This window comes from Bufo gargarizans, chromosome 3 (genome assembly GCF_014858855.1).
Source record: "Bufo gargarizans isolate SCDJY-AF-19 chromosome 3, ASM1485885v1, whole genome shotgun sequence".
NCBI classification, from domain to species: domain Eukaryota; kingdom Metazoa; phylum Chordata; class Amphibia; order Anura; family Bufonidae; genus Bufo; species Bufo gargarizans.
Window position 1 is genome coordinate 518,170,412 of NC_058082.1, and position 72,089 is coordinate 518,242,500.

A 72,089-nucleotide genomic window follows, 5' to 3' on the forward strand; every position below is an offset into this window, starting at 1 on the left:
GCAACAGGACAATGACCCAAAACACACCGCTAAAAACACCCAAGAATGGCTAAGAGGAAAAAATTGGACTATTCTAAAGTGGCCTTCTATGAGCCCTGACCTCAATCCTATTGAGCATCTTTGGAAGGAGCTGAAACATGCAGTCTGGAAAAGGCACCCTTCAAACCGGACACAACTGGAGCAGTTTGCTCATGAGGAGTGGGCCAAAATACCTGCTGAGAGGTGCAGATGTCTCATTGACAGTTACAGGAAGCGTTTGATTGCAGTGATTGCCTCAAAAGGTTGCGCAACAAAATATTAAGTTAGGGGTACCATCATTTTTGTCCATGCCTGTTTCATGAGTTTATTTTTTTACATAATTCTGTTGAAGCATGGTTGAAAAACAATGTCTGACTTTCATTGGTTAACATTTATAGAATTTTAATTTATTATTACTTTTGTCAGATTAAAGTTATTTCTGTGACCATTGTGACTTTTTCTTTCATTGACCAAAGGGTACCAACAATTTTGTCCACGTCTGTATATGTGGGAGGTATTATCTCCCCCTAGTGGTAAGCTAAGTGTAAATGCATTCTAATACACCTGTTAGCAGGGATGATGCATAAGGACATATTGCAGCTTAACATCAGGCTATATAACGGCATAAAAAGTATAATATAACAACTTTGCAGTGCCAATACAGCCAATGTCATTCATATTTACATTCACACGGGCTATAACGTAGCGGATCAGAGCGAGGAACAATTATTCACCGTAAAATGGACATTGTCGTCACAGAACACAGGGAAAGTCGAATGGACACCTGCATATGCCTGCCGTCTCCATTACTGTTATCCCTGTGGATCCTTAAAAACCCCAAGAGGGATCTCCTCTAAATCCATGCACCATTCCATATGGAGACATACCAGGGAGACACATCCATATTATCTTTACGCAATCCGGGGACATACGATATGTAGCAACATATATCAATCATGTATATTCAAAAGGCCTCAAGGACATCGGGCCAGTGTATCACCCAGACGTCTTCATGCCAATCACCCATCAGCACACCTAAACAAAGAGAAAAGGAAAAAAATCTCTTAATATTCAAGTTATAATAAACTCATATTAGTCCAAATAATAACAACCCAACACAAAAATGCAGACATAATCAGACAGGAGCAGAGGGGACCAGAGGGTCTCACGATCCTACATAATCATCCCAACATTATATTCTACATTAAGACCCAAATGTTTAAGGGAATTGAGTAAATAGATCCACTCCAATTCTTTCTTCTTCAATAGAGTGGATCTGTTACCTCCTCTTCTTGGCATAGGTAAATGCAGTGGCGTCGCCAAGGGGGGGCCAGAGGGGGCCACGGCCCCCCCTACATCACGCTATGCCCCACTATGTGCCCCCCAAATGAGCAGCTCGGGGGGGGGGGGGGGGGGGCGGCGGCCGCAGGGCACAGGGAGATGAGTGCTTCCATTGCACTCATCTCCATAGTCATCTGTATCACCGTCCTCAGGACAGCGATACAGATGGATGCGCTGTGGCCGGGAGGGAGAAGGCGTGTCCCTTCCCCTTCCTCTGATAGGCTGCAGACATCGCGCCGCTTGAGCCGTACAACGTGGGACACAGGCTGGAAGAGGCCTGCATCACATCACTGACATGGAGGCAAGTATAAGTGGTTTTTTTTTTGTACAATAGTACTGGCACATTAGGGAGGCTCTTGTTACTGGCACGTTGGTGGGGGGCTCTTGTCACAGGCACATTAGGGGGGCTCTTGTTACTGGCACATTAGGGGGGCTCTTATTACTGGCACATGATGGGTGGGCTCTTATTACTGGCACGTGATGGGGGCTGGGCTCTTATTACTGGCACATTGGGGGCTTTTATTACTGGCACGTGATGGGGGCTCTTGTTACTGGCACATTGGGGGGGTTCCTGGTACTGGAACATTGGGAGGGGTTCTTGGTACTGGAACATTGGGAGGGCTCTTGTTACTGGCACATGGGAGGGGCTCTTGTTAATGGCACATTGTTCGGGCTCTTGTTACTGGCACATGATGGGGGGGCTCTTGTTACTGGCACATGATGGGGGGCTCTTATTACTGGCACATTGGGGGGGCTCTAAGCTCTTGTTACTGGGCTGGCACATGATGGGTGGCCTCTTACTGGCACATGGGGGGCTCTTGTTACTGACACATTGGGGGGGCTCTTGTTACTGGCACATGATGGGGGGGCGCTTGTTATTGGCACATGATGGGGGGCTCTTGTTACTGGCACATGATGGGGGGCTCTTGTTACTGGCGCATGATGGGGGGGCTCTTATTACTGGCACATGATGGGGGAGCTTATTACTGGCACATGAAGGGGGGGCCTCTTGTTACTGGCACATTGGGGGGGCTCTTATTACTGGCACACAATGGGTGGGCTCTTATTACTGGCATGTGATGGGGGGCTGGGCTTGTATTACTGGCACATTGGGGGGCTTGTATTACTGGCACGTGATGGGGGCTCTTATTACTTACACTTGATGGGGGCTCTTATTACTGGCACATTGGGGGGGCTCTTATTACTGGCACATGGTGGGGGGCTCTTGTTACTGGCACATGATTGGGGGCACTTATTACTGGCACATTTTTGGGGGCACTTATTACTGGCACATTATTGGTGGGCACTATAGGGGCATCTACTGAGGCCACAAAGAAGGGGTATTTTATATGGGGGGGCTCTGTACAGTAGCATTTTATACTGGGACACATTATGGTGGGTACTATGGGGTAGGGGGGAGAGGAGTACTATGGGGTCATCTACGGGGGCACTAAGAAGGGGTATTTTATACTTGCAAATTATGGGGGACACTGAGAACATCTACTGGGGCACTATATATGGGGCATTTTATACTGGTACATTATGGGGGGCACTATGGGGACATTAGCTCAACTGGGGGCATTACAAGGGGGTATTTTTTGCACTGTCATATTATAAGAAGAATTATTTCTACTAAGAGGGGCATATTGGTGGGCTTTATTACTTCCCCATGGTATGAGCCCCCTAGTAGCAGCACCAGCCTCTCCCTGCTCTGTTATCCCTATCTTTCTCATTAGGATAAAACACAACATCAGCTCCACCGAGCCCCCCAGCCAAAGTGTTGAAGTGGTGTCCAAGATCCCCAAGGGTCAAGCCAAGTAATTGTAAGTTTTCATGTGAAATATGTTTATGTTATACACATAGCATACACTGTGTCACACAATATACAGTATACCTCTACACTGTGTAGTTCTATAAGCACCATTGTTTTGTGGCGGCAGACAGAAAATGGAAGTACCCCTACCGAGACCAGGCTCTGGATCCGCATTGGACCGCTCACAGGAGTGTACATTTCTTCTAAACTGTAATCCGTATCCTCTGACCTGCAGAAATCAGCACTCGCTTTGTAACAACTAAGGCTACTTTCACACTAGCGTTCGTCGGTCCGCTCGTGAGCTCCGTTTGAAGGAGCTCACGAGCGGACCCGAACGCAGCCGTCCAGCCCTGATGCAGTCTGAATGGGGCGGATCCGCTCAGACTGCATCAGTCTGGCGGCGTTCAGCCTCCGCTCCGCTCGCCTCCGCACGGACAGGCGGACAGCTGAACGCTGCTTGCAGCGTTCGGGTGTCCGCCTGGCCGTGCGGAGGCGTGCGGATCCGTGCGGATCCGTCCAGACTTACAATGTAAGTCAATGGGGACGGATCCGTTTGAAGATGCCACAATATGGCTCAATATTCAGGCGGATCCGTCCCCCATTGACTTTACATTGAAAGTCTGGACGGATCCGTACGAGGCTATTTTCACACTTAGCTGTTATATGCTAAAAATAATGCAGACGGATCCGTTCTGAACGGAGCCTCCATCTGCATTATTATGATCGGATCCGTTCAGAACGGATCCGATCGAACGCTAGTGTGAAAGTAGCCTAACAGGCAGTGCCTGGCCCTGTTACCGAAGCTAGCTGAGTGGTTTAAGGTTAAGGTACTAGTAGAGATGAGCGGCCGCTGAATCCTGATTTAAAGTTAAAGCTACTGCAGGATATGGATTACAGTTTAGAAATGTGAAATGTACACTCCTGTGAGCGGCGGGGAGGGATATCTGTGGATGACACTGTTATAGGGAGGGGGATCTGTGGATAACACTATTATAGGGAGGGGGATTTGTGGATGACACTGTTATAGGGAGGGGGATCTGTGGATGACACTGTTATAGGGAGGGGGGTCTGTGGATGACACTGTTATGGAGGGGGATCTGTGGATGACACTGTCATGGGGTGGATCTGTGGATGACACTGTCGTGGGGTGGATCTGTGGATGACACATATAGCATAAGATGCTATATACGGTATGTGTCATCCACAGATCCCCCTCCATAACAGTGTCATTCACAGATTCCCCTCCATACCAGTGTCATCCACAGATCCCCCCCCCCATAGCAGTGTCATCCATAGACCCCCTCCCTATAACAGTGTCATCCATAGGCAACTAGGACATGTTGAAATCTGAGTGATTGTTTTTTTTTGTTTTTTTAAACCACAGACTGCAGGACTTTTCTTCCCTGTTGTGGTTTTAGGTATTGGGTAAAGTATTGCCGCATTTCTAAGCATACTTGTGTAAATGTATCGTTGTTATAGCTACCCCCCATACTTTTGTCCTGGCCCCCAGTGTGCCCCCCCAAAATCTGAAAGCTAGAGACGCCACTAGGTACATGATCAATTACACATCTAAGGTCCATTTCAACATGCTTTAATTCAGAAAAATGTTTTGAGACCGGCAAGTCCGAGCATTTTTTCCTGATCGATAATTACATGATTTTCCTAGTTTATGACGTAAAGTCATGATTTTATGAACGACACGGAGGCGAGTATTGCATTCTCAATCTTTACTGAAAACCATAGCAGCAAAGAGAAAAAATACATCAAATCCAGCAAACCATCCCACAAGGATAACCCCTCCCATAGTCCAGTCCATAAATAGAACCTCCCACCGGAAATCTTCCTCTTTCTTTGTCATGAAGAACTCCCAAACAGAAAAACCGGACCGGAACCACCTTCAACTCTGGTCCAACAGGAAAACTCAACCAAGCCGGGCAAGAACGAAACAGGATCCATCCGGAACAACGCCGTAAACGACAACCCTTGGAGGCTGTAGAAAAAACTGCCACAGGAAAAACACTAGGTAACCGCAAGGCAGGACCTCAACCTAAGAGGGAGAAATCAAAAGGCACATGGTAATCAGGCAGAAATCAAAAGGATATCGGTAACATAGAATGACCGTAAGTACCAGACAACCGATAAATAACAATAATACTAATACTAATCATAATAATAACAATAATAATAACAATAATAACAATAAAAATAACCACTGTACACCAGCAGGGAGGGAACAAAACTTTATTAATGTACATAGCAATAAAGATAAGCCAAGTAGGGAGGGGCAATACTCGCCTCCGTGTCGTTCATAAAATCATGACTTTACGTCATAAACGAGGAAAATCATGTAATTTTATGTCACGACCCGGAGGCTCCTATTGCAAGTTCAAAGTGCAGAGATAACAGACTCAAAAGCGTGAGGAGTTGGCCGAAAATAAAACTCCCGGAATGTGGACGATCTAGACTAGTCCGCCAATCTCATGATATCCTCCAAGCGAGCCCCCGCTATCGCCATAGAAGTAGCAGAGGCACCTTGAACCGAATGGGCCGAAAACACAGCAGTGTCCACCCCGGATAAGGTAAGGATCCATTTCACCCAACGGGACAGGGTGACACTAGTGACCGGGCGGAACGGCTTACGAAAAGAAATGAACAATTGTGGAAAAGAAGACGAACGGAGGACCGAAGTGCGAGATAAGTATTCCTTCAGGCAACCCACCGGGCAAAGGGCCGGAGAATTGGGGAACTCCGGATAAGAGACCGACTTTATGTTAGTTTTAGTACGGCGGGAAATGTTGAAGGACACTCCATGCGGGGTAAAAGAGAGAGCATTAAAGTCTAGCGCCCTGACGTCCGAAACTCTCTTGCAAGAGACGAGACAGAACAACGACACCAGTTTGGCAGACAGCTGTCTGAGAGAAAGATCCGAATTGGTAGGCCACTGTGCAAAGAAATCCAGAACCAAACGGACATCCCAAGAAGAGGAGAAACGGGGTTGAGGGGGCCGAGAAAGGCGAGAGCCTTTGAGGAGCCGACAAACTAGGGGATGCTGGCCAATCGGACAACCAGCAACACCCTGGTGACGAGAAGAGATAGCCGACCGGAAGACATTCATAGTCCTGTAAGCCTTGCCCTCGTCAAAGAGAGAGGATAAGAACAGAAGAACGTCGGTCACAGGGGTCGAAACGGGATCCAAACTCCGTCCAGCGCACCAACGAGACCAGATGCCCCAGGCTGATCGATATGCTCTCCTGGTACCGGGCGCCCAAGCACTCTCCAAGAGGAACTTAGCCGTTCCCGATATTCCAGCGACCTCCCAATGCGGCCCGATATCCTGCAACCCAGGAGACGGAGGGAGCCGTCCAATACGAGAGGATGAAGCTGGCCCGTCGGGCCGAGGAGAAGACTCTGAGAAAACGGGAGGAGGCGAGGATCCTCCGTCAGGAGTTCCAGGAGTTGAGGAAACCATACCTGAGCCCGCCAGAAGGGAACTACCAGGACCACCTCTGCCAATTGGCGACGAATTTGAGACAGAACCCGAGGGATCAGCATGAAAGGAGGAAAGGCGTACGAAAGGCTCCCTGACCAGTCCTGCAGTAGGGCGTCCACGGCCTCCGACAGTGGGTCCGGTCTCCAGCTGTAGAACCTGGGGAGGTGGGAATTCCAACGAGACGCGAAGAGGTCTAGGGCAAATGGGCCCCAAAGAGAAGCGATAGAGGCAAACACCGCCGGATCCAACCTCCAATCGCTGAAATCCGAGGTGTACCGCGAACTCCAATCCGCGAAGGTATTGTGAAGACCCGGGATATATTCCGCGACCACCTTGAATCCCTTGTCCAGGCAATACGTCCAGAATTCTTTTGCCAAATGAGTTAAAACCGCCGAGTGAGTACCTCCCATGGCGTTGACGTAACGGACCGCCGACACGTTGTCCATCCGGAGCTTGATGCAAGCCGTGATCTTGTTGCTGGCAAAGCTGCGAATGGCAAACGATCCTGCCAAGAGTTCCAGAGCATTTATGTGCAGTAATGACTCGTCCGCCGCCCACGGACCCCCCGTGGAGACTCCCTCGCAATGGGCGCCCCAGCCGAAAAGGCTGGCATCCGCCTCTATGATGAGGTCCGGCTGAGGACCCACGATGGCTCTGCCGTTCCAGGCATCGAGGTTGGAGATCCACCACACCAGCTCGTCTCTCGTCTCCTGATCCAGGGTCACCAAGTCTGCATACGCTGCTCCCGACTGAAGGTGAGCGATCTTCAGCCGTTGAAGGGCTCGATAGTGCAACGGAGCCGGGAAAATCGCCTGGATGGAGGAAGACAAAAGGCCTATAACCCGGGCTAAATGACGGAGTGAGACCTGGGGAAGACGTAGAGTATGACGTAATTCCTTGCGGATAGACCTGACCTTGGAACCCGGAAGACAGAGACTCTGAGTGGACGAATCCACCACAAACCCCAAATATTCCAAGGACTTGGCAGGCTGAAGGGATGACTTCTCGGTGTTGATGATAAACCCCAGGTCCGTGAGTAAGGAAATTGACATCCGTAAGTGAGACCGGAGGGTGTCGGGGGATTGGGCCAGAATCAGGATGTCGTCCAAATAAATTATCAGACGCACCCCCTGGAGGCGGAGCCAAGCTACCACCGGTTTCATCAGCTTGGTGAAGCACCAAGGGGCCGATGACAGACCAAAGGGAAGGCAGGTGAAACGCCAAACCTGACCGTCCCACAGGAATCGAAGGAGGTCCCTGGAGTCCGGAGCAATGGGAACCGTCGGGTACGCGTCCTTCAAGTCCAGCTTCACCATCCAATCGTCCGGAACCAGAAGGTCCCTGAGTAGATGGATACCCTCCATTTTGAAATGGCGGTATCGCACGAAGTGGTTGAGACGACTCAGGTTTATGACTGGCCGAAACAGTCCTCCTTTTTTCTCCACCAAGAAAACGTCGCTGACGATTCCTCCATCTGGGTGAGGAGCACGCTCTATCGCCCCCTTCATATGGAGAGAGAACAACTCTGCGTTCAGATACCTTAGGGATTGACTTGAAAGTACCCTCGGCCGCGGGTAGGGGAGGAACAGAGGAGACACGGTCAGCTCTATGTGAAACCCCCGGACCGTGGACAGGATCCAGGGGTCGGACGTGATGCGCGACCAAGCATCCAAAAAATGCTGGAGTCTGCCCCCTATGCAATGGTTGGAAAAACCCGTTAGGTTCTGGTAACTTACCGAGGGGACGTCTAGCTCCTGAGAATCCTCTGAAGGACCGGGATCTAGCGGATGAACCTCTGGAAGGGAAAAAGGAGGAATGCGGCCTCTGGTCCTGGAACGACTGCCGCTGGTTGAAGGAGCCTCGACCGCCACCACGGGTCTGGAAATGGGCACGGCCGGACAGACGGCCCCTGAAGCTGCCGGCCCTGGAAGAGACTCGCCCATGAAAAACCTTCCGCATGGAGCTTTGGGCCTTATCCAATGCGGTGAAGGCCCCGACAAACTTGCCCAGATCTTTGATGAAAGTATCACCAAATAAGAGGCCCTGCGCCTCCTTGCCCGATTCCGTAAGAGCCATGTTGGACAACTTCGGCTCAATTTTTATGAGGATAGCTTTCCTCCGTTCCATGGAAAGTGAAGCATTCACATTTCCTACCATGCAGATGGCGCGCTGAGCCCAGCCGCGCAGTTCATCTGGGTCAATGGGGGTGCCGTCGGACCTGGCAGACTCCGCCAGTTCGAAAATTTTCGTTAATGGGCCTAAGCTATCCAGCAATTTATCTTGGCAGGCACGCAGTGCCGAGTCAAGTCCCCTGCGAGGATTAAAGCCTGTCTTGGATAAGAATTGGATCATTTTCGGATCCACATTGGGGGTTTCGCAAACTTTGTTAGGGACTAAGGGGCGCGGGCACTCGGCTTTAAGTTTACTGCGCGTCTCCTTAGAGAGGGGTTTTCTAACCCTGTCCTCCAAATACTGGGCCACATGTGGTGAGGGTAACCACTCAGCTGACCGCGGATGGTGTAGAGAATCCGGGTCGAACAAAGGTTCGCCCAGAGGGTCCGTAAGGACTGCAGCTGACCCTTGGGCCTCTGGGGCCGAACTAGTAGATGGGCGTGACAAAGGAATTTCCGGATCAAAATCCTCATCCTCTACCAGTACCTCTTGTAGGTCTGGATCAGAAGCACAATGGCTATCACTATAAGCCTCCTTCTCGGACTCCAACTCTGAGTCTGAACTAGGGACGGGCTGAGCCCGTGCTGACTTCCAAGGGCGCGCTTTTTCTGCCTGGCGCATGCAGGCTCGTTTGCGTGAACTAGGCACGCGTTCTTGTGATAGAACTATGCTATCTGAATCAATAATTCTGGAGGCAGTAGCAGCAGAGGGATTAGGGCCAGGGTTCTGAGCCCTTAGCGCCTGAGCAATGGACTGCGAGATAACTGAGGACATGGAGCCCATGGCGTTATTAATGGCCTCTGCAATGGATTGTTGTAAACTGGCCTGAGGTAAGGCCGGTGAAGGGCATGGTGGTGTAGCAGTAGGGGCAGGAGTAGGCAATATAGATGGGCTGGGGGCATCAGAAGCTAGCTGAATAGGGGCATGGTTCTGTTGAGGCAGGGACATGGTGGGAGTTAGTCACTCCGGTAGACACAGACCTGTGGAGCAGAAAGAACGCTGGCTGATGGCGGCGAACGGCCGAAGAAACTCCGCCCCCGAATCGCGCGTGACAGAAGTGACACACCTCCGATCCGGCCAATGAAGCCATCCGGAGGGAGGCGCAAGATGGCGGCCGAGAATCTCGGGGATGCCGGGATAAGCCACAGACGCCGAGATCTCGTATCGCGAGATCTCGGGAGAAGAAGAGAAGAAGCGCACAGGAAAATGGTGCTGGCGCGAACGAGGTACAGGAGAACAAGGGGGGGGGGGGAATGTACAGGGAAAGAGAGCGGCGCAAGCCCAGGCAACACCAGAGCTACCCCTCAAAAAACGATATACCTAGGGAAAAAACGAGCAGGATGATAAACAACTACCCCAACGGCAGTAGGCGAATATATCTATAAATACACATATAAATACAAATATAAATCACCCAACAAGACATATGAAAACTAGGTACTAAAATATAAGGGGAAAAAACCCAAAAATCTAAGAAATTAAAACTAATATTATCAGTCACAAAACACCACACTTATCTTGCTATGGAAGCAGCAAAGAAAGAGGAAGATTTCCGGTGGGAGGTTCTATTTATGGACTGGACTATGGGAGGGGTTATCCTTGTGGGATGGTTTGCTGGATTTGATGTATTTTTTCTCTTTGCTGCTATGGTTTTCAGTAAAGATTGAGAATGCAATAGGAGCCTCCGGGTCGTGACATAAAATCTATGATTATTAAGGCGCGTTTTTAAATCTGTGGCGGTTTCCCCCACGTATAGTAGTTTACATGGGCAAGTGAGAACATAAATAACATAACTTGAATTACAGGTTAGATGGAAACGTATTGAATATTGTTTCCCCGTTTGGGGATGTAGGAAAACGTGTAGCAACAGTCCCTTTCAACATGTAGCAACAGTTTACGCAGCTAAGACATGGAAAACATCCAAGTCCAGCTGGAGCTAATGTGGTTTGTTTGCAAGTTTTACTTGGTCCAACATCGGCTCTTCCGAGCTGATCCTGCAAACTTTTAGATCTACGGTATGACATAATAGGTGGAGACTGAAATTCGGTAACTGATTTATGACAACCCTTTAATATGTTCCAATGTCTTTTAATGATCTTCGAGATGCCTGTGCTGTGTTCCGTATATGTAGAGATAAATGGAATTCTTTTCATATTAATACGGGTCTGCTTTTTAGAGGTTAATGCATGATCCCCATCTTGGATCCTATCCCTTTGTTGCTTCAGGAGTCTATACGGATAACCCTGATCCAGAAAAGTGTCTATAATCAGATTTAAAGTAATATCAAGCGTACCTGGATCTGAAGTAATACGCTGTGCCCTAATTAATTGTGAATAGGGTAAAGATTTAATCATAGACCTTGGGTGGTTGCTATTGTAATCAAGAAGAGAATTTATATCAGTCGGTTTCGTAAATACTTTCGTGCATAGTTTACCATCAGAGAGGATAACCTTAGTATCCAAAAATGGTATCTCATTGTGAAAGTGCACTAATGTAAATTGTAAAGTCAAAAAACAAAATGGCTGCACACCGTTATATATACAAACAATAGAGCTAAGAAATGGCGTCATTCTAGATAAAAGTGGTACAATACCGGTATTGTACCACTTTTATCTAGAATGACCCCCATTTCTTAGCTCTATTGTTTGTATATATAGCGGTGTGCAGCCATTTTGTTTTTTGTAATTATGTTTGCTTCATAGATATGCACCTGTGATTCTGAAGGTTCTAGTCTAAATTTTCTTGCAATATATTGAGGGTAGCGCCTCTTTTAGACTGGACACGCCCATCTACCTGGGACTTCTGAGCAGAGTACTTTTGTAGCTGGTTCCTACACTGCCCTGAATATTGAGGCTTAATTAAGTCCAAAGTGAGGCAGTATATTTAGTGATAGGGACCCATCTGAAGAAGCCACCTTGACGCCTGGTAGATGGGCCCGACACGTATGTGCGCTAAGAGCTTGCATTATTCATTTATAGTCTGTATTGTACCACTTTTATCTAGAATGACCCCCATTTCTTAGCTCTATTGTTTGTATATATAACTGTGTGCAGCCATTTTGTTTTTTGTAATTATGTTTGCTTCATGGATATGCACCTGTGATTCTGAAGGTTCTAGTCAAAAAAAATTTGCAGTAAATTGTAGTGTCATCAATACTATTCAAAGAGTCATGAAACTCTAAGGCCCCTTTCACACGGGCGAGTTTTCCGTGCGGGTGCGATGCGTGCGGTGAACGCACTGCACCCGCACTGAATCCTGACCCATTCATTTCTATGGGGCTGTGCACATGAGCGGTGATTTTCACGCATCACTTGTGCGTTGCGTGAAAATCGCAGCATGCTCCTCTTTGTGCGTTTTTCACGTAACGCAGGCCCTATAGAAATGAATGGGGTTGCGTGAAAATCGCATGCATCCGCAAGCAAGTGCGGATGCGGTGCGATTTTCACGCATGGTTGCTAGGTGACAGTCTATTCACTGTATTATTTTCCCTTATAACATGGTTATAAGGGAAAATAATAGCATTCTGACTACAGAATGCTTAGTATAATAGTGCTGGAAGGGTTAAAAATAATAAAAAAAGTTAACTCACCTTCTCCTCTTGTTAGCGTAGATGCCGGTCTGTTCTTTATCTGTGGGCTAAAGGACCTTTGATGACGTCAGATCACATGCTCCATCACCACGGTGATGGACCATGTGATTGGAGCATGTGATCTGACGTCACCACAGGTCATTCAGTCCACAGCTAAAGAACAGACCGGGATCTACGCTAACAAGAGGAGAAGGTGAGTTAACTTTTTTATTATTTTTAACCCTTCCAGCACTATTATACTATGCATTCTGTATTCAGAATGCTATTATTTTCCCTTATAACCATGTTATAAGGGAAAATAATACAATCTTCAGAACATCAATCCCAAGCCCGAACTTCTGTGAAGAAGTTCGGGTCTGGGTACCAAACATGCGCGATTTTTCTCAAGCGAGTGCAAAACGCATGACAATGTTTTGCACTCGCGCGGAAAAATCGTGCATTTTCCCGCAACGCACCCGCCTCTTATCCGGGCAAAAAACATGACGCCCGTGTGAAAGAGGCCTAATAATTGCGGCAGAGAACCGGCGCATATGAGGAAGATGTCGTCCACATAACACCACCACGTCAGAACATGTCTGTATTGGTGGGAAACATAGACAACATCCTCCTCATAGGTCCGCATATAAATATTAGCGTAAGTTGGGTCCACATTGAACCCCATAGCCACGCCTTGTTGCTGTATATAATATTGATCTTGAAACAAAAAATAATTATGCCGCAACATTATCTCCAACAATGTTAGAATAAACTGACATGCCTGTTCCAGGAAAGAGGAATGTTGAAGCATATGTGACACAGCTTTAAGTCCCTTACAGTGATCTATGGAGGTGCAAAGCGAGACCACATCAAATGATGCCAAAATGACCTCATCCGCATGTGATAAATCAATATCATGTAATAAATAAAAAAATCTGATGTATCCAAATTATATGAGTCAGCTCCAATGGCAAAACTCTGCAGTATCTTGTCAAGAAAAACAGCAATATGGCTAAAGATTGAGTCAGAGCCAGACACTATGGGATGGCCAGGTGGATAAATCTGGGATTTATGGACCTTTGATAATATATATATATAACCGGAGTAACTGGATGTGTTACTGTAAGATAGTCCTTGAGCTCTGAATCAATAATCCCAGCCACAACTGCTTCCGTTAATACATTTCTAATCTTGTCTGCTATCTGAAACTTAGGATCAGCATCAATCAGTGTATAGATACTGGTGTCACTTAATTGTCTCAAGATTTCAGCAATGCACTTGTTCGTATCAAGCACAACAACAGCCCCACCCTTATCCGTGTCACCATGAGGCTGCTGTCACCCTTCAACTCCTTTTCTTAACACATATATATATATATATAGCCTTTATGCCATTAGCCCCCATTATCAGCCCTTATGTCTCATTAGTCCCCATTATGCCTTATTAGCCCCATTATGCCTCATTAGCCCCCATCATCAGCCCTTATGCATCTCATTAGCCCCCATTATGCCTCTTATTAGCCCCCCCAGTATGCCTCCCATTAGCCCCCCAGTATGCCTCCCATTAGCCCCCATTATGCCTCATTAGCCCCCATTATGCCTCATTAGCCCACATTATGCCTCATTAGCACCCATATGCCTAATTAGCCTCCATTATACCCCCAGCAGCCTAATTTTTTATAAAATAAAAACCACTTACCTCTCTGCTCCTGGACGCCGCCGCTCCTCACCGCCCGCGATACTCATCCCCCTGCTTTCGGCTGTACTCTAAACTGGCGCGCACAGCGTGGCATCACAAAGCGTCTCACACTGTGCGCAGCCCTGCCAGCCGACAGCCGAGGACCAGGAAGCGGTAAGTACATAGCGTTCACCGTTTCCTGGTCCTCCGGTACTAATGAGCGCTTCCAAAATGGAAGCGCTCATTAGTATTCGCCGGCCAGCAGGCTTGATTAGGGTGTGCCCAGACACACCCGGCACTCCCCGTGCGCACGCCTATGATAGAGATCCAATTTATTGAATAACTCGGTGACTATACTGAATATTTAATTACATGCAATTACAAAAGTATTCAGATCCAGATGCTGGTTTGAAAATTGTAGAATATTTTTGTGGGACAACCCTCTTAATGCTTATGAAAATGGGTAGAATTAGGGTTTCACACCTACCTTCCCATAATTCACCTTCCCTCTCAACCTCTGGATGAACTTGATGGACTTAATTTTTTTTCAACAGTATTAACTATGTAACATGGCAATTGGACCTGCTTATGCATAAAAGTGTAGGGTTATAAGGATCTAAAATACCCCCTGGTACTAAAGTATTAATGTGTGTCTTTTTTTGCTGCACAGTGAGACTTGATTCATTGCATTAAAGGCATACAGGTACTCCAGTATTGACCTATTTGTTAATTCTTGCTTTCCTCCACCCCCAAACCTGTGAAAGGAAGCATACTTACCTGTTCCTAGCTGCTCAGTTCCTGCTCTGTGGGTCTCTGGCTGTCTTCACTGCGCTTTGGTCCCTGCATGTATGCTTTCCTTCATAGGCACGGGGGAGTGGGGGTGGAATTTAAACAAGTAAATCCTTGGCATCCCCTTTACGTTACCACTTGTTCAGTGTATTGGATGAATAGAAGAAACATGGCATTCCCCCTTTAAATTTGTCTCAAGTCTGAAAATTGAAATCAACTTAGAGGAAAAAGTAAAAGTGAAGTAGTGATCACAGTCCCCCTGGTGACTGTACCGGTTATATCTTCTATCAGTACCATTCAGATGAGTCAGGTACAACCCAAGTTTGTCTATTGCGCTTGGACAAGTGATTTACGACCTGCTTTTATATCCTTTGGTTGATGTTTAGCTGAACTTGCCTTGTCTTTAAGATATGTACAGCCAAGTATAAGAAGCTCAGAGCAGCAGAGTCCACCTCCACTTTGTAAAACATTTTTGAACTGCTTTTCAGCATTACTATAGATCTGCCTATTGAACGACACTGACTTCCTCTGGAGACAAAAAGAAATCAGAGTGGCATTGTCTTATAATCTGACGTCTCACAGAAGAGAGCTCTGGACTGTCAGATATAGCACGAGAAAGGCAAGGAGCAACAGGGAGTAGAAGAGAACACTGTCTCCAGAAAGTTGGGGACAAAATGGATACAACACATCAGACGTCGGTGACTCCAAATGTAACTAAGCCTCCTTTCAACCCAATCTGCAGAACCAGACAAGCACCATATACATATGAAATTCTTCAACGTAAGTACAAATAACTCTACTTTGGTGATTTAAACATAATACAGCCATAATAATTGTATTTTTGAATATATTGTAGGATTTGTAAGTCATGCACTAGTATTACCACCCGGTGACCTGAACACTTTAGGAATATTCTGTTCTCATAAGGAAACAAATGATGTTATCAGTAGACGAGTCATTAAGACAGGTAGAATAGCTTATCTCAGCTACAGAGAGTTCAAATGTACACACGTGAATGCAGAATAAATGTATGTCGGAAAGAAAACTGTACAAAATTGTAATGTTTCTGGGATTATTGGAATAAGGAGGACTAATAAGGAGAAGGACTGTTCAGAAATAGTGCCTTTGTCAGACTATGTTTACGTGGCAAAATCAACAGCAGAAAAATCAGTGCAAATAAATCCCAGAATCGGCAGCTGAAAACAAGTTGTTTATTGTGGTGGTTTTGTCATTTGACATCTGTGTAATTGACTCCGTTAACATATGCAAAAAAGCTTCTGCTCATAACAGACACCAAAATGATGTCCCATATTTGTCATTTGACAGCTTCCAAAGCCACCCTACAGACCCCATTGATGTATAATGGGTTCCCTTGAGGTTGTGTCCTAGTTTACATCATGGTTTTTGTTGTGTTGACACCAGTATTAGTGTATATAGAGCATTATTATTGTCCTCAAATTTCATGAAATTGACAGAGCCTCCAAGACAAATGGAAATATAGCCTGGAACTAATTCTTGATCATTTTCACAATGGATAATATCTGGGTGACAATGTGAGAGCAGGATGCACAAATGACATTTACTACTATACCATATAATAGGTTTTTCTTGAGGTGATTATTAGGATTATTGAATACCCTGAGGGCCAAAAGAAGGGTGGGAAGTTGTGCCACGGTATATTCATGTGAGTAATGCTTACTGACTGCACATTAGATTAATTACAGGACATCCAACTAAGGCCTCATACACACGGCCGTGTTCCGCGGCCGAGAGCGGACAGTGGAAACACCGGCCGGGATTCCTGCTGACAGCATGAGCGCACGGCATCATTGGTTGCTATGACGCCATGCGCTTCATGCAGCCGCTGCTGTACAGTAATACACTACACTTGTGTATTACTGTACAGCAGCGACTGCATGAAGCGCACGGCGTCATAGCAACCCATGACACCGTGCGCTCATGCTGTCAGCAGAAATCCCGGCCGGGTTTCCACGGTCCGCTCTCGGCCGCGGAACACGGCCGTGTGCATGAGGCCTAACTCTAATGTTTGTGAGTGCAGCATGGTTTTCCAATTACATCTGCAATCAGGTCAAACAAAATATGAAATCTTAGAACTTGACATGGGAAACTTGTCAGGTTAAACATTGTTTTAGATCTGTATACAACTCAGCTTCAGCAACTACCATCATTTTATAATCATCTTGACTTCCAACAATTTAGCATATGATTAGTTATCCAGATTCTTGTCATGTAACTACATTGTTACTGTTTTGCTCCTAAAATGAAAACTTAAAATTTTTATTATTTTGTAAATTTACCTTTGGCTTTCAAAACTGCCTGAATGCTCTCAATCAGATTCAAGCATCGAAATCTGTTCCCAAGTCTCTTCTACACATCCCAGTGTTGGTGCATACTGGTCAACTCACTTGTGTACAAATACAGCCTTTTCTTCAACTCTGCCAACAAGTGTTCGATTGGGATGAGGTCTGTGGGAGCCAATCCAGCACCTCAACTTCATTGTAATTGAACCAATCTCGATGCTTCAGGGTCGTTAGAACACTATGTCGTCCTTTTCATACCCATAGTACTCGAGTGTATGAAGTAACTCGTCTTGTAGAATACTCACATATAGCTCCCATTGAGACCACCATCAATTCTGGTCAAGTATCCAACTCATTTGGCTGTGAAAAATTCCCATAACATCAGGCTTCCTCCCCCAAACTTGACAGTTCCTTCAATTTCTCGATCCATTAGTCCCCTTTTCCCTTGTGTCTTCCAGGCCCCATTTGCACCCATCAGAGCCCAGTCTATTGACTTTTGCCTCATCGCTCCAAATCACCCATTTCCAATCTTCTATTGTCCACTGTTCATACTTTTTATTTATTGAAGTTGAGGCTTCTTCACCTTTTTTCAGGCCACCATTCCAGACTTGTGTAATGCGTGCCGCATGGTGCTTGCATGAACGTCTGTGATCTCACTATTACAAGGCATGCAAACCACCTCCGCTGCCTTGTCACGCCAGAACTTGTTATGAGCTGACCTGTTGACTGCGATATTTTGCCTGGACATCCACCTCTTGGCTTTGGAATAGATGGACTTTATTTCGTATTCTTCCAGCTGTAAAGGCACTCACATAATGCAGCTTGGCAATTTTCTTGGCCAAGAATCTCTTTTCTTGGGAAATCTTCTAAATGGCTGCTCCTGGATTCGAACTAGTGACCTTTTGCTTGGGAATCAAAATAATAACACAGTGAGGTATTAGAGAATGTGAGCACAGGTTGTAATTTGTAGTATACAAGAAGAAGATTGTTCCACCACCAGGAGCAAAACAGTAAGGCCCCTTGCAGACGAGCTATACGGATTAGGTCCAGATGCGTTCCGGATGCGTTCTATAAAATTGTGTGATTTTGCAAGCAAGTTCATTCAGTTTTGCCTGCTATTGCGTTCAGTTGTTCAGTTTTTATTGTGCGGGTGCAATGCGCATTGATGTGTTTTTCACGCGCGTGATAAAAAAATGAGCAACCATCTGTGAAAAACGCATTGCATCTGCACTTTCTTGCGGATGCAATACAATTTTCACGCAGCCCCATGGGGCCAACATTGCATAAAAATCGCAGAATATAGAACATGCTGCGATTTTCACGCAACACACAAGTGATGCGTGAAAAACAACGCTCATGTACACAGACCTATTGAAATGAATGGGTCATGATTCAGTGCAGGCGCAATGCGTTCGCATCACGCATTACACCCGAGTGGAATACTTGCTCATGTGAAAGGGGCCTAACAATGCAGTTACATGACAAGAATCTGCATAACTAATCATATGCTAAATAGTTGCAAGTCCAATTCATGTATGAGATAGCCAAGATGATTGTCTATAAAATGATGGTAGTCTCACGTTCCAAGCTGTAGTAGATATAGTATGCACTATCAAGAATTCAGTGGTAAGGTACCCTTATTAATGCAATCATTATGTACCACCTAAGGAAAGCTTTATACAAAAATCCAGATGAAGCTGAAAGGTGGGACATTTTCCTCTGTCTCTTTCAACTAGTCTTAAATGAAAAAAAATCTAGCTTTTTGTGTACTTATTTGCAGACCTATTTGTTTCCATGACTACAAAACAAATTTGTTTTCCTTTCCTTTCCATATGACCCTATCCCATCCCAATACTCCAATTTCTACTCTTTGTAGGTTTGCAAAAAGAGTGAGGGTTTGTTTGTACTCAGTTACCATGAACGTGTATATGGGGTCATTTATCAAACTGGTGTAAAGTAAAACTGGTTTAGTTGCCCATAGCAACCAATCAGATTCCACCTTTCATTTTCCAAAGGAGAAGTCAAAAATGAAATGAGGAATCTGATTGGTTGCTGTGGGCAACTAGGCCAGTTCTACTTTACACTAGTTTGATAAATAACCCCAATAGTTTAGGCATAGCAGCTGTAGGCACAGACCAGTAGGCTGCTTTTTTAATAAGACTAAATATAAAATGTCCTAATTTTTTATTTTATATTAGATTAATAAATAAAATAAATGTAGTTGTGTACATATTTTATTAAAGCTAGACCTCATCAATCCTCTCTGTATCTGAGGTGTCTTCACCCTGTCTGGATCACCCACTAAATGTTTACAGTAATTCAGGCTTCACATCATATTTAAAGGGGTTGTCTCACTTAAGCAAATAGCATTTATTATGTAGAAGAAGTAAATACAAAACACTTACTAATGTATTATTACCCATATTGCTTCCTTTGCTGGCTAGATTCAGTTTTCTATCCCATCATACACTGCTCGTTTTCATGGTTACGACCACCCTGCAATCCAACAGCGGTGGCCGTGCTTGCACACTATAGGAAAATGCAATGGTCTAAGTGTGCTCCCATGGTCCTGGGCACCAGAGAGGCTGGCACTTTTTCCTATAGTGTGCAAGCACGACCACCACTGATGGATTGCAGGGTGGTCGTAACCATGAAAACAAGCAGTGTATAATGTGATGGGAAAAAAATCCAGCCAGCAAAGGAGGCAATATGGACAATCACAACACATTAGTGCCTTGTATTAATTTTCTCTACATGATAAATGCCACTTACTGAAGTGAGACAACCCCTTTAATTCTGAGTGATCCTGACTGAATCTAAAGCTAAAACCCAATATAATCTATATTATGTATACATATAAGTTCCAGGTGTAGTGTAGGCTATAACCTAGGTGCTCTCATCACATACAGGTTTAGTACAGAAGTCATTTATGGGTTAATACATTTTATTCTGCATTGGCACTGATTTAGCATAGAAGAGAAGGTAAATAACCTGTGATGACAGAACGCACTGCTGCCACACCTCTTTATGGCGTTCCTCGGCTTTATTGAAGGTGATTGACACGTGTAAAACTCAACTTTAACCTTTCTCATACTTCTCACTCAGTGTCAGTCAGCAGCTATTACTCATGATAAATGCTCAGTTTATGATGCACTCAGTGCTGCCATGTGCCCTGCACTCTGCGATATTGTCAATCTATGTGTAAAAGTATGACTTAGGCCTCTTGCCCACGAACATAAGGGCTCCGTGCCCGTGCTGCGGACTGCATGCGGATCTTTAATGGGGTCCGCGATCCGTCCGTTCCACAAAAAGATAGAACAAGTTCTATTTTTATGCGCAGCAGAAGCACGGGACGGAGAACCACAGAAGCACTCCATAGTGCTTCTGTGGGGTTGCGTTCCGCACCGCTCTGCATCTCCAGATTTTCAGACCCATTCAAGTGAATGGGTCCGCATCCGTGATGCGGAATGCACACGGCCGGTGCCCCATGTTTTGCGGAACCCCCGTATGCGGTCCGCAGCACGGGCGTGGAACCCTTACGTTCGTGAGCAAGAGGCCTTAATGTGTATTGAAGAAATGTGTTCCTAAATGTTTTTTTTTTTCTTCTTGACACCACATATGACAGGCCTGATGAACTCCAACTGCACATACTGTAAATATGCGGTATATTTTATAGATGGCCAGCTAGCGATCAGTTGATATGTTGGGTGATGAATTGCTGCCAATCTCTAAGAATTCAATAATTTGGTTCTTTGTGCTGGAAAACATAGTTTTCACACCTGAAAATCATTTCACATCTGAAAATATGTATAGGATGGATTCTATACCATTGAGTCAAGCTTTTGTGATATACTGTACAGCTTGGCATTTTCCCGACTTAAAAAATCCCTTTTCCAATGCAGGCCGCCCAATCAGCTAATCGCTGGGGGTTCAGCGCCCATTCAAATACTTCTCCACTGTGGCCAATAGAGAAGGTTCCTAATCGGGGGACCCCACATCCATGATTTCCATGTGCCTTAATAGAGAAATCTCTATGCAGGTTTATCTATGTATTCTGAAGCAATCAGAGGTTTGAGCAGCTCTCACCTGCCAAGGATTCCACTGTTATAGCACGGAACAGCTCCTTCACCCGAATCCGGAGCAAATACGAAGATATGAAGAAAAAAGGTTTTGTCCAGCTTGTAATTGTGGTAATCCAAAAGGCTCTTAATTCAAAATTCAATATAAAATCCAGGTACAAGAATGCAGAGTCTACATGTTTCGGGCACAATTCAGTCTCAGCCCTTACTCATGACTATTAGTAGTAATAGTAGTAATAGTCATGAGTAAGAGCCGAGACTGAATTGTGCCCGAAACATGTAGACTCTGCATTCTTGTACCTGGATTTTATATTGAATTTTGAATAAAGAGCCTTTTGGATTACCACAATTACAAGCTGGACAAAACCTTTTTTCCTTTTATCTATGTATGTACAGTATATATCTGTCTATGTTTAGACTTCATGCACAATGAATCAATGCATTTTGTTAAAAAGTTGAAAATTATGGCACACACTACATTTGTGCCATAATTTGTGACTTTTTTGGACTTTTTTCAGATTTACTATAACTTACACCAGATATTGGCAGTATCAGCCTCTTAATAAATTAGGCACATCTTACTCCAGCACACAGGGCATCAAGACTGACATATGGGAATGCCAGTGTTGATAATTGCTGAATTTAATGATACTTTTTACTTATCAATTTTCTGCTTCAGTCTGGAGAAAAAGTACTTTTAATCCATATGCAAATGAGCACTTAAGTGCACTGAGGGCAGACCTTAGCCACTCTGTGCACCCTTGCTCTTCCTGCTTCCTCTGCAGGATCTCCTTCTTCACTGATAGGGCCAGGTTCCTAAATAGTCATCATGCTTTGCTGTGTCAAGCAAGAAGCAGAGGGAGGGGCTGCTAGAAGAAGCAGGAGCAGCACTAAGTGAAAGGTACCATTACATTCAGCTGAGCTCGCAGTGAATGTCCTGGTGACAGATTTCCTTTAAGAAAATACAATGGGGGTAATTTATTAAACTGGTGTAATGTGGAACTGGCTTAGTTGCCCATAGCAACCAATCAGATTCCACCTTTTATTTTGGACAGCTACTTTGTAAAATCGGCAACTAAGCCAGTTCTACTTTACACCAGTTTGATAAATGACCCCCAATGTCTTCAGCCTTCTCCATATTCACCATCTTGAGCTATTGATGACCCTGGTGCATGCACTTGGACAGATATTGGTGCACCACCACCTTGCCCTCTGTGCACCAGTATTTGTTTAATGAAGGGCAACCTCTCTTACAATATTTCTGCCATGCTGTCATTAGGGATTAAGTGAAGAACTTGTTGTCAACTGTAAAATAAAATGTGTGCAAAATATTTAGGCGTATTCATAAAACTACAACCCCTCCCCCCCCCCCCCCCACGCCTTATAACAGGACAGTAGGGCAAGTGTGCCACCCATTATTTGCTAATGTTATAATGATTGCCAAAAGGGAGGAACTATGTGCCAATTAAGAGGAAGGGATAGTTGGCCAATATGTTTCCATCTTCACCAGGCCCCATGCCATCTGCATGGTCTGCTTCTGTGGTATATATACCGTTGGATGATGTTCATCCTCACTTTATACCTTCAGGATACCAACATTCTTCTATTGTCGACTTGTTGCTTGCATATGGTTTTCCCATATAATTATGCAGTCTGCAAAATGTTACAGTAACATCTTACAAGGTAAGGCCTCATGCACACGACCGTTGTTGTGTTCCGTTTCTGCAAAATGGGGTTACGTTGTTCCGTGATCCGTTTCCGTTTTTGTTTCCGTGTGTCTTCCTTTATTTTTGGAGGACCACCAGACATAAAGGAAGGTAAAAAAAAGTCTAAGACAGGTTTGCCATGCAAATGATAGGAAAAAAACTGACGCGGATGACAATCTTGTGTGCCTCCGCATTTTTTAGCGGTCCCATTGACTTGAACCGGTCCGCGAACCGTTTTCCGCGAAAATAATAGGACAGGTTATATTTTTTTGACAGACTGGAACCACGGATCACGGACGCGGATGGCAAACGGTGCAATAGCCGTCCGCGCAACGGACACGGAATAAAACAACGGTCGTGTGCATGAGGCCTAATAAAATGATCACCGAGAGAATGATCTCTCTCCAGCTCAGGGCTGTAGGTAAGCAATCACATTCTAGCTAGTAAAACGTCTTGACTGTGCAGCTTGGATACAAGTTGGATCATACTGTGCTGACAATCATTTGTATAATTTGTTCCTCCAGAACTGGACGTCACTGGAATGCTGCTGTTTGCTATTTTAACATTTATGACACTGGTCACTGTGCTGATATTCCTAGAAGAAGTATACTACATTTACAGGAAACTATCCGGACCCAAAAAGGAAATCATTATCTGGGTGAACGCTGCGGCACCAGTATGTAAAACTGAAAATATTCTATAATGTACACTGAACAAAAATATAAACGCAACACTTTCGGTTTTGCTCCCATTTTGCATGAGCTGAACTCAAAGATATGAAACATTTTCTACATACAGAAAAGACCCATTACTCTCAAATATTGTTCACAAATCTGTCTAAATCTGTGTTAGTGAGCACTTCTCCTTTGCCAAAATAATCCATCTCACCTCACAGTTGTGGCATATTAAGGTTCTGATTAGACAGCATGAATATTGCACAGGTGTGCCTTAGACTGCTCACAATAAAAGTCCACTCTGAAATGTGCAGTTTGATCACACAGCACAATGCCACAGATGTCGAAACATTAGAGGGAGCGTGCAATTGGCATGCTGACTGCAGGAATGTCTACCAGAGCTGTTGCCCATGCAATTAATGTTCATTTCTCTACCATAAGCTGTCTCCAAAGGCGTTTCAGAGTATTTGGCAGTACATCCAACCGGCCTCACAACCGCAGACCAGGTGTAACTACACCAGTCCAGGACCTCCACATCCAGCATGTTCACCTCCATGATCGTCTGAGACCAGCCACCCGGACAGCTGCAGCAACAATCGGTTTGCATAACCAAAGAATTTCTTCACAGTCAGAAACTGTCTCAGGGAAGCTCATCTGCATGCTCGTTGTCCTCATCGGGGTCTGGATCTGACTGCAGTTCGTCGTTGTAACCGACTTGAGTGGGCAAATGCTCACATTCGATGGCGTCTGGCACGATGAAGAGGCGTTCTGTTCACGGATGAGTCCCGGTTTTCACTGTTCAGGGCAGATGGCAGATAGAGTGTGTGGCATTGTGTGGGTGAGTGGTTTGCTGACATCAACGTTGTGGATTGAGTGGCCCATGGTGGCGGTGGGGTTATGGTATGGGCAGGCATATGTTATGGACAACGAATCCAGGTGCATTTTAGTGATACCGTGATGAGATCCTGAGGCCTATTGTTATGCCATTCATCCACGACCATCACCTCATGTTGCAGCATGATAATGCATGGCCCCATATTGCAAGTATCTGTACACAACTTCTGGAAGCTGAAAACATCCCAGTTGTTGCATGGCCAGCATACTCACCGGACATGTCACCCATTGAGCATGTTTGGGATGCTCTGGATCGGCGTATACGAAAACTTGTTCCAGTTCCTGCCAATATTCTGTGACGGAGATGTGTTGCACTGCGTGAGGCAAATGGTCGCCACACCAGATACTGACTGCTTTTCTGACCCCCCCCCCCCCCCGTAAGACAAACCTGTGCACATTTCAGAGTGGTCTTTTATTGTGGGCAGTCTAAGGCACACCTGTGCAATATTCATGCTGTCTAATCAGCACCCTGATATGCCACACCTGTGAGGTGGGATGGATTATCTCGGCAAAGGAGAAGTGCTCACTAACACAGATTCAGACAGATTTGTGAACAATATTTGAGGGTAATGGGTCTTTTGTGTATGTAGAAAATGTTTCATATCTTTGAGTTCAGCTCATGCAAAATGGGAGCAAAACCAAAAGTGTTGCGTTTATATTTTTGTTCAGTGTATATAGATTTTATAATGTTTGCCAGATTTAAAGGGACATTTCTGTCAAAATGGGTACTTTTTAAAAACGCTATATAGTTTTCATATATTCATAGAAAACCATTTTTTTTTTTAGAATTTGGCTGTTTTTATATAGGGATCTCCTTGCTATTTTAAAGCTGCCAGCAGATAAAGATTCTATCTGTTAGTAAAATTGTAGATTAGTAGAATCAGGATAACAGTATGACTGTTCTATCATTCTTTTGATAGGCCTCGATAAAGATTTCCACAGAAGAGCATTGCATGTATAATGAGTGGTCTCTAATTTAGCTGCTCATTCCCCCTTCCCTCTCTGGCTGAGGTGAATGAGTCTGACAGAGAAAGTCAAGCAAATCTGTCTATTGTACTAAAAGGCCAAACAAAGGAGGAAATAAAGAGCCAGGAGAGGAAATATATGCACATTTTTTTGTTAAAAAAGAAATAAATATATATACACTGACGAGCAAAAGGGTAACAATGTTTTGAACTTTTCACTTTCAGGCTTCATATCTCACCATCCACTACAGTGCGAATGTGAGACTACTATATATATATATATATATATATATATATATATACACACACACTGTATTTACTGTAGATATTCACATATAGGTTCAGACATGGCTTTAAAATACAGCCTGATCCCATCATAATCATATACTGTCATATGAGAACATATGATTTTTCTGTATTGAACTAGGAACAGCACTGTGGCCTATTGGTTACTGCACTCCTAAGTTTTTATCCAAGCAGGGAAATAGCGGTAACTATTTGGAATTTGTGTATTCTCATTGCACTATTGTTAGTTTTGTCTGTTGGCTCTATATTCCCATCCCACTCCAGAAACGTACTGAAATGTGACCTGACTTTCTACGCAATTGTCCACGGTGCTTGTTTTTGTTTGAGCAATTATTTTTTAAGACTACCAATTAATTAAATGGACTCTGACACTGCCCAATCACTGCTCATAGTGTCAGAAGTGAAGGAGCATGCTCCATTACCAAGGGGAATAGTAACATCCAGGTGTCAATTTACTTCTATATGAGGACTAATAGAGCAACTACACAGTGCTGAGTTCTAGTAAAAATTCTCCAGCATTGTTATTTCATGAGGAAAGCAATAATTTAGGAAACCAGACTCACCAGGAGAGAGGACGTTGTCATTGTGATGTACCTGAAATATTAATCACTACATTTAGCAATAACTAGAAAATGTTTTTGGCTACTTTCACATCTGCATGTACTTTTCCGGTATTGACATCCGACACAGGGAGAAAAACGCTTCTGTTTTGTCCCCATTCTCTGTCAATGGGGACAAAACTGAAGTGAATAAAAAGTGCACCAGAATGCATTCCGTTCCGTTTGGTTGAGTTTCCATACCAGCATGGGAGCAAAACAGATTTCTCGGACACAATAGAAAACTGATCCGGCACCCATTGACTTACAATGGTTTTAATGCCTGATCCATCGTTGCTATTTTAAAGATAATACAACGGATGCAGTGGGTTGTATTATCTAAACCGGAAGCGTTTTTGCTGATCCCTGCAGGATCAGGCAAAAAATGCAAGTATGAAGGTAGCCTTACACATCCGTGTTTTAACACTCTGTTCTCTTCTTTTACAGATAATATCAATGACAAGCTGTGTTGGAATGTGGATTCCTAGGAGCACAATGTTTACCGATTTTACTGCCTCTGTGTAGGTATTAGAAGCTCCGTCACTTACGTGTACGGAAATACTTAAAGGGGCTGGCCACTATTACTGAAGATCAAATACATGTATCTAGTAATGAGCATCATTGTGCCAGTGTCAGCACAAGGGGAACTGTTAATTAATAGCAGGGGCTATTTCCCTCTGCAACGTCCCCTTCTACAACGGCTGGGATCAGTTACCTCTGCTGTAGACATTGGCACCTAAGTTCTAATGTCTACACCTAAGGCTCCCTCTGTAAGACCATCATTGCCTTTTCAATGCAATCACAGAGTGCTGATGGTATGCCATATCGTAAGTAAAAATATCGTAAGTAAGCCCTTTTTGCCGTTCACGGCCGCACAAATCCAAGATGGCTGAGGCTATTTATAGGGGCTGGCTGCTGATTGGCTGCATGCATGGCATTGTGGGAGATCCCTCGTTCCCAAAGTTCCTTGCTCCATGTCCTAACATGTGCAGCAGCCATTTTAGGAAAAAATGCAATTCATTACCACGAAGCGTGAGGAAAATCGGATTTAGTGTGAATCGAATAATAATTCCTGAAATTCGGATCGAATTATACTTTGTCAGCTTCGATTCGCTCAAATCTAGTCATATGTATTCTCAAAATGGCCCCGAAAAAAAATACAATTATCCTGCAAAAATAAAGCTCCCATACAGCTACATCAACTGAAAACTAAAATTGTTATGGGTCTTAGTATATTATTTATATTGCAAGGCGAATGGTATAAAAATATATCCTCCCAAAAATGGCAAAATGACAAAAAAATTATAAAAAAAACTACTGAATACCTCATATGTAATATATACTTCAATTTTAGTGTCTGTTTGTTGCAACTGAATCTAATATACAATATTAAGGGGCAAATTTATCAAAAATGGAAAAAAAAACTTTCGTTGTTGCTGAGAGCAACCAATCACAATGCAGCTTTCATTTTACCAGAGCAGTTTAAGAAAAGAAAGCTGAGCTCTGATTGGATGCTATGGGCAACAAATATAGTTTTTCTCTGAGACAGTTTTTTATAAAGGAAGAAAACATAAAGCTCTCTAATATTGAAAAATGAGTTTGAAACGTCACTGAGGCCAGCAAAATATATTGGCTGCCATTGATCATGTGACTCTATGGGCACCAACAGAGGTCAAATCATTATTTCAGGTTCCATTTTCACTCATGTCATGATATAACTGGGCACAATATTCAGCATTATCTCTTCTCTGTTAGGTTTCTGGCTGTACTTATACACAAATTTCAGATAATGCTGATAAGTGAAAGTGGTGGTAATAAAGAATTCCTGAAGAAATACTCAGATACAAAGCTTCAGCTCCACACAGGTCCATTGTGCTGCTGCTGTGTGTGCTTTCCAAGGAAAAACATTCACAGGTTAGTCTACACGCAAATTATGATATTATCAAACTGTGCTATGGTATATATGATGTATTATCGTGAGATGGAAAGTTCGGGAAGAAAAATACTTAAAGGGGTTATCCCATGATTAATAGTGATGGACGAACATTCCCTTTAATGGCAGGCGAACCTGAAAAACCTTCAGGTCATATTTGCAGCCACCAAATACTTACTAGAAGTGCACAAATCGTCCCACAACATGGACAGTGACATACCAGAGGGGGATCAAGGGCAAAAATTCCCACAAAAAATATGTATTTTAATCAGGGACCATTTTTATGCGTCGTAAAGGGAAATTCTCAAAAATGTGCCCTGCTGGAGCCTAGAAAATTTTTATTTTAGGCCACGGAAGTACAGGCCCAAAAAATTCTGCATTCACCTGACAGAAAAGAACAAATGATTATGTGGCTGGAGGTATATTAGGCGGTCACTAATTAACAATTTTACTGTAGGCCAGTGGAGTACAGGCCCCAAAAATTAGGCATTTACCTGACAGAAAAGAACAAGTGATTATGTGGCTGGAGGTATATAGGATGGTCAGTGGATAACAATTTTACTGTAGGCCAGCGGAGATTATTACAAGTAGGTTACACAAAACATAGACATACACATAAATGGTAATTGGATGTACTATGTTAAATAGACCCGGAAAGAGTAAGTAAAAACCTACTCAGTGTACATAGATACACCAAACATCGAGAATAAACTGAGATTAAACGGGCATATCATCAAAAATAAATCCTTTATTGAATAAATAACTATATAGACGAGAACGTGAAACAACAGATAAAAAATGGCTACATCTGAGGAGGCATATCAGCACAGGTGAAACATGAAGAGGAGGAATGGAGTACAAGAACAGAGGCAGAAAAGGAGAGTACAATGCCTGCCTAAATTCTGGTGGACTTCTGTAGCCACGATTACTTAGTGTATGGAGGCAAAAAATAAATAAATACTAAGGTGCAAGTGCAAATGATGAAACACCACATCAATAAATGGTTACAGACCACACCGCAACATATGGATGTGTGATAGTTCCAATAGATATATGGGAACATACAACAGCCAAAAAGAAGCTAAAGTGCAAATGCATAAAAAGTCACCACATCAATGGTCAAATATCACAGAAGAAAATTAATATGTAGTGACAGCTTAGAACTCCATATACATAAAGATATGGCTGAGGTAAAACAGCAACATCCACCTATGGATAACCCAAGTGGGTATAGCTAAGTACCAGAGCTAGTAAACACATCCCCAAAGATCCACCATAGCATTACATATCTAGAAACAAAGTATCCATAAAATACCATAGGACGCAAAAGGATGGCAGCTTACATTTTTTTTTTTTAAGGAATATAAAAACGCATGTAGATATGTACCTCAGCCATATCTTTATGTATATGGAGTTCTAAGCTGTCACTACATATTAATTTCCTTCTGTGATACTTTTTATGCATTTGCACTTTAACTACTTTTTGGCTGTTGTATGTTCCCATATATCTATTGGAACTATCACACATCCATATGTTGCGGTGTAGTCTGTAACCATTTATTGATGTGGTGTTTCATCATTTGCACTTGCGCCTTAGTATTTTTTATTTTTTTTCCCCATACACTAAGTAATCGTGGTTACAGAAGTACACGCAGAATTTAGGCAGGCATTGTACTCTCTTTTTCTGCCTCCGTTCTTGTACTCCATTCCTCCCCTTCATGTTTCACCTGTGCTGATATGCCTCCTCAGATGTAGCCATTTTTTATCTGTTGTTTCACGTTCTTGATTATATATGTTATTTATTCAATAAAGGATTTATTTTTGATGATATACCCGTTTAATCTGAGTTTATTCTCGATGTTTGGTGTAGGCCGATGTTTGGTGTAGGTGCCCCAAAAATTTGGCATTCACCTGACAGAAAAGAACAAGTGATTTTGTGGCTGGAGGTATATTAGACGGTCACTGGATAACTATTACTGTAAGCCAGTGGAGCCATTCTTTGTTCTGAGTGGTGGTGGATATGTGTGGGCTGGCATGAGGAAATTAAATTACATGTGGTCGTCACAGGTGTTGAATTCCTCCGAGATCCATGTCTCATAGATTTTTAGAAATGTGAGGTAGTCCACACTGTCGTGAGCTAGGCGAGTGCGCCTATTGGTCACAATCCCCCCTGATGCGCTAAACGTCCTTTCGGATAGGACACTCGACGAGGGGCAAACCAAGAGTTCCATGGCAAATTGTGCCAGCTCTGGCCACAGGTCAAGCCTGCAAACCCAGTAGTCCAGGGGTTCCTCGCTCAGAGCGTCCACATCGGCCGTTAACACGATGTAGCCAGACTGGTAACATGTCCTGCCATTTTGTGTTTGTACTGGGGGGTCTAAGTACGTTGCCATCCAGTACTGGTCCTTACCCTTTATGCTTTTTATACGGGGGTCCATCTTCAAACACTGGTGCTTGAAGGCCCCCATTTGCACTAAATTGGAAGCGGTGGAGCTCCCTGGCTTCTGCTCATCGCCCAGGAAAATTTCATCCTTGGTCTCCCCCCAGCCACGGACAACACCAGGGATCCCTGAAAAATTTAAAGTCCCTCTCAAAGCCTGCTCTTCTTGCTCTTCCAACTCCCTCCAGCCACCATCTTCCTCTGACTCCTCTTCAGACTCCTGCTGTCTCAGATGGAGTAGCCCCCCATGGGAATTCATTCAGCATTGCAACCTCCTCATCTTCCAGCTCCTGCTCCTCATCGGCTTGATCAATGACACGTCACAATGCATGCTCCAGAAAGAAGTTGTAAGGTACAATGTCACTGATGTTACCCTGGCTGTGACTGACCAGTTTGGTGATCTCATCTGCATGTGTTGCGCATAAGCAGCCACTGGCGCGTTAAAAAGAAACCAAGCTCCCCAGAACCTGTCCTGCTGCAGAGTTCGTACAGGTAGTCCGTTAACGGCACGTTGCTGCTGGAGCAGCCTATCAAGCATATACAAGGTGGAGTTCCAGCGCATTGGGCTGTCACAAATCAGACGTCTGATGGGCAGGTGGTGTCTCTGCTGAACGTCAGCAAGGCGAGCCATGGCAGTGTAAGATCTTCAAAAATGGACAGAGATTTTCTTGGCCTGCCGCAAGACGTCCTAGACCCTGGGGTATTTGGCAACGAATCGCTGCACGACTAAGTTCAGGACGTATACCATGCACGGCACATGTGTCATTTTGCCCTGTTTCAGCGGTCTCAGCAGACTGGCACCGTTGTCACACACCATTTTACCAACTGTCAACTTGAGCGGGGTTAGCCACTGATTGGCCTGTGACCGCAGAGCTAAAAGCAGTGAGAGACCGGTGTGGCTCTTGGCTTCCAGGTACAACAGCCACAGCACAGCATGGCAACGTCTCACCTGGCACGTTGAATAGGTTCTGGGGAGTTTGGGGGGTGCAGCGGAAGAGGAGGAGTCAGCTGAGGAGGAGACGGAGGATGGAGTAGGAAGAGGAGAAGAAGAGGCAGGCCTGCATGCAACCCGTGGCGGTAACACCAAATCCACACGGGGTCCACGGGTTACATGCTTGACGGCTGTCAGAAGGTTCACCCAGTGGGCAGTAAAAGTTATGTATCTTCCCTGCCCATGTTTGCTAGACCACGTCTCTGTGGTCAGATGTATCATGGCACTGACACTGTGTTCCAGAGATATATTAAATTGCCGCTGAACGTGGCCATATAGCTCTGGGATGCCCTTCTGGGAGAAATATTTCCTTCCAGGGAACTTCCTTTGCGGTGTGCCAATGGCCACAAATTTTCTAAAGGCCTCCGAGTCCACCAGTTTATATGGCAGTAGTTGGCAGGCTAGCAGTTCTGACAAGCCAGCGGTCAGCCATTGGGCAAGAGGGTTATCTGGCGTCATCAACTTTTTACATTCGAACATTTGGGCCACGGAAGTCTGCCTTCTGCCAGATGAACATGACGACGGCACGGTGGAAGGTGGATTGGAGGACAAATGGGAGGAGAGAGTAGAAGGAGAAGAGGCAGGACGTGAAGCGCCGGGAGTGTGGCTTTGTGGGTTCTGACGGCTTTGCTCCCACTGGGCTCAGTGATGGGAGGCCAGGATGCCTTCTTAAGGCGGTCATCCCTAGGTGAGTGTTGGGCTTACCACGACTTATGCATTGACAGCACAGGCTGCAGATGTCAGCAGTTGACACATTATAAAGCCCACACTATGGAGCCATGTGCCGGCATCCTGGGAGCGCAAGATGTGACCGTGCATGGTGGATGGCTTGCCTCAGATACATTTGCAGTCTGCTTTTTGCCTCCTGTGCACTGCGAGTTCTGCCTGCTTCTCCTCCTTCTCCTCCCTATCTGCTGCTCCATCTCTCCCTCTAAACTCCCTTCCTCTCTTGTGGGCACCCAGGTGACGTCCATCGACACGTCATCATCGTCAACTTCACCACCACTGGCATTAGAGATCAAGGAGCAGCCTCCTTGGGCTGATCTGGGTACTTTAATCAGACTGCTAGGTGGCAGCCGTTGCTACCTCCTCTTCCTCATCCAATACCAGGAATGGCTGCGCATCGGTAAGGTCTGGGAATGGATTGGAAAATAATTCCTCTTACTCGAGTGGAGGGGCTATGGTGGTGGTGATGGTGGTATCTTTGGGGGTGCACACAACAGAGAGTGAGAAGGGTGCAGATACAGAGGATGAGGTGGGTGCAGAAGCGAAAGGCTGAGTTAGCCACTTAACCAACTCTGGTGCATTCTTTGACATAATCGCACACACCTTCTCCAACTTCCCACTTAGGCTCCGGCCTGGTGCACCTTCCCGGCCCCTACCACCCCTGCGGAACGGCCTACCTCTTCCTCTGCTTGTCATTTTCAAAATGACCCAGTGCCAAAGTCCCTAGAGAAGAGCAGTATTTGTGGAAGCAGGTATATCGCAGGCCTCAATCAGTATTTGGTGGAAGCCAGTATTTCGCACCCCCAAATCAGCATTTTGTGGAAGCAGGTATATAGAACCCCTTAATCAGTATTTTGTAGAAGCAGGTATATTGCACCCCTCAAATCAGTATTTTTTGGATACAGGTATATAGAACACTTGAATCAATATTTGGTGGAAGCAGGTATATCGCACCCCTCAATCAGTATTTTGTGGAAGCAGGTATATCAAACCCCTCAATCAGTATTTTGTGGAAGCAGGTATATCGCACCCCTCAATCAGTATTTTGTGGAATACGGTGCATCGCAGGCCTCAATCAATATTTGGTGGAAGCCTATGTTAGAAAGTATATTATATGTATATCACACCCCTCGGTATATCACAACTATCGATAACACACCTATACCAGTCCTTAAAAGGACTTTTGTGGACCTATTAGCTAGTGTTTGGTGTTCCTAACAGTCTTTCTCTGCTCCACAAAGCAACCTCTCCCTACACTGGCAAAACACAGAATGTAAAATGGCTGCCAGATCAGGTTCTGTTATAGGGTGGGGGTGTGTCCATGTACTGAAACGTCTCAATTGACTGTCCTGTCCCACCTGATGGATGTGTCATGGGTCAAAGTTCAGTGCAATACAAAAGAATATGACGCATGCGAACATCGATATATTTTCGCATGTTCGGCAAATCGCGAACGAGCAAAGTTTGCCGCGAAACGACCGCCAGGCAAATCGCAAGGCTATCTCTAATGATTAATGTAAAAAATGGAAATCAGACATAATATAGTACATGACAATCTCTTTCTAACAAAGCTGGAACCAGCCCTGTACCTCATATGGATCCAGAGATCTCCCTATTCATTGCTCTGCTAGATTTTTTTGAAGCTGGCAATTCAAGGGGAGTATCTTTTCTGCTGCAGCTGAGGGAGCGTGTCCATGCTTTCCCTATTACAGCTCAGAAGGCAGTTGAAGGATGAAACTGAGCACATGTGGCCATCTCAGTGAGCAGGTCAAAGAAATAAGAAAAAAAACAGCAGGTGGCGATATACAGATACATTTTATTGAATAACTCAGTGGCTATGCTACATTTTTAATTACATGCAATTACAAAAGTATCCAGATCCAAGTGCTGGTTTCAAAAATGGCGAATATTTTTTGTGGGACAACTCCTTTAACACAACTTATATGCCTAAAGAGTTTACTAAGCTATGGTAAAAGATATATACAGATATACAAAGATATAGGAGAGTTTTAGGAGTAGAAAATGTTCTAAATCTACGCCAGCACAGAAGCTGGCGTAGATTAAGACTGGTGGTGGATCCGTCAAAGTTATGTAGAGGCCAGAGCATCTATGGTACATAACTTTGTCCGATCCACTGCCAGCGCAGGGATTATGAAGACCAACGTCTAAAACGCCGGTACTAATAAATGACGCCCTAAGTATTTTCTACTATCCTTGCCCCTCCTAGCCCACCTAAAGGTTAGTACGGACGCATGTACAGTTAACTCCTACTGCAGAAATGTGGCCAGGCATAGACATCACTAAATAACTCCATGAAGTTAAAGGGGAAGAACCAATTAAACATTTTGCTTTTCATATGGTTTCTATGCAACAATTTTTCTGGTGGCCAGTGGTTCATTCATAGCAAGCAATCTAAGTTTTATTAGAAGGCCACTCTTCCCTCTGCTGGAGACCTAAAACTTGCTGTTGACACATAGCTAGGTTGCCATACAATTGAGAAGAATGTCAGACCACCATCTAATCTGTCAGGGGGGCTTCCCAAGCATACAAGACAACAAATACAAGAAGGCAAAATAGAGTCTAAAAGTCAGATTAGTAGTCATCAGTCAGTCAAGAGTAAATCCAGAAGTGGTCAGAAGCAAAGCCAAGTTCAGTATCACAGGATATCTACTGAGTAAGGCCTTATGCACACAGCCGGTTTTATGGTACTCGAATCGCAGATCTGCAAAACATGGATCCAGACTGTGAGCATGCCGTCTCCCCCCCCCCCCCCCGGTTTAGAGAACAGCCATATTCTTGTCCACAAAACAGACAAGTATGGGACGTGTTCTATGATGGAACGGACATATGGATGTGGACAGCACACCGTATGCTGTCCGTATTTTTTATGGCCCTGTTGAAATGAAAGGATGCAGAAAATGCAAATCGGATGCAGCACAAAACTACGGCCTGTGTACATGAGGCCTAAACGGGCACAACAGAGAAACCAGGTTGAAAGCTCAATAACTGCCAAGGGAATTCTGGGAAAGCTGGGTAATATAGCAAGATCTGGATTACATAATTAGTAACTTCTGCACAGATCAGAGAGCTGAAGGAAAATTAACTCTTACTTAGCTGCAATTGCTGGATGCGGTAAAAGCAGGATCCAGGTTAGCAAAGAAGGAGCAGTGAAGTTGAATCTCCACATGAATAAATTGGCAATATGACTGTACAACTGTCGCATGTGCACTGCATCAAAAAAAACACTGTAAAAGGTTTTAGGCCCCACAGCTTTTGGAGGTTAAGCACATTGAAATAAGGTGTTGCATCTGTTTTGTGTATGCCATGCAGCCAAAAAACGTATAGCGGTATTTCTGCAACTCAAGCGGTTTTACTGCAGCCTTTGTTGCTGTTCTATGTAATCAAAAAAATCCTGTTGACATAAGATATATAATGCTGTTATTGTAGTTAATAGTATTATTAATGCTTAAATGTAATTATTATTATTGCAGAATTATAATAAAAATGTATATGGCTGAGATTTTAATTTGATTATCCCTTTAAACTAAGCTATAAAATTATAATATAAAATATGTGTAATATGTAATAAGTATAAATAATATTCTCTTTTAATACGCCATTTTTGCAGCTGCACTTTATTTATGCTGAAGTTGGGGACCTTCCAGTTTGCTTTGCTGAGGCCAATACTTATGTTTCTGGCAGTTGTGCTTTGGACCAATGGAATATACACCATTGGCAATGTAAGTATTGTTCTGTTACTGTGCAAATTCTGGATATAGTACATTGACATACTTCTATGAGACTGCTGACACACTAGGCTTATTAATAAGTACTCTGATCCACAGCAGAGTTAAAGGGGTTGTCTCACTTCAGCAAGTGGCATTTATTATGCAAAGTTAATATAATGCACTTACTAATGTATAGTTATTATCTATATTGCTTCCTTTGCTGGCTAGAGTAATATTTTTTTTCCCATTATACACTTCTCGTTTCCATGGTTATGACCACCTCCGGCATCTGTGGCCGTGCTTGCACACTATAGAAAAAAACACTGGCCTCTCTGGTGATCAGGACTTGGGATAAGCAAATCGACTTCGGATGAAACATCCGAAGTCGATTCGCATAAAACTTCATTTCAATACTGTACGGAGGGAGCGCTCCGTGCAGTATTAGAATGTATTGGCTCTGATGAGCCGAAGTTATTACTTCGCGTAATAACTTTATAAATTGATTTATACTGTAAAAAAACATTTCCCGAACTCTGGTTCGGTTCCAAGTGGTAATAACTTTGGCTCATCGAGGGGCCAATACAGTCTAATATTGTATGGAGAGCTCGCTCCATACAGTATTGAAATGTTTCATCCGAAGTCAATTCGCTCATCTCTAGTCAGTGCACATAGGCCAGTGCTTTTCCTACAGTGTGCAAGCACGACCGCCGATGCTGGATTGAAGGGTGGTCGTAACCATGGAAGAGAGAAGTGTATAATGTCATGGAAAGTGTGTGTTGGCACAGTTTTAAAGATTTGAGAATGATGGGGTCAGGTAATATTTGCATGTAGGCATACAGTGAATTTTAGAGATGGGCCCTAGGCACCTCAGTCCAAAACTTCGTACAATTCATTCCACCTGATCAAAATCTTACTGTTCTCTGAACTGCTTGTCAAGAATGTCATCGTTATGCTGGATTTTCTTTTTTCCAATGCGGCATGTTAATGACAGTCAGACACTATCCACTACGTTTCTAAGTCATTTCTATTATAGGAAAAACTTTGATGACTTTGTGGTCAGCAGAATTACACAGTATTAGGCCTCATGCACACAACCGTTGTGTGTTTTGTGGTCCGCAAACTGCAGATTCGCCAAACACTGATGGCGTCCGTGTGCGATCCGCAATTTGCAAAACGGCACGGACAACAGCTGTCTGCATCTTTTGGCGGCCCCATTGAAGTGAATAGGTCCGCACCCGAGCTGCGGCTCGGTTGCGGACCAAAGCGACCTCCGTGTGCATGAGGCCTTAGAAGTATTAGTAGTAGTAGTATTATGAATAAATATAGCTCCTGCCAAATAATATCTAGTTTAGGGTGGGTTCACATCACATTTTATGCCTCCGTTTGACGTATAAGTTACAAAAAAAGGATACAAAAACGCAGCACACCGTGCTCTTGTATCCTGCACAGTCCAGTAAAGAAAACGGTATATGTTTTTTTATTTTTTACAATGGAACGGAGGCCAATGTATGGCATCGGTCTGAGGCATCCGTTTAAAGTATACGTTTTTTGGATACAGTGTATGTTAAAAGGATGGGAAAAATGTGATGTGAACCCAGCCTTAGTCAATTATATCAGCATGCAATAATGTAATAAGACATGACCTCTTATAATACCTACTTTATGTTATTTTCTTTTGCAGTCGCGCGCAGACTCATGCTACAATCTACATTAACGTGTTCGTTGGTGTGATCACTATTATTGCCCTCTGGGCTGTGGGAATCTTGTTTAACCTGGTTAGACCTTCCTTAGCGGATAAAAACATTACTTCTAAATTTGCCTGTTACGAGGTGAGATACTGAGTTCTAAGCACAAGTATGCTGGCAAAACTATGACTGACAGAAATATAGGGTAAAGTCCAATGTTGTGAACATCTCAACCTTTGAATTCTCAAAGGTCCTATTCACAGGGGGGAATTTTCTGTCGGAAGTTTGGAGTGGACACCCTTCTTGGCATAGTGTATAGATGCCCTTCTGGTTCAAGCCATGGAGGGTGTCCACTTGCAATTCAGCACAATTCAGTGGAGCTAAGCTGCGTGCTGGTCCATGGCATGCAAAATGAACAACCTGTGGCAGAAACCAGTGTCAATATCTGTCATGTGATCGGGCCCTAAAATCTGAAGAGGTCCAAAATTCTGTGCTGATTAATTTTGTTCCATTTCTTTATAGATATTGTAGCTCAGATTTTCTTATACACAGCTCCAAACCCTCAGCATAGACAAAGAGCTAAATAATAAACATTTTGGCTATCTGCAGCTACCACTAGAGAGGGCCTAATAGCTTACTTGCTACAAACTATACATTGAACTCAGTAATAAAATAGTATACAGTAAGCACCTAAACTCCCCCTAGTGGTAATAGCAGATAGTTATAATATTATTATTTTACCCTATAATGCTTCAAATGCTATAAATATTATAAAATGCTACTAACTAAGGCTACTTTTTTTTTTGGGCATCTGAACTGGTAGATAACATTTTGGTGACACCTTTCCTTTAAGTATTGATGGGACAATGGTAATGTCACAGACGTTCCCTTGCCAGGTGCCAGGAGATCAGTGAGACTGGAAACACGTGGTTTGATCTGACAGGTTCCTTGTGGATCAATTTGTGTCTGTGTTGTTTCTGGTAATGGCCACACCCCTTGCATTAGGTGTTGCTTATGTGGTCATTTAACCTTCCCTATTTATTGTGGCTTCTCCCACCATGCTGTACGGTTTATAGCTTCCATAGCCATTTGAAGTTAAGTGTCTCTTGTGTTGTTCTTTTCCCTGCCATTTGTGTTTAGGCCTGAGGGAGACTTCTGTTTGTCCTACCGTTTGGAGGAACATGTTGTCTATTGTCCTGACAGTAACAGGGAACTACAGGGTGAGTCAGGACTTTAGGTTCCCATGTATGAACGCACCTACCTCTGGGGTCAATTCATACTTGCAGTCAGTCAGGACTTTGATTAGGGTTTCTCTAGGAGGTGACCTGCTCCTTTCCATAGTTACCAGGCCTTGTCCCCTCACCCCTTTCCCTCCTGCGTTTGGTGTGGGTTCCCTCCCACACCTAAGCGTGACAGGTAAGCTGTTTTAAGTTCCTTGGTGTCCATATAGCTGAAGATTTACTTGGTCACTTAATACATTACACACAGGGGCGTAGCTATAGGGAGTGCATAGGTAGCAGTCGCTACCGGGCCCAGGAGCCTTGTGCCACATACGAAGACACCAGTATTATAGAAAGTGCATGCTGGTCAAGTTAAACCTCTGGCTGGAGGGAAAGGGTTAGGTCAAGAATTTGGCATGGGGGGGCCGGGGCGTTTCTATTTTTGCCTCAGGCAGCACCAAGGCTATGTGCTTCCCAGCCCCTGGTCACAAAGCCCTGAGGTAAGGGGTGCCAAAGCTGAACTCTTGCACCAGGGCCTTTAGCTATGTCCCTGATTACACATTATCAAAAAGGCCCTACAATATCTTCACCTCCTCCAAAGGTTGAAGAGAGTCAACCTGCTAAAGCGGGTTCTGCACTACTTCTAGAGGTGCACAGTGGAGAGTATTTTGACCAGATCCATCACTGTTCGGTGCGTCAGTGCTACTGCTGCTGAACATAAAGCCCTGCAAAGAGGAGTGAAAACTGCCCAGTACATGATTGCAGCGGCCCTACCATTCATACTAGACACTTGCAATATTTTGCCAGATTGTACACTTTTTGTTTCAGCCTTTACCAGATTCAGGAATAGTTATTTTTTTCCCCACGAGCTGTTAAAACAATCACATCAGCAGTACCAACTGGAGCATGAGCTTTATCAGCTCACGGGTCTGCATGCACGCCACATTTTTATTGAAACTGTGTATGGTATATTTTCATATTGTTTTATTATTAGATACTATTTTTATGTTGTAACCTTGTACTTGAATTGAACTTAAAGGGGTTGTCCGGGTTCAGAGCTGAACCCGGACGTACCTCCATTTTCACCCAGGCAGCCCCCCTGACTTGAGCATCGGAGCAGTTTATGCCCCGATTCTCTCCTTTGCCCTGCGCTAAATCGCGCAGGGCAAAGGCATTTTCAAGAGTTCCGGTGACGTACCGGGCTCTCAGTGGGGCTGACAGGAAGCCTGGTGACGTCACCGGCACTGATGGGTTGGCTTTAGCTAAAGCACGCCCATCAGAGCTGGTGACGTCACCGAACACACTGCCGGGAAGAAGCTTCCGCCTGGCAGTGTGTTATTGTAAACAAAAGAGCCTGTGTCCTGTGCGATCTAGCGCAGGGCAAGGGAGCGCATCAGAGCATGAGATGCTCCGATGCCAACATCAGGGATGCTGCCTGGGTGAAAATAAGGGTATGTCCAGGTTCAGCTCTGAACCCGGACGACCCCTTTAAGCTGCTAGTGCTTTTTTATTTTTTCTCTTCATGTATTACTACCCTGGAGAAGTGTTTCATTATCCTGTACAGTTTCATATTGATATAATGACAATAACGTTGAATTAAACTGAAAAAAAAAATGAATTGAGTAGGGCTAATCTGGATGCGGATCTGCAATATGACAAACTGCAAATCTTTGGCTGCAGCATGAAGGTCAGCCTTGGATTTCTGCCGATGCGAAAAAACATTGGATTTAAATTCTTCGAACATAGCCTTGTGTGTCTGAACATAGAGTAACTGTAGTCACAACTTCCTTTAAATAATGCTTGCAAGGATGACAATACTTTTTCCAGAAATATTTCTTCATGATGATTTTTGTCATGGAGCCAAACACACTTTTCAAAATCACGGATTATACATGTTTGTTTGTTAGAAAAAAAAAACACGTTTTTAAGGAAAAGGAAACCTGCCAGGGACCTAACGAGTTCTTTTAATATAGCTGCCTGTTCCCGTAAGATGGCAAGAAAAATTTCCATAATATACAAAATCAAATCGGCCAACTCTGCTGTTGATGTATTCTCATTAGCTTTTTTTTTTTCAGTTCATTGTCATTCTGAGCCAACTTCAGACATCAATAATTACTATTCTCGGTACCACGGGTGTTATTTCATGTGTCCCGCCACTTCCTGGCCCATCTAGAGCATCATGTGAGTAACCATCATTTTAACAATCTATAAACTTTGTGTGATAGATGATTTAAAGGGTCATAAAACTAACGAATATTCCTGACATAAAGCTTGAGGGTAGTTATTATAATGTCTTGAGTGATTATTACAAAGTACTCGCTGTAACAATTTTTTCCCCAATGGGACATCTGGAAAAAGTAAACCACACAGTATTTATATTTTTTTTTCAGTGGCCTTCTATATAGGAAAGCATATTAATCTGCTGTTTCCTATACACGTGAATAGGGTATGTAGATACATGCCAGCCTGACCCTTTTGGCTTCTGTCAGGTGAATAAGGAGCCTATGGAAACATTAATGCATATGTTAGGCCTCATGCACTCGATCGTACGTATTTTGTGGTCCGCAACACACAGATCCCCAAAATACAGATTACGTCCTTGTGACATCCGTGTTGCATCTTACTTTTTGGTGACCCATTCACTTCAATAGGTCCACAGTCCACATTTTTCAGAGAATGTTCTATGTTTTGTGGAACGGACATACAGATGCAGAAAGCATATTATCCGTGTGCTTTCCACATCCGTATGTCCATTCTGCAAAAGGATAGAAAATGTCCTATAGGACACGACTGTATTTAGCATCCGTGTCCGATCTGCATTTTTTGCAGATTGCACCCAGACCCATTCATTTCTATGGTGTCTGGCAAACAAATACACAGCACAAGGATGTCATCCACAAACTGTCCGCAACCATGTGTCCTTTCTGCAAATTATAGAACATGTCCTATTATTGTCCATATTGGGGATAAGAATAGTCATTTCTAGTGATGGGAGTGAGAAAAATATGTTTGGCGGATCCGTGGTGTGCTGAGCAAAATAAGGACACTGTTGGGTGCGTAAGGCCATACTTGTCAGCAAAATGTGGACCATGGAACCATTAAAGTCAATGGGTCTGCAAATACAGATATAAACATGGATGCCATCTGTATGTTGTGGATCCGCATTTTGCGGAATGCAAAATACATACGATTATGTGCATGATGCCTTAGACTGAATGCACAAATGCAACGTGTACATAGCCTTACCAACTTAGGCCTCATGCACACTACAGTATTTTTTCACGGTCCGCAAAACGGGGTTCCGTTGTTCCGTGATCCGTTTTTGTTTCCGTGTGTCTTCCTTGATTTTTGGAGGATCACCAGACATGAAGGAAAGTGAAAAGAAATCTAAGTCAAGTTTGCCTTGCAAATGATAGGAAAAAAAACGGACACGGACGCGGATGACAATCTTGTGCCTCCATGTTTTTTCACGGACCCATTGACTTGAATGAGTCCGTGAACCGTTGTCCGTGAAAAAAATAGGACAGGTCATATTTTTTTGACGGACTGGAAACACGGATCACGGACGCGGATGACAAACGGTGCATTATCAGAGTTTTCAACTGACCCATTGAAAGTCAATGGGTCCGCAGAAAATCACGGAAAACGGAACAACAGACACGGAACACAACAACAGTCGTGTGCATAAGCCTTATAGTCATGTTCTCCATGAGACATTAGTAATGTCACTTACTAATTTATAGTAATATGTTTTAACTTGGAGAGAGCTGTGTTGGGGAAATAACATAATATGCAATGAATACTATAAGTAAGGGCCCTTGCACACAACCGTATGCCCTTCGAGATATACGGGCCATATGTCCCAGAGCAGCATTGATCGTGCGCATGGGAGCACACGGCATCATAGATTACAATGATGCTTTGGACGTCGGGCCGCCCACGGGGCTATTGTCACGCACTCATAAGATCGTATGAGTGCGGGACAATAGCCTCGCGGGTGGCCCGACGTCCATAGCATCATTGTAATTTATGATGCGGTGTGCTCCCGTGCGCGCAAATAATGCTGCCCCGGGACATATGGTCTTCTCACGGACTGTACAGTCGTGGCCAAAAGTTTTCAGAATTACATAAATATTGAAAATTTGAAAAGTTGCTGCTTAAGTTTTTATAATAGCAATTTGCATATACTCCATAATGTTATGAAGAGTGATCAGATGAATTGCATAGTCCTTCTTTGCTATGAAAATTAACTTAATCCCAAAAAAAACTTTCCACTGCATTTCATTGCTGTCATTAAAGGACCTGCTGAGATCATTTCAGTAATCGTCTTGTTACCTCAGGTGAGAATGTTGACGAGCACAAGGCTGGAGATCATTATGTCAGGCTGATTGGGTTAAAATGACAGACTTGACCTGTTAAAAGGAGGGTGATGCTTGAAATCATTGTTCTTCCATTGTTAACCATGGTGACCTGCAAAGAAACGCGTGCAGCCATCATTGCGTTGCATAAAAATGGCTTCACAGGCAAGGACATTGTGGCTACTAAGATTGCACCTCAATCAACAATTTATAGGATCATCAAGAACTTCAAGGAAAGGGGTTCAATTCTTGTTAAGCAGGCTTCAGGGCGTCCAAGAAAGTCCAGCAAGTGCCAGGATCGTCTCCTAAAGAGTATTCAGCTGCGGGATCGGAGTGCCCCCAGTGCAGAGCTTGCTCAGGAATGGCAGCAGGCAGGTGTGAGCGCATCTGCACAGTGAGGCGAAGACTTTTGGAAGATGGCCTGGTGTCAAGAAGGGCAGCAAAGAAGCCACTTCTCTTCAAAAAAACATCAGGGACAGATTGATCTTCTGCAGAAAATATGGTGAATGGACTGCTGAGGACTGGGGCAAAGTCATATTCTCCGATGAAGCCTCTTTCCGATTGTTTGGGGCATCAGGAAAAAGGCTTGTCCGGAGAAGAAAAGGTGAGCGCTACCATCAGTCCTGTGTCATGCCAACAGTAAAGCATCCTGAGACCATTCATGTGTGGGGTTGCTTCTCATCCAAGGGAGTGGGCTCACTCACAATTTTGCCTCAAAACACAGCCATGAATAAAGAATGGTACCAAAACACCCTCCAACAGCAACTTCTTCCAACAATCCAACAACAGTTTGGTGAAGAACAATGCATTTTCCAGCACGATGGAGCACCGTGCCATAAGGCAAAAGTGATAACCAAGTGGCTTGGGGACAAAAACGTTGACATTTTGGGTCCATGGCCTGGAAACTCCCCAGATCTTAATCCCATTGAGAACTTGTGGTCAATCCTCAAGAGGCGGGTGGAAAAACAAAAACCCACTAATTCTGACAAACTCCAAGAAGTGATTATGAAAGAATGGGTTGCTATCAGTCAGGAATTGGCCCAGAAGTTGATTGAGAGCATGCCCAGTCGAATTGCAGAGGTCCTGAAAAAGAAGGGCCAACACTGCAAATACTGACTCTTTGCATAAATGTCATGTAATTGTTGATAAAAGCCTTTGAAACGTATGAAGTGTGTGTAATTATATTTCACTACATCACAGAAACAACTGAAACAAAGATCTAAAAGCAGTTTAGCAGCAAACTTTGTGAAACTAATATTTGTGTCATTCTCAAAACTTTTGGCCACGACTGTATATGTCGAAGGGCATATGGTCATGAGCAAAAGCCCTAAGTTTTTTTTTTTTTATTTGCCCCACAGCAGGGTACCTGTGAAGAAATCCATACTCATCTGCTCCCTGCTGCCTTCTTTTAGCTCCGTGGCTTCCAGGCTCTCTTCTCTGGACTTCCAATCCCTGTCTGTCAACTTCCGTAGGGATGTGGTCACATGCACACTGCAGCCAATGACTGATATCAGCGGTGACGTGTCCCCAAGTGGCACATCTCCGCTGGATCATGCTCTGCTTGGAGACATGATAACGTTGAGGATAATCATTGGCTGCAGCAGCGCACGTGATGGGGACCTGAAATCTAGTGAAGTGAGCTTGGGTTCAAGAATGGAGCGGCAGGGAGCAGGTGAATATTAATTTCCCCATAGGTACCCTTGGCTGGGGAAGTGGGGAAAAAAGAAATCTTTAAAGGTTAAGTATTTACTTTTAACTAAAAACCTGTTACTTTTAACCTCTACCTGTCAGTATTTTTCACCTCAATCTTTGGATTTTTTGGGGTATAAAAATCCAAAATAGAAGTCTTCTTACAGGACCCTAATCCATATATTTTGAGAACAGTTAGGTACTGCCTACCATAGAGGCTGCCACTATAAACATATCATTAAATTAGTCTGGTCAGGGTTGGGGGATTTCGTTCCTTCAAGAACAAATTTTAGCCATTTCAATGCATGCTAGCTTAGCGCATGACTATAATGTTTGCTTAGGATCATCAGCAGTTCCTTTCCTTCTCCATTCTCTTCACCAGGGAAAGAATTCTTCGGTCATCCACCACAGTTGTTTTCCGTGGTCTTCTGGGTCTTTTGGTGTTGCTGAGCTCACCGATGCGTTCCTTCTTTTTAAGAATGTTCCAAACAATTGTTTTGACCACGCCTAATGTTTTTGCTATCTCTCTGATGGGGTTGTTGTGTTTTTTCAGCCTAATGATGGCTTGCTTCACTGATAGTGACAGCTCTTTGGATTTCATCTTGAGAGTTGACAGCAACAGATTCCAAATGCAAATAGCACAATTAAAGCACAGTTAAAGCACATCTTGTTTGTTTCATTTCAAATTCATTGTGGTCGTGTATAGAGCCAAAAATGTTAGAATTGTGTTGATGTCCCAATATTGATGGACCTGACTGTAGTTATTACCCTGATTGGTCAGGCCTGCATGTTTTTTCCATGGAGTGTAAAAAGACAAAGCCTTCTTGGTAGAGCCATCAGATGTTAAAGGAATATCTGGAAGTCCCTATACATATTTTATCCATATCCCATGGATCTGATAGACTTCAACAGCCTAAAATTCTAAGTGGTCTTGAAAATTATTGCATCATTGCATCACAATTATTGGATGGGGAAAATGTCATTCAAGTTAAAGAAAATGTCCAGAGCTTTTATAATCTCTTTAGCAATCTAAAAAATATTTGATTTAAAAAAAGGGGTTGTCTCATAAAGACAATCCATGTCTATATGATCAGTTTGGAGATATGAATGTTGTAGAAGTAGCTCCTACTCTCGAGAACCCACCTTTATGAGCTAGAATGGAGAGCCACTCTGTAATAGCAGGTGCCATTCTAGTGAACCTGTTCTGCCCATCCATATTTAAATGGCCAGAATGTAATGCTACTTTTTTCCCTGCAGAGGCCGATTGATAACAGTTGATTAACTTTGAGTTAAGGCCTCTTTCACACTACAGTATTTTGCGTTCCGTATACGGTCCGTTTTTTGCGTTCCGTATACGGTCCGTATACGGAACCATTCATTTCAATGGTTCCGCAAAAAAACGGAATGTGTTCCGTATGCATTCCGTTTCCGTATTTCCGTTTTTCCGTTCCGTTGAAAAGATAGAACATGTCCTATATTTGGCCGCAAATCACAGTCCGTGGCTCCATTCAAGTCAATGGGTCCGCAAAAAAAACTGAACACATACGGAAATGCATCCGTATGTCTTCCGTTTCCGTTCCGTTTTTTGCGGAACCATCTATTGAAAATGTTATGCCCAGCCCAATTTTTTATATGAAATTACTGTATACTGTATTTGCCATACGGAAAAACGGAACGGAACAACGGAACGGAAACGGAACCACAACGGAAGCAAAAAACGGAACAACGGATCCGTGAAAAACGGAACGCAAAACACTGAATTCAACATACTGTAGTGTGAAAGAGGCCTAAGGCTGTATTAGACAACCTGATGTGGAAGCTTTCCCTCCCAGCAATCGCCTGCTCGCTAGTGGAGGAGACCACTGCTATCACATGCAGCAATGTCCTCCACAGCATGGGTAGGAGTGATCACTATGCCATCACTCACCCCCATGCAAACTTCTACTCACGGATCCCCAGCTCCTGCAGTTCTGACAGTTCAGGTCCCTGCTATACCTCAATTCCTGCTACTTTCTTGCAATGGCTATGAATGCTGCTCAATCAATCATTGGCTGTATCAACGGCCTCAGCCATTGATTGGATCTTTCACATATTGAGCTGCAAGTATCTATCTATGACCATCAAAAAAGTTGGGTGGTATGGAACACTGTGTGTGCGATAATGGACCAGCATCATCCAGGGATAATGGATGGAACACTGCCCGTGTTGCTATGGGCCAGCATTTTCCAGGAACAATAGTTGGAACATTGCGTATGTGACAAAAGGCCAGCATCAATCAATGCCCCCAATGGTTCAGCATCTTTCAACTGACGGAACACTGTGTGTGTCAAAATGGGCCAGCATCCTCCTGTAACTATGGACGGAACAATGTATGTGTCACAATAGACCAGCATCCTCCAGAGAAAATGGAAAGAACTCCACTCGTGTCCAAATGGGCTAGCATTGTCCAGGGACAATGGATGGAACACTGCATGTGCCACAATGGTCCAGCATCATCCAGGGAGAATGGATGGAACACTGTGCATGTCAGAATGTGTCAGAATTCTTCAGGGACCATGGTCGGAACACTGTGTGTTTCACAATGGGCCAGCTTCCTGTGACAATAGATGGAACTCTGTATATGTCCCAATGGGCCAGCATTCTCCAGAGACAATGGACAGAGCACTGCCCTCATCACAATGGGCCAACATCTTCCAAGGAACAACTGACGAAATACTGCATGTGTCATAATGGACCAGAATCCTGTTGTGACAATAGCCGGAACCCTGTATATGTCAAAATAGGCCAGCATCCACCAGAGACAATGGACAGAGCACTGCACATGTCATAATCCTGAGCTTATAGTACAACAGAGTTCTTGAGCCCTATGAGTTAGCTGTTAACTACACCAGGATTATCCAGGTAGCAGTCCAATTGCTTCCCTACTGCAAAGGCCAGAACCTTGTACAGTGGTTAAAGGGTGAATATCAGGGGAGCACTGGAATAACACCCTTAGACCCCTTTCACACGAGCGAGTTTTCCGCACGGGTGCAATGCGTGACGTGAACGCATAACCCCCGCACTGAATCCTGACCCATTTATTTCAATAGGTCTGTGTACATGAGCGTTGTTTTTCACGCATCAGTTCTGCGTTGCATAAAAATCGCAGCATGTTCTATATTCTGCGTTTTTCACACAGCCCTGGCTCCATAGAAGTGAATGGGGCTGCGTGAAAAACGCATTGCATCCGCCAGCAAGTGCGGGTGCGATGCGTTTTTCACTGATGGTTGCTAAGAGATGTTGCTTGTAAACCTTTAGTTTTTTATCACGCGCGTGAAAAACGCATCAAAGCGCATTGCACCCGCGCGGAAAAAAACTGAACAACTGAACGCAATCGCAGACAAAACTGATTGAACTTGCTTGCAAAATAGTGTGAGTTTCACTGAACGCACCCTGAACGCATCCAGACCTAATCCGTCCTGCTCGTGTGAAAGGGGCCTTAGGGTTTAGCCCTAAGTTAAACCAGTTAGTTGGCACAGTGGATCCACACTAGCTGATCCTGCTGATGGTAAAAATGAAAAAAATCAGGAACTGGTAGCATCTTTTATTGATTGTCACTAACAATAATAATAATACTTACAATAAATAATACTTGTTACAATCAAGACAAAACAAATTGCACAATTAAATAGAAAATCAACATTTATATAGCTATGGAACATGCCACCTAAAGACAGATTATAGTCTGGGGTATCATTATTTTAACCTGTTATTGAGGCTACAGTACATTTTGTAACAAAGGGAATTGGAAATGTAACAAAACTAATAATAGGAACTAGAGAAGAGGTTGATAGTTTGTTAAAATCTCTCCTCAGTATCTATAAGAAAAGTAATATGCTGTCAGGCACAATCAGGCTTGTTGTGTAGCTTTTGTCCTTCCTCTATTATCATCTTATTCCAACACACGGGGGCTACTATGCACTTTGGAAGTGTGATCGATGATTAGTTATTACCTTACAACACAACCGGAGGTTACATATCTTTGTAGACCTGGAATTAAAATAGGAGCCACAGTTTACATAATTTACTCCATTTTACATATCTGTAGGGAAAGACACTAAGACAGAGCGAGAATAATGAATTTGTTTAAAATACCAATTTTTCCATTTAATAAATGTCTTACAGTAAATGTATTACTTGTTTTGAAAAAGATTTGTTTTCAAATAAACCTGCAAGTTTCAGTTTTGCTGCTGATATGGAACAGTTGGTCCAACTTTAGAACATGTGTAGACCCTAAAAGAGGTTGGCCCAAGTTAAAACTAATCCACAGGATAGGTCATGAGTTCCTGATTGGTGAGACCCCCATGGTCCTTTGTTCACCATCTCAATGGTGCTGAGGTAAAGCATTCACATTGGTGCTTCATTCAAACTTGGTGGGACTGTCAAGGATCAATTAGACTGCAAGCAGTAGAGATGAGCGAATTTCATATTTAGAAATTCGTTCACACTTCGTTTACTGGTAAAAGGTGAATTTCATTATGGATTCAGTTACCATGGGCCATAACACAATTCTATGATGGAATGTATAACAGAATGCCTTTAGAGGCATTCCGTTATTCATTCCGTCATAATAGAAGTCTAAGGGCTGCAAAACGGATCTGTTCTGTTTCCATTATGCAGGGGAGTCCTCTCCTGCATAACTGAAACGGGACGGATCCGTTTTGCAGCCCATAGACTTCTATTATGACGGAATGAATAACGGAATGCCTCTAAAGGCATTCTGTTATACATTCCGTCATAGAATTGTGTTATGGCCCATGGTAATGGAATCTGTAATGCAATTCACCTTTTACTAGCAAACGAAGCGTGAACGAATTTCATAACCTGAAATTCGCTCATCTCTAGCTAGCAGTCCCAGAGGCTTTCAATGGAGCGGCATTCCACGTGCTTTACCGCCACTCCATTCAAACCAATTACACCTGTTCTCATGATCAGTGGGGGTCCATGTGGTCAGATCCCCATCAATAATCCCGTTGAATTAAAATGTTCACATCTACACAATGATGCAAAAATGTGAAAAGAGCATCTGTTGCCATATGATAAAACTTCCTGACTCTCACCCAGTTCTAATTGTGCAATCTCAAGCCACATCAATGGAGCACATTCATTAAGACCGGCATTTTAGACGCCGGTCTAAATAAACCCCTAAGCTGGCAGTTGTGAAAAGGTGCAAGTCTCTTCATTACTTCGGTGCATCCAGTGCCGGTTCTAAATGTAAGACAGCTTCCTTGCTGTCTTACATTTAGACCATTTTCTACGCCTAAAACAGGCATAGAAAATGGTAAATGAGATGGGCCTGCCAACCTGTCACCTTCCATGCCCTCGCCATGCCACAATTTTAGACCTGACGTAAGGGGGGTGAAGTCGCAGGCCTTTTTCAGCATAGTAAATGATCCCCAATGTTCTCATTCTTAGGACTGGATTACATAGAGGGAAAAGGAGTCCAGGGGCTTCCAACATCCACACTCTTTTTTCAGGCCAATTTTTTCCAATTACAACTCCTATTATACCCTTACTATTGGCTAGGCCAGTGATAGGCAAACTGCGTCTCTCCAGCTGTTGCAAAACTACAACTCCCACCATGCCCTGCTGTAGGCTGAAAGCTGTAGGCAGTATTTGCATGCTGGGAGTTGTAGTTCTGCAACTGCTGGAGAGCCGCAGTTTGCCTATCACTGGGCTTGGCCATAGTGGAATTTCAAGTTTCCCACAACCTTTTAAAAGTTTGCTATTGGGCCTAGAATGTTCTAATTTAGCCCTATTTATATGGGTAATGTATATGCTGCTTACTAAGGGTGTCCCCACTAGATTCTGAAATGATATCCCGTCTGACAGCTATTGTAAGTCTATGGGCAGTTTGAGGGCAGGAAAGCAGCAGGGGAAGAATCTGATTGACTCAGAGTGCATGTCAGTCTTGCATCAAGCCAGAAGAATCCATCCATCCAGCAAGCATGGAGAGAAAATTGTGGTTAAACACACAATTTATGGGACACAAACTATCTATGACATTAGTCATGTGCTACTTCGGGTGAGTTCACATCACCGTTATGGATTCCGTTGTTGTTTTCAGTTATAACGTGTTTATAACGGAAAATAACGGAAGCCAAAACGGAAGAGGCATTCTTTAACATGCATTCCATTTTGATCCGTCATAATAGAACTCTATGGGCAATCATAACTGGTCCATCTGGTTTCCGTTCTGCAAGACGGAAAACAAAGTCCTGTCGACAGGACTTTTTTTCCGTTCTGCATAAGGGAAACCAGGCGGATCCATTATGCTTGCTCATAGACTTCTATTATGACTGAAAGCAAAACGGAATGCCTCTTAAAGGCTACCGCGTTGAATTCTGTCATAATAGAAGTCTATGGGCAGCAAAACGGATCCGTCCTGGTTTCCATTATGCAGGACTGGACTCCTGCACAATGGAAACCAGGACGGATCCGTTATGCTGCCCATAGACTTGTGTTATAAAGGATCAAAACAGAATGCCTCTTAAAGGTTTCCGTCTTGACTTTCGTCTTATGGATTCCGTTATTTTCCATTATAGCCATGTTATAAAGGAAAGCAAAAATGGAATCCATAACAGTGGTGTGAACTCACCCTTATTCTGATTTTAAATGTGCACTTAATTTACCGTACAGTCCAGAAATATCAAAGTAAAATCCCTAGGCGGTCATTTATTAAGACCGGCATTTATGACGCCAGTCTTAATAACCCCTATATCTGGTGTTCTGGTATGAAGAGTCACCGGCCTCTACATTCGGTAACTTTGCGCATCCAGAGCCAGTCTAAATGTAAGCCATCTTCCTAGCTGTCTTACACTTAGACCATTTTCTACATCTAAAACAGGCGTAAAAAATTATGAATAAGATTCTCCTTCCTCTCCCATGCCAAACCCACTTTTTTAAACCTGGCATGACAGGGAAAAAGTTGCAGATTGCGTAGGAAATAACCTTTGCATCGCAATCTGCACCAGAAATACGCCTAATGTAGGCTTATTTCTGGATAATAAATGACCCCCCTATTGCCTATAATTTATCCTAAAATTTATATTGAGCGATGTTTCATTTTCATTTCAGACATGAATCAGCAGCTTCTCATCATGGAAATGTTCCTGACCACGGTGTTAAGCCGAATGGTCTATCGAAGGCGATACGAGGAGACACCTGCACTTAATGAAGATGAGGAGACCAAGGATAATCTGCAAAATAGTACAGTTTGTCTAAATGGAAAGGCAATTGATGAAGGACTTCAAAAGGTTTAAAAGATCCCCGAAAACAATTCAACAGAATTAGACAAACATTTTGTGGAATTTCATCATCTACTCTTACAGACAGATGACTCATCATGGCGGACTTTTTTTGGACTAATGGAAATCCCTTTCTATAAGTTTATATTCTTGAGTATGATATTAAGGTGGTCTTCCATTAGATAAAGAAATATGTGGTATGGCCTTCAAATGGTTAAAAAGAAACAATCTAAACTATACTGAACTTGCCAATCCCCCAGTTTTGCTGTACCACTGGATCCTGAGTCCCTGCTGCTGTCTACTTACTGCTGATGTCTTGACACAACAGGAAATAGCTGGGAGTGCTGCTCAGTCAATCACTGGTTGAGGCGGGTCATCGCTGCAGCTAGTGATTGGCTTAGCGCCATTCCCAATTATCTCCTTCAATGTTTAGACAGGAGCAGGAAGAAGAGTGCAGAGGGAAATTGTGCACAATTGGAATGGAAACACCAACAGCACTGGGGGATTAGTAAAGTCATGAGCTATTTTTTTATTTTATTTTTTTTACCGTTTCATGGCCATGCAATGTTTTTCTTTTTCTGCTGGAAAACCCCTTTTAAGGTTTTCTTATATTTTGTATGGCATGCAATTCATGTATTATCAAATCTAGTTAATATTTTGAAAAAAAATTGTGCATTTGTGTTTTTGGTTTTACCTTTGGAGCTACATTTAGACTTGATATTATCTACCAATATATTTATCTCCCTGTCTAATAGATATGAGATGCATTTCATGAGGGATAGATAGATCGATATGTAAATGGATGAATAGATATGATTTATTTATCTATCCAATCTTACAGGTGAAACTCGAAAAATTAGAATATCGTGCAAAAGTCCATTTATTTCAGTAATGCAACTTAAAAGGAATTGCATTAATGCAACTTAAAATTTTAATATTATGAAAAGGTTCAATATTCTAGGCCCAAAGTGTCACACTCTAGTCAGCTAATTGATCAATTTTCCCTCAGCAAAGGGTACCTCAAAATTGTGACTTTGGGGTTTCATAATCGTCCAAATTATAACAAATAAAGGCTTGAAATAACTCGCTTTGCACATAATGAGTCTATCTCATGTATTAGTTTCACCTTTTAAGTTGCATTACTGAAATAAATGAACTTTGCATGATATTCTAATTTTTCGAGTTTTAACTGTATATCTTTGTATCCGATATGCACCATTCTATAGTATATATTGTATGTGTATAGTATGAGGTTATACCTAAATGATCAGAGCTTGTGGGTCTCACTTTTTTCATTTTGGGGCATGTTAGTATTTTAATGGGAACAGTATTAAAGGATTTTTATCTACTTTGGAGAATCACCATTTGTTAGTAGGTTTCCTTGAAAATAACCAGAAATAAAAGCAATCTCCTTCTGGGACTCCAGTGATCACCTGTAATTTTTGAGGGACATGGCAACCTGCAGAGCCACCACAGAATAATTTAGATGGTTGTCCAACTTCTAAGTATTTGACCACTAATGGACAGCAAATAAAACTAATGACTAATGGACAGTAAATAAAACTATTTATTCTAAATTGCATAAAACTAGGAAATACGTAGATAAGAAATCGATAAAATGTACAGATATGTCCTCAAACAAATAGCAGCATACACTTTAAAATATGATCTTTACATATGATGGCATGTGTCATTCACTCTCATATGTCCCTCTGTATCAATCCTCAACGGGGCTATATTGTAACATCAATCCAAGTTCAGAGGTCCCCCGATTGATATGGGGTGTGACCCTCACACACAAAAACAAAAAAACACAAACACAGAAAAAAACTAAGTCCACCTAAATAACACTTCGAGAAGAAAAGGGTAAAAAAAAAAAAAGGTAGTCTTCCAGTATATAGGTGTCTGCAATATAGATTACTTCTGTCAGCAGGGTTAAATAAAGTCACGACATTGGAGCTAGGTTAATATACAGTTGCAAGAAAAAGCCTTTGGAATGATATGGATTTCTGCACAAATAGGTCATAAAATGTGATCTGATCTTCATCTGTCACAACAATAGATAATCACAGTCTGCTTAACCACTTAAGGACCACAGGTTTATACCCCCCTAGTGACCAGGCCCTTTTTTACAAATCGGCACTTCACAACTTTAACGGTTTATTGCTCGGTCATGCAACTTGGCACCCAAATGAATTTTACCTCCTTTTCTTCTCACAAATACAGCTGTCTTTTGGTGGTATTTGACTGCTGCTGAGATTTTTCGTTTTTCTGATATTAATCAAAATAGGCCGCAATTTTCTCAAAAAAAGTGTATTTTTTACTTTTTCTGGTAAAATTGTTCAAATATAATTACATTTCTATACAAGTTTGTGTCAGAATTTATTGTGCTACATGTCTTTGATATAAAAAATCCAATAAGTATATATTTATTGGTTTGCGCAAAAGTTATAGCGTTTAAAAACTATGGTACAAAAATGTGAATTTCCGCATTTTGAAGCCGCTCTGACTTTCTGAGCACCTGTCATGTTTCTTGAAGTGCTAGAATGCCAGAATAGTATAAATACCCCCCAAATGACCCATTTTAGAAAGAAGACACCCCAAAGTATTCGCGGAGGGGCATGGTGAGTTTATGTATGATTTAATTTTTTTTCACAAGTTAGCGGAAAATGACACTTTCTGAGAAACAAAAATAATAATAAAGTTTCCATTTCTGCTAACTTCTGGCAAAAAAAATAAAAAATCTCCCACGGACTCACTATGCCCCTCAGTGAATACCTTGGGCTGTCTACTTTCTGAAATGGGGTCATTTGTGGGGTGTGTTTACTGTTCTGGCATTTTGGGCGGGGCTAAATTGTGAGCAACCCTGTAAAGCCTAAAGGTACTCGTTGGAATTTGGGCCCCTTTACACACCTAGGGTGCAAAAAAGTGTCACACATGTGGTATCGCCGTACTCAGAAGAAGTAGGGCAATGTGTTTTGGGGTGTATTTTTTACATATTCCCATGCTGGGTGAGAGAAATATCTCTGTAAATTGACAACTTTGTATAAAAAAAAATTAAAAAGTTGTAAAAATACACCCCAAAACACATTGCCCTACTTCTTCTGAGTACGGCGATACCACATGTGTGACACTTTTTTGCAGCCTAGGTGCACAAAGGGGCCCAAATTCCAATGAGTACCTGTAGGATTTCACAGGGCAATTTTTTACGCATTTGGATTCCAAACTACTTCTCACACTTTAGGGCCCCTAAAATGCCAGGGCAGTATAAATACCCCACAAGTGACCCCATTTTGGAAAGAAGACACCCCAAGGTATTTCGTGAGGGGCATGGCGAGTTCATAGAAAAAAAGAATTGGCACAAGTTAGCGGAAATTGTTTTTTTTTCTTTCTCACAAAGTCTGCCTTTTCCGCTAACTTGTGACAAAAAGTTAAATCTTTCATGGACTCAATATGCCCCTCAGCGAATACCTTGGGGTGTCTTCTTTCCAAAATGGGGTCATTTGTGGGGTGTTTGTACTGCCCTGATATTTCAGGGTCTCCACCATCATTATATGTATGGCCAGTATTAGGAGTTTCTGCTATTCTCCTTATATTGAGCATACGGGTAATGAGATTTTTTTTTTCCGTTCAGCCTCTGGGCTGAAAGAAAAAGTGAACGGCACAGATTTCTTCGCATCGCTCAATGTGGATGAAAAAATCTCTGCCAAAAAATGTGCAAAAAAATAAAATAAGAGGGGAAAGGCGTCTGCCAGGACATAGGAGCTCCGCCCAACATCCAAACCCACTCAGCTCGTATGCCCTGGCAAACCCGATTTCTCCATTCACATCAATCGATGTGGATGAATAAATCATTGCCAGGAATTATTTTTATTTTTATACAAAGTGTTTGCCAAAGCATATGAACACCGACCCTCAGCTCATAAGCCTCGGCAAACGTATCTTTTTTACTGCAGAGGAGAAATATCGTCTTGCAGCGCCGCATACACCGACTTTGTGTAATCTGACAGTAGCGCAATGCTTCTGTCAGAATGCACATCAGTGCTGCAGCTGGTTGATCGCTTGGTCCACCTAGAAGGTAAAAAAGAAAAAAAAAACAGGCAGCAACGCAATAAATTTATTAACATCAACTTTTATAAACTTTATATAACATTTGAAACAGAACATTAACTTTTTTGCTTACCTGTGATTTTTTATTTATTTTTTTACCTTTAGAGGACAAACCTCTCCTTCCCCATGGGACAATGTGCAAAGCGCAAATCGCCAGAGATGTGGCGAAGTACATTGTGCGCTTTGTCCCAGGTGAAAGGAGAGGTTTGTAGCAGCTATGTGTGAAAGGGCCCTAAGACCCCTGTGTGCCTGTCCTGTGTCACGCGATCCCTACACTAATAGTGTACCTGTGTGTGGTACTTGCGGAAACACTCCCCTATGCATAGGGCAGGCTGGTCAGGACAGTCAGGACAAAAAACAGTGGTGTCACGCCTTATTCCAGCCCTGCTACAGACACAACATCTTTTTCTTGGGGAACGCTGAGTTGGGGTACCAGGATAGACACTCGGGAAGTGTCTGTCATGTAGCCGGCTAACTACATCAGGGACTTGGGGCATGGATCCTCCTGGATACAGGAGTTCCGAAATGATCTCTTCCTGGAATTTTAGGAAGGATCCCATTCTCCCAGCCTTATTGTAGAGAACATAACTATTATAGACAGCCAATTGAATTAAATAAACAGACACCTTCTTATACCAGCGTCTGGTGCGGAGGGAAACACTAAACAGGGAGCCATCATCTGGTCATTGAAGTCCACCCCTCCCATGTGAAGGTTATAGTCGTGGACACAGAGGGGTTTCTCAATGACTCCAGTTGCCCTTTTAATTTGTACTGTCGTGTCTGCGTGAATGGTGGACAGAAGGTAAAAGTCCCTCTTGTTCCTCCACTTCACCGCAAGCAGTTCTTAGTCACACAAGGCAGCCCTCTCCCCCCGTGCAAGTCGGGTATTAACGAGCCTTTGGGGGAAGCCCCGGCGACTAGGTCTCGCGGTGCCACAGCATTGAATTCCGACTAAATGTAAGTGCCGAAAGAGGGCCATACTTGTGTAAAATTTGTCAACGTATAAGTGGTACCCCTTGTGGAGTAAAGGTGACACCAAGTCCCAAACAATCTTGTCACTGCTCCCCAGGTAGTCAGGGCATCTGACCGGCTCCAGTTTTGAGTCTTTTCCCTCATAGACCCTAAAAACGATATGTATAGCCTGTGGCCCTTTCACAGAGCTTATACAGTTTGACCCCATACCGGGCGCGCTTGCTGGGGATGTACTGTTTGATGCCAAGGCGCCCGGTAAAATGTACAAGGGACTCGTCTATGCAGATGTTCTGATTGGGGGTATACACATCTGCAAATCTGGATGACAAACGGTCTATGAGGGACCGAATTTTGTGGAGCCGGTCATAAGCAGGATGGCCTCTTGGATGACAGGTTTTATTGTCAGTGAAATGCATAAAGCGCATGATGACCTCAAAACGTGCCCTGGACATAGCAGCAGAGAACATGGGCATGTAATGTATTGGGTCTTTAGACCAATATGACCGCAATACTTTTTTTTAGTTAGACCCATGCTGAGGATAAGGCCCAAAAATATTTTAAATTCGGAAACTGTGACTGGTTTCCGCCGGAAAGGCTGGGCATAGAAGCTTTCCTGGATTGGTGGTTATATACTGTGTGGCATAGCGGTTGGTTTCTGCCACAACTAAGTCATAGAGATCCGTGGTGAAGAACAGCTAAAAAAACTCAAGTGCCGATCCTAAATGAGCTGTCTCCACGCGAACTCCAGACTGGGCGGTGAAAGGGGGCAATACGGGTGCGGCAGAAGCAGGGGATTGCCAATTTGGGTTTGCCAGCACCTCTGGGAGACTAAGGGCTCTACGGGCCTGTGAACGTGGTGGCTGCGACAGGGGAGTTACTGCACGTGCCACCGTACCAGCTTGAACTGCCCTTCTGGTGCTCGCCACTTCACCAGGGAATACGGCAGTGCTGGTAGAAGGTCCAGGATGTGCTGCGCTGCTGGTGTATGCCGCACCATAAAAAAGATCAGCGCTAACACCACTCTGCTGCAAATGAGGCTCATCACGCGGGGTATGCAGAACACTGACATGGGGTCGGGACCATAGCAGGGACCTCAACCTCGTCATCTTCACTAGCAGTTAGAGGGCCACTGCGGTCTACAGGTTCATATTCTGAACCACTGGATTCAGCGGGTGAGGCATCCCCATCGCTTTCATCCATCAGGGCCAGAATCCTGTAGGCCTCTTCAGCGGAATACCCCTTTGACATTTTGGGCTAACTAAATTTAGGGGGTATTCCTCTGAGACTACCCAGGAAAAAGAGCACACCTGCCTAGTAAAAAGGAGTGCTTGCGAAGTAAAGCTGCGATCGCTAATAAAGATCCAGAAAGCTCAAAAGTGATCTTTCTAGCGCCACAGCGATTTTACGGTGTTTTTGTAGTGATCAGAAAAAAAAAAATTCTGTCACTGCGGTGGGGCACAAGATCAGGCCTGATCGGGCGAACACTGCGTTTTTTGTAGAGCCTAAGGTGACCCTAATGTACTGATATAGTTCTGATTGCGATCAGTCTTGATCACTTACAAATACTATATAGTACTAGTGCTGATTAGCGACAGCGATGACACTAATCAGCGACTGCGGTGCGGTGGGCTGGGCGCTAACTACCTAATAAGTAGCTAAGTAACTGGCGGTGATAAGGGACCCTTACAGGGGGGTGATCAATGACAGGGGGGTGACAGGGGGTTATCAGGGAGTCTATATGGGGTGATCAGGGGTTAATAAGGGGGGTTAATAAGTGACAGGGGTGTGTGTGTGTAATGTGTGTGTGGTGTTTGGTGCTACTTACAGAGCTGCCTGTGTCCTCTGGTGGTAGATCCAAGCAAAGGGGACCACCAGAGGAGCAGGTAGCAGGTATATCAGACGCTATTTATAAAATTGTGTCTGCTATACCTCTTTGATTGGTTATTTAAAAAATCTACAGCCTACCAGCCAATGATCAGCGCTGGCAGGCTGTAGTTGAACTTGTGAACGGCGCAATCCTGTGAGTGCCCATTGACAGGAAATCTCGGGTCTCACGAGATGACGCCAATAGGCGTCGCTGAGACCTGAGAGCGCCGTGGTCCTGACGCCTATCGACGTGTGACGGGAGCTGGTTAAACTAATAACACACAAAGAATTAAATGTTAAAACATTTTTTATTGAACACACCATGTAAACTTTCACAGTGCAGGTGGAAAAAGTATGTGAACACCTTGACTAATAATGACATCTCCAAGAGCTAATTGGAATGAGGTGTCAGCAAACTGGAGTCAAATCAATGAGATGAGATTGGAGGTGTTGTTTACAACTGCCCTGCCCTATAAAAAACACACAACAGTTCTGGTTTTGCTTTTCACAAGAAGTATTGCCTAATGTGAAGGATGCCTCACACAAAAAAGCTCTCAGAAGATGTCACGGCTGAGGATGGAGAAAATCCTCAGACGCGCGATGCCAGAAGATGTTAGTGGCTGCTCGGCCAGGACGACAGACTTAGGGAGTACAGTGTTCATTTTTAGGACATGGTCAGATATCATAGTCAAGTATCAAAATAATGCCAATGTAACACCTGACCCTGACACCTGACCCCTGACTCTCATATCTGAGTTTGACGTATGCTCTTCATAGGTCAGGGTCAAAGTGACAAGGAGTTATAGATAAACTATGTATTTGTCTGCTAAATCACACTGTCTATTGCTGAGCTGATAACTCTGTGCCAGGCAAGCTGGTAGCTCAGTGGTAATGCTGTTGCCCCATGTCCAGGCTTTCAGAGTTCAAAGCCCCTCTCAGCCTCCCAAAAATGTTTACATTTTATTATGTGCTAGATAAGAGGCAAATTTAAATGATGTGTGACGCTGATATCTGACGTCCTTCAATTGTCAGTATCACAAAACATTTTAGCTTTACTGTGGTTTTGTATTCTACATCACATAGATGAACAAAAATCACAAGCTACATAAGGCAAGCTGGTAGCTCAGTGGTAATGCTGCTGCCCCATGTCCAGGCTTTCTGAGTTCAAAGCCTCTTTCAGCCTTCAAAAAATGTTTACATTTTATTATGCCCTAGATAAGAGGCAAATTTAAATCATGTGTGACGCTGATATCTCACTTCCTTCAGTCGTCAGTATCACAAAACATTTTAGGTTTACTGTTTTTTGCTATGCTACATCTCATAGATCAAAAAAATCCCTATTTTTATCATCTAGCGCTATAGCTCAGTGGTAAGACACTTGCGTAGAGTTCATGGGTTCAAAACCTGTTTTAGGCTTTTAATAAAATTAATATTTTATATTTTATTGAGCTCTAGATCAGAGACAAATTCCAGTGCTGTGTGATGTAAGTAGTCCTTTTTTATTTTATTAAGAGTACATGGGCAGCACTATAGTAAAGGGGGCCCTGTATACAGAGCTGTATCCTGGATTATACATATCTACTGTATATATGTGTATTATATATGTATATATGTACTATAGCTTCACCACACTGAGATTTGCTCAGAAAGCTGATATACATATTACTGCTTTATCCACGGACACAAAATATGATCAGACAGATGGCAGTACTATGTGATAGCTTCTAAGTATTGAAAACCATGTGGTAATGTCATAGCTCGGAGGTTACATTAATGGCTTTGCTTGTTGAAGTCCCCAGAAAGACATATGTATTTTTTCTTTAATAGCATATACTATAATAAATAATATGTCATTAACCCATAGGATACCAGCACTGTACATGTATGTCGCTGGAAACACCGTCACAAATCCCAGCGCCATACAGGTACAGCGCTCTGATCAGGCGGCCACAGGAGCTACTCCCTCCCGATCAGCTGCAGGGGTCCGGCAGGCACTAATAGTTGGACCCCTGCTGTATGCACCGGCATCGGTGAAAACCCTGATGCCGGCTCATTAACCCTTGCACTGCAGCGGTCAGCGCTGACGGCTGCATGTGCGGTATCCCCGTGGTGCTGTGATGTCAGCCTGCTTCTAGCTCTGTCAGTCAATGGGGGAGGGGTGTGTGTGCAGAGCACAGGGTGTTATAGAGCAGTGTTTCCCAACCAGCGTGCCTCCAGCTGTTGCAAAACTACAACTCTCAGCATGCCCAGACAGCCTTTGGCTGTGCAGGCATGCTGGGAGTTGTAGTTTTGCAACACCTGGAGGCACGCTGGTTGAGAAACACTGTGATAGAGCATTGCTCAGAATATTAAGCCCCGCCTCTGAGGGCTCAAATAATTTATTTGCATATGAATAAAAACACAGATATCTCTGCAGCTATTTATCATACATAATCAGCATAATGAGCCCTACCAGGCAGTACGTATGGTCTAATAGGGTTGATTCTGGCGACAGAGCCTCTTTAGCCTCTTATGGACACAGGGCGTACCTGTGTATTTCCAATCACCGCTGTGCGGCGGGCAGTGTTACGAACGGTGTGCCTGCTATAATCATTCAGAAGGCACCCTGTGACAATGCCGAGGGGGGGTCCTGTGACCATCCTCCCCTATATCGGCGATCGCTGCTAACCGCAGGTCAATTCAGACCTGCGGTTTGCAGCATTTCCAGGTTATTCAGGTCTCTGGTGACCCGGAATAGGAGGGTGATCAGTGGTGTAATATACACCACCAATCACCCTCCGTAGATCCTGTGAGGTGGCGGTGACGGAGGATGAGGGTGAGGATCACCTGTGATTGGTTGGAGGGATTGACCTGGAGATAACATCCTGGAGCTCCACTCTCCCCGCCCACAGACTTCTGTGTGAGTAAGGAGAGAGGAGCCCTGTGTCGGTCCATCTGCTTCCCACACGATCCTCCGCCATCCGTGGCCCCTGAGACCACATAAAGTGCCATCTGGCATATAAACATTTAGGGAGAGCTTTTGGTTAGGTAGGGGTAGTGAAAAAAAAAAAGTTAATTTTTGTGTGCAGCACCCGGATCTGAGGGTGTCTGGGGTCCACAGCAACTTGTGCGACCCCTGTCCTCCCAGGGGTGCTGCAGCTTTCCCCCCCACCCACATATTTTGGGGCGCAAGTGCATTTTTTTTCTTTTTGTAGGTGCGCTGACTGTGGCCAGCACTCTTAGCTGTAAAAGAGCGCCTGGCCACTGTCAGCGCATTGCCCACCCCACCGCTGATTAGTGAGTTTTTGGGCTGTGAGCAATTTTTCGGGGATTCTGTTAGGTTAGGGTGGGTTAGGGTAGGGTATACATAAAAACACACCGCCCCCCTCCCCATACACACACTAAATAAAGTTTTACACACACACACGCACTCCCCTTTAGCGTTCTAAGATGGCCCGCCGGATGTTCTCGGCTGATGAGGCGTACGCCCAGCTGCTCTCAGACTCCGAGAGCCCCAGTGAGGACGAGGATGACCCCACTTTCCTGTTGTCATCCTCGTTCTCCTCATCATCTAGTGATGATGATGAGCCCCAAGGCGGCGGAGACGCCGCCAGGCGGAGCCAGGAACCCCCCGTGCCAGGAACCCTGTGGCCCACACTAGTATGAGCAGCCCTGGGGCTCGTACTAGTTTTCCGGCCCACCAGGAAAGTTCACCTGAGCCCTCTACCGGTGAACTTGGCTGGAGTACCCCAGAGGATTTTGAGCCCTTGATTCCTGACTTTGTTGGCCAACCAGGAATCCAGATTCGCACAGTGGGCGTCACTAAATATGACATTTTTAGTTTTTTTCAGTGAACAATTTGTGAATCTGATGGTGGAGCAAACAAACTTGTTCGCCCAACAGTTTATAGCCAAATTTCTCCCGAGTCAGAAAATACCTCATATGTGGACGTAATATGATCTGCGGGTGACTACACGGCTCAGAAGAGAAAGAGCGATGGCGCTCCTTCTCTTCTGAGTCATGTAGTTTGCCCGCAGAGCACTTTACGTCCACATATGCGGTATGTCCTTACTCCGGAGAAATTGGGCTACAAATTTTGGGGCGCTTTTTCTCCTATTACCCCTTGTAAAAATGAAATAAAAGGGGCTACATGTTAGTGTAAAAAAAGGAGATTTAGAATTTTCTCCTCCACTTTGCAGCTATTCCTGTGAAGACGGTGGAGAAATAAATTAAAATGGGGGAAGGGGATTATAAATTTAGTACTCCATGTAAGTGTGGTACTCCCTGAAGCAACCGTCAATACAGAGGCCCGAATGATCAGGACACGTTTCACACTGAGTGGTGGTGTCCTTTCGTTACCCCCTCCTATTACACACGCTGCACTTTTTTTTGGGGGGGACCAACCCTTCTTTCCAGTATGGGGGAACCACACCTGGAAAGTGTTGGCCGGGACGATCCGGGCGCCTCCAGTTCCTGAGGTACTCCGGCCTGCTCTTTCCCGGTCAGAAAATATCATGGCCTTGAGGACTGCCCTTATAGAACTGGAGGAATGTCCCTGTGCTGCCAGCGCTCCGGGACAGCACAAAAGAGTTGTACAAGGCAACCTGCACCAAGTAGACCGCAACTTCTTTGTACCATGCTAGGGGTTTTGCGCATGGCGTTTAGGGTTTCCATCTTTTCTCTAAGCCAAACCCGAACAGAAGGGAGGGAGGGCCCCTTTCAGGCCCCACCCATGTCCTGCCTCCAGCCACGCCTATGTCCCGCCTCCACCCCTGGTTGCTGTTGCACCACAATCATTACGCCCCTGATCCCGTCACTACAGAAATACAGCACCCCATACCTCTTACATCCAGTGACGTCTCCTTTGATGTAGATGTTCTTTCCTCATCTTCTCCTTTCAGATCTTCAGACCAGACTACCCTTTTTTCGCCATTTTTCGTCTCTGCAGTTTGACAACAACAAAAAAAAGATCTTAGTTTACTACTTTTCCATCATCCTCCCATCTTCTGGACAAATCATCCTACTACCCCAATACTGTGCCGCTGTGCTCCCCAATACTATACTGCATAAACATATTAACCCCCTGATAATACTAGTACCACACATAGCCCCCCATATACTGTAACATACCCCTTTTTTGTGGCCTCAGTAGAAGCCCCCAAATAATGTGCCAGTAAGAAGTGCCCCCCATAGATGCCCCCATGTGTCAGTAAGAAGTGCATCTTTTCTCCCCCAATATGTGCCTCTCCCCCCCCTTCCCTTATATGTGCCAGTATCAAGTGCCTCATTTCTCCCAACCAATATGTGCCAGTATAAGGTGCCTCTCCCCCCCCCTTCCCCCCATATATTGCAGTTTCAAGTGCCTCATTCCCCCCTCAATATGTGCCAGTATAAGGTGCCTCTTTCCACCCCTTCCCCTATATGTGCCAATTTCAAGTGCCTCTTCCCCCCCACCCAAATATGTGGCAGTATAAGGTGTCTCTCCCCCCCTTCGCCCATATGTGCCAGTTTTAAGTGCCTCATTTCTCCTCCTCCCCAATATGTGCCAGTATAAGGTGTCTCTCCCCCCCTTCCCCCCATATGTGCCAGTTTCAAGTGCCTCATTTCTCCTCCTCCCCAATATGTGCCAGTATAAGGTGCCTCTTTCCACCCCTTCCCCCATATGTGCCAATTTCAGGTGCCTCTCTTCTCTAAAAAAATAACAAAACATTTTTTACTTACCTCCAACGATGCGATGCAGGCCTCTTCCCGGTGTACGGCTCAGGCAGCGTGATGACGTCATCGCGCCGCCTGCAGCGGCCTCTGATAGGCTGCAGGCACAAGGCCCGCAGCCTATTAGAGGAACAGGAGAGAGAGACGCCTTTCCCTCCCCTGCCGCAGCACAGCCGTCTGTATCGTTGTCCTGAGGACGGCGATACAGATGACTATGGCGATGAGCGCTTCCACAATGGAAGCGCTCATCTCCCTGTGCCCAGCCGCCGCCGCCATCATTCACAGCTGATTCTGTGCCTGGGTCTGAGAAAGGCATGTACCCGGGCACAGGATTGCAAACCCGGACTGTCCGGGTCATTCCCGTACGGGTGGCAACTCTATTCTCTAATGCTCTATAACACCCTGTGCTCTGCACACACACCCCTCCCCCATTGACTGACAGAGCTAGACAGCAGGCTGACATCACAGCACCACGGGGATACCGCACATGCAGCCGTCAGCGCTGACCGCGGCAGCGCAAGGGTTAATGAGCCGGCATCGGGGTTTTCACCGATGCCGGTGCATACAGCAGGGGTCCAACTATTAGTGCCTGCCGGACCCCTGCAGCTGATCGGGAGGGAGTAGCTCCTGTGGCCGCCCGATCAGAGCGCTGTACCTGTATGGCGCTGGGATTTGTGACCGTGTTTCCAGCGACATACATGTACAGCGCTGGTATCCTATGGGTTAATGACATATTATTTATTATAGTATATGCTATTAAAGAAAAAATACATATGTCTTTCTGGGGACTTCAACATGCAAAGCCATTAATGTAACCTCCGAGCTATGACATTACCACATGGTTTTTCTATACTTAGAAGCTATCACATAGTACTGCCATCTGTATGACCATATATTGTGTCCGTGGATAAAGCAGTGATATGTAGATCAGCTTTTTGAGCAAGTCTCAGTGTGGTGAAGCTGTAGCACACTGTGTGTATAATACACATATATACAGTAGATATGTATAATCCAGGATACAGCTCTGTATACAGGGCACCCTTTACTATAGTGCTGCCCATGTACTCTTAATAAAATAAAAAAGGACTACTTACATCACACAGCACTGGAATTTGTCTCTGATCTAGAGCTCAATAAAATATAAAATATTAATTTTATTAAAAGCCTGAAACAGGTTTTGAGCCCATGAACTCTACAAGCAAAGCAAGTGTCTTACCACTGAGCTATAGCTCTAGATCAGGCATGTCCAAACTGCGGCCCTCCAGCTGTTCCAAAACTACAACTCCCAGCATGACTGGATAGCTTACAGCTATTAGGGCATGCTGGGAGTTGTAGTTTTGCAACAGCTGGAGGGCCACAGTTTGGACATGCCTGTTCTAGATGATAAAGATAGAGATTATTTTGATCTATGAGATGTAGTATAGCAAAAAACACAGTAAACCTAAAATGTTTTGTGATACTGACAACTGAAGGAAGTGAGATATCAGCGTCACACATCATTTAAATTTGCCTCTTATCTAGGGCATAATAAAATGTAAACATTTTTCGAAGACTGAAAGGGGCTTTGAACTCAGAAAGCCTGGACATGGGGCAGCAGCATTACCACTGAGCTACCAGCTTGCCATGTATGAGCTTGTGAATTTTGTTCATCTATGTGATGTAGAATACAAATCCACAGTAAAGCTAAAATGTTTTGTGATGCTGACAACTGAAGGACGTCAGATATCAGCGTCACACATCATTTAAATTTACCTCTTATCTAGCGCATAATAAAATGTAAACATTCTTGGGAGGCTGAGAAGGGCTTTGAACTCAGAAAGCCTGGACATGGGGCAGCAGCATTACCACTAAGCTACCAGCTTGCCTTGTGTAGCTTGTGATTTTTGTTCATCTATGTGATGTAGAATACAAAACCACAGTAAAGCTAAAATGTTTTGTGATACTGACAACTGAAGGAAGTGAGACATCAGCGTCACACATCATTTAAATTTGCCTCTTATCTAGCGCATAATAAAATGTAAACATTTTTGGGAGGCTGAGAGGGGCTTTGAACTCAGAAAGCCTGGACATGGGGCAGCAGCATTACCACTGAGCTACCAGCTTGCCTGGCACAGAGTTATCAGCTCAGCAATAGACATACTTTGGTTGTGTGATTTAGCAGACAAATACATAGTTTATCTATAACACCTTCTCACTTTGACCCTGACCTATGAAGAGCATAAGTCAAACTCAGATATGAGAGTCAGGGTCAGGGTCAGGTGTCAGGGTCAGAGTCAGGTGTTAGGTGTCAGGTGTCAGAGTCAGGGGTCAGGTGTCAGAGTCAGGTGTCAGAGTCAAGTGTCAGGGTCAGGTGTTACATTGGCATTATTTTAGGACCATGTCCTAAAATGAACACTGTAAGGGAGCAGGTCACCTCCTAGCACGTCCCTAATCTGACTCCTAATCATATGAGCCAACCCTGATGGTGGGAGGGCTCATACACCGGAAACCTTGGGGTCCCTGCTGGCCCTCAGGATTGCCCTGGAACAAGGAGCAGGGTAAGACGACCTGTTCCTCCTAGGCACGGAGGAACAGAAGTCTCACTGGCCAAGCTGCAAGGAAAAGGGGAACACAAACAGACATATGGATATGGCAGGTGAACTACACTAGTTCCAAACCTACCTGCCACAGCCTTGCTGACTGGATCCCGTGCACACATACATATTCACACAGGAACCCAGATCCATAGCTGCATAAAACATAGAAAGAAAAGCAACATCAACTAAACATCATATATAACATTTATGACCACAAGGGTGGCCCTCACTGGCAGATGGTAAAAGACCAGGATGATGACTCCAGAAACATGCCTGAAGTACCCCTCAGACATCAGGTCTCAACTGAGGCTAAATGGCCCATGTAGCCACACCCACACAGACACACCCAGTGCACACACACTAAGAAGGGAATTAACTCTTCCCACACCAGGGAAGGGAAGACAGCCACTTAAAAGGGGACGTGCACCCATACATAAACCTCATGCACAACAAACAGACACAAGGCACACCTACATAGACAGGTTGCCAGGTGCAACCGCATGCAATGACAGCGAGCAGCCTAGCAACCAGCTCCAACTGCTACACTGCCAACCACCTCATGTTGCCAGCGGCAACCACACATGAGGCAACATACACAGAGCTCTCACCTGTGATTGACAACAAAAGGAAACCGCTGACAACCGCATGCGACCAAAGAGTCACAACCATAACCATGGTTGTGACAGAAGACCTACGATTAAGAATTGTTGACTTGCATAAAGCTGGAAAGGGTTTTAAAAGTATCTCCAAAAGCCTTGCTGTTCATCAGTCCACGGTAAGACAAATTGTCTATAAATGGAGAAAGTTTAGCACTGCTGCTACTCTCCCTAGGAGTGGCCGTCCTGTAAAGATGACTGCAAGAGCACAGCGCAGACTGCTCAATGAGGTGAAGAAGAATCCTAAAGTGTCAGCTAAAGACTTACAAAAGCCTCTGGCATATACTAACATCCCTGTTAGCAAATCTACGATACGTAAAACACTAAACAAGAGTGGATTTCATGGGAGGATACCACAGAGGAAGCCACTGCTGTCCAAAAAAAAACATTGCTGCGCGTTTACAGTTTGCACAAGAGCACCTGGATATTCCACAGCAGTACTGGCAAAACATTCTGTGGACAGATGAAACCAAAGTTGAGTTGTTTGGAAGAAACACACAACGCTATGTGTGGAGAAAAAGAGGCACAGCACACCAACATCAAAACCTCATCCCAACTGGAGTATGGTGGTGGGGGCATCATGGTTTGGGGCTGCTTTGCTGCATCAGGGCCTAGACTGATTGCTATCATCGAAGGAAAAATGAATACCCAAGTTTATCAAGACATTTTGCTGGAGAACTTAAGGCCATCTGTCCACCAGCTGAAGATCAACAGAAGATGGGTGTTGCAACAGGACAACGACCCAAATCATAGAAGTAAATCAACAACAGAATGGCTTAAACCAAAGAAAATACACCTTCTGGAGTGGCCCAGTCAGAGTCCTGACCTCAACCCGATTGAGATGCTGTGGCATGACCTCAAGAAAGTGATTACTCCTGACCGTTGTGCACCTCTGATCTGCAACTACAGGAAACATTTGGTTGAAGTTATTGCTGCCAAAGGAGGTTCAACCAGTTATTAAATCCAAGGGTTCACATACTTTTTCCACCTGCTCTGTGAATGTTTACATGGTGTGTTTAATACATGGTAACATTTAATTCTTTGTGTGTTATTAGTTTGAGCAGACTGTGATTGTCTATTGTTGTGACTTCTTCATCCTCGAAAAGGGCCCCATTGAGAAGAAAACAATAACAAACCCTTTTAGTAGAATGCTTGAGTATATTTGGCAACAAGTTAGATGTAAGGCTGGAGTATCCGAAGCGGTTCATTATACCCCCCTGTGGGGGAACGTACACTTACCACGAATCATGCAAATGGGTGATGTTAAATATTGGGAAAAACAGGGGATACATTTAATTGCACAGGTTTTTGATAAAGGACAGATTAAGCCTTTAAACGAAATTCTCCCTGGCACCACATCAGGATTTATTGATAAATTTCGATACGAACAACTACGACACGCCATTCACCACACGGAAAATAAGAACTATTTAAACACGGCACAGAACACTTTTTTAGATCTTTGTCATGACATGACTTTAAACACCTCTGCTATATCTCACATTTACGCAAAGTTAAAACACGAATACACTAAATCGATCACATTTAGAGCTGAGGCCAAATGGGAAAGGGATCTGCAGAATGTGGAGCCCATTCCATGGAATATTGTTTATAAAAATATTAAAAGGTCCACGGTCTCCCCTGCTCAGGCATGGATTATTTTGAAAATTATACACCGCCTTTACTACACACCAGCATTATTGCACATTATCTATAAAGACAAAGAACAGAATTGTTATAAATGCAACAAAGACAGAGGAGAGTACAAACACTTGCTGTGGGAATGCCCGGGGATAAAAGAGTACTGGATTAAAATATTTCGGAAATTGCAGAACAGTTCCCCCATGAAATACGAAGTGCGCATTGATTATGCGATCCTGGGTACTTTCCCAGAGACAAACAAAAATAAAATTGAACAATTACTTTGGTTTCGGGGCATTGCCTTGGCTAAAATAATAATAGTTAAACACTGGGGTTCCACTAAATACCCCAAATTCCAGGAATGGATAGAGTATATGAACAGGGTAAAGTTGTACGAATATAATCTTGCCCATACAGTAGGAAAAAAAGCAGTCTGGCAGCGGATATGGGGTAGCTGGAAATAAAAACATCAGGTGCGACGACGGTAGCTCCTCGGAAGAAAAGGGGGGGTTGGAGGGAGAGGTGGGTATAAAATAAGAGGGAGATTCAATATAGATGAGAGTATGCTGTATTGTACTCTGTATTTCTATACCGAACTGGTATATTGTAAATTTTTATCTCTTTTTTTGAAAATAAAATAAATAATATATAAAAAATAAAAATAAAAAAAAGATTGGATTTCATGGGAGGATACCACAGAGGAAGCTACTGCTGTAAAAAAAAAAAAACATTGCTGTGTTACAGTTTGCACAAGAGCACCTGGATGTTCCGCAGCAGTACTGGCAAAATATTCTGTGGACAGATTAAACCAAAGTTGAGTTGTTTGGAAGAAACACACAACTCTATGTGTGGAGACAAAGAGGAACAGCACACCAACATCAAAACCTTATCCCAACTGTGAAATATGGTGGTGGTGGCATCATGGTTTGGGGCTGCTTTGCTGTGTCAGGGCCTGGACGGATTGCTATCATCGAAGTAAAAATGAATACCCAAGTTTATCAAGATATTTTGCTGGAGAACTTAAGGCCATCTGTCCACCAGCTGAGGCTCAACAGAAGATGGGTGTTGCAACAGGACAACGACCCAAATCATGAATGGATGGAAGATTAAAACAAGTACTTTACCAATCTGAGCTGGTTAAGGCTGTACAGTCCGGCTCTGAAGCTCTTGTAGTCAGCTGTGTGTGGCAGATTCAGTAATCTGTATGTTCTGTGAGCTATAAGGACCTACGAGGCGTCCCACGTGGTCCTCTGCTCTCTCCCTCTCTGTACACGTGACTTGGGAGTTTGCAGGGAACTGGGTCCTAGAGTCCGGTCATTATATTCCACCGGCTGGGTTCTCCTGCTTGCGCTTAATATAACAGACAAGTCCACTGTGTTATCTTGGTATTATCGTCTACTCATCTGAAATTCAATCCCTCACTGTTCAATTCCAGACACGTTTCTCCCACTGAGGAAGGGTCACTTTCAGCCCCGAAACGTGTCTGGTATTGAACAGTGAGGGATCAAATTTCAGCTGAGTAGACGATAATACTGTGAGGGTCACACCCCATATCGGGGGACCTCTGAACTTGGATTGAGGTTACAATATAGCCCTGTTGAGGATTGATACAGGGGGACATATGAAAGTGAATGACACATGCCATCATATGTAAAGATTATATTTTAAAGTGTATGCTGCTATTTGTTTGAGGACATATCTGTACATTTTATCGATTTCTTATCTAGAATAAGTAGTTTTATTTACTGTCCATTAGTCATTAGTTTTATTTGCTGTCCATTAGTGGTCAGATATAGAGTGCCCCCCACTGTCTATCCAATATTCACTCCTTCTATTTCGGTACTGGGGGTACAGCGGGGTGTGCACCTGGTCATGTTCTGTGATTTTGATTGAGCCACTTACCAGTATACATTTTTACAACTTCTAAGTATGTTTTAAATAAATGTGGAACCTGTCAACAGAGTCACACTTGGTTCCAGCTCCATGGGGGCACCGCTGTCTTCACTGGGCTTCTGTTTCACACATGTAAACTTCCGGCACAAATATAAGTCACATTTTCTGGTGAGATCAATGAATGGCCGCAGCAGGAACAAGTTTACATGTGAGGACCGAAGG

At 43.9% G+C, this 72,089-nt stretch overlaps 1 protein-coding gene across 1 annotated transcript; it reads left to right on the forward strand.

Annotated features, from left to right (window-relative positions):
* Nucleotides 1-14,938: 14,938 nt before the first annotated feature.
* Nucleotides 14,939-53,415, forward strand: LOC122932634 (organic solute transporter subunit alpha-like). Its single transcript, XM_044287158.1, has 8 exons — nucleotides 14,939-15,645; nucleotides 23,496-23,647; nucleotides 26,854-26,927; nucleotides 28,162-28,320; nucleotides 36,125-36,245; nucleotides 37,916-38,053; nucleotides 41,205-41,310; nucleotides 52,293-53,415. The coding sequence occupies exons 1-8, from the start codon at nucleotides 15,540-15,542 to the stop codon at nucleotides 52,475-52,477; spliced, it is 1,041 nt and encodes a 346-aa protein (XP_044143093.1). The 5' UTR covers nucleotides 14,939-15,539; the 3' UTR covers nucleotides 52,478-53,415.
* The last annotated feature ends 18,674 nt before the right edge of the window (nucleotides 53,416-72,089 follow it).

What these genes read in the sequence shown, in the direction of transcription:
- LOC122932634 (XM_044287158.1), top strand. Translation starts at nt 15,540, where the DNA reads ATGGATACAACACATCAGACGTCGGTGACTCCAAATGTAACTAAGCCT. An exon ending in GGGTGAACGCTGCGGCACCA is followed by an intron (nt 23,648 to 26,853) that starts GTATGTAAAACT and finishes CTTCTTTTACAG; the next exon opens with ATAATATCAATGACAAGCTG. An exon ending in CTAAATTTGCCTGTTACGAG is followed by an intron (nt 38,054 to 41,204) that starts GTGAGATACTGA and finishes TTTTTTTTTCAG; the next exon opens with TTCATTGTCATTCTGAGCCA.